Source organism: Monodelphis domestica, chromosome 4, assembly GCF_027887165.1.
Source record: "Monodelphis domestica isolate mMonDom1 chromosome 4, mMonDom1.pri, whole genome shotgun sequence".
NCBI classification, from domain to species: Eukaryota; Metazoa; Chordata; class Mammalia; order Didelphimorphia; family Didelphidae; genus Monodelphis; species Monodelphis domestica.
In genome coordinates, this window is record NC_077230.1 from 100499101 (window position 1) to 100571189 (window position 72089).

General features: G+C 36.1%; 1 protein-coding gene across 1 annotated transcript; it reads left to right on the forward strand.

Annotated features, from left to right (window-relative positions):
- The first annotated feature begins 22436 nt into the window (after nt 1–22436).
- On the forward strand, nt 22437–60596 carry CLDN18 (claudin 18). The gene is made up of 5 exons (XM_001365303.4): nt 22437–22951; nt 41646–41810; nt 53734–53851; nt 55881–55991; nt 56976–60596. The coding sequence occupies exons 1-5, from the start codon at nt 22732–22734 to the stop codon at nt 57121–57123; spliced, it is 762 nt and encodes a 253-aa protein (XP_001365340.1). The 5' UTR covers nt 22437–22731; the 3' UTR covers nt 57124–60596.
- The last annotated feature ends 11493 nt before the right edge of the window (nt 60597–72089 follow it).

A 72089-nucleotide genomic window follows, 5' to 3' on the forward strand; every position in this document is an offset into this window, starting at 1 on the left:
TGAATTGATTCAATCATTTTGGAGGGCAATTTGGAACTATGCCCAAAGGACGGTGTGCCCTTTGATCCAGCCATAGCACTGCTGGGTTTGTACCCCAAAGAGAAAATAAGGAAAAAGATCTGCACAAGAATATTCATAGCTGCACTCTTTGTGGTGGCCAAAAATTGGAAAACGCAGGGATGCCCTTCAATTGGGGAATGGCTGAATAAATTATGGCATATGTTGGTGATGGAATACTATTGTGCTCAAAGGAATAATAAAGTGGAGGAATTCCATGGGAACTGGAATGACCTCCAGGAATTGATACAGAGTGAGAGGAGCAGAACCAGGAGAACATTTTACACAGAGATCGATACACTGTGGTATATATGTCATGCACTTCTCTATTAATGGCAATGCAGTGATCCAGAACAACTTGGAGGTATCTATGAGAAAGAACACTATCCACATTCAGAGGAAGAACTGTGGCAGTAGAAACACAGAAGAAAAACAGCTGCTTGATTACATAGGTCAAGGGGATATGGCTGGGCATGTAGACTCTAAATGAACATCCTAGTGCAAACATCAACAGCATGGAAATAGGTTCTTATCAAGGACACATGTAATACCCAATGAAATTGCACGTCGGCTGCAGGAAGGGTGGGTGGAGGGGAGGGAGAGAAATATTGTGATTATTGTAACCAAGGAATAATGTTCTAAATTGATTAAATAAATTAAATCAAATTGAAAAAAAAAAGGAATGTTGAGATATGTACACTGAAGTGGGAGGAGAATACCCACACCAGTGAAAGCACAAAGCCTTAAAGTATTGAAATATAATATCTAATACAATAGTCTTAGCTTATAGATAGCAAAGCTGAGAACCAAAGAAAGTGAAGTGATTTGTCAATGATCACACTACTCTGATACCTAAACTTCATACAGAATAGCTATGGTAGCAAGTATGTAGTCTCACATTATTTGGTTAACTTGGCAAACATTTAAAGCATTAAATAATCTTTTTCTCTATTACTGGTGTTTCACTTACACACTTCTTCCAATTGGCTGTTTCCACCTCTAACTGCCACTCTTTGGGCCCATTTTTGTTAATTCATCATCTTTCATTAGGTCCAATCTGAGCACCTCTCTCTGTCCTCTCTGCCTCTCCCTGTCTCTGTCTCTGTCTCCGTCTTCTTGTTTGTCTCTTTCTGTTCATGTTTATCTCTCTGTCACTGTCTATCCATTTGTCTCAGTTTCTCTTTCTCTCTTTTTCAGTATTTCTATATCTCTGTCTCTGTTTCTCTCTTAATCCTACTTTCATGAACTCCACAACTTGTAACTGTGATGACGACCAGTTCTCTAACTGTGCCACCACTATTTTAAAAAAATGTTTACTTATTTGTTTGCTTGTTACATTAAAATTCCCAGTTAACTACTTTCCTTTCTTTTCTCCCCACACTAGAGAAAGCATCATTTAACAAAAAAGATACATATATATATGTGTGTGTGTGTGTGTGTGTGTGTGTGTGTGTGTGTGTGTGTGTGTGTGTCTTGCTTATTTTTATTCATTAGTTCTTTCTCTACAAATTGAAGCCATTCTTTAAACGATGTCTTCAGTTCCTTCCAATGATACTCATGGCATGGTTTCTAGTACTTTCACCATCTTGGTTGACCTCTTCAAGATGAACTCCAGTTTGTCAATGTCCTTCCTAAAATATAGTGCCCCAAACTAAATAAAACACATCAGATTTAATTTGACCAAGGCAGAATTCAGTAAAGTTGTCATTTTTCTCATCAGGGATATTATGGTTCTATCAGTGGAGCCTAAGATCTTATCAAGAAAATGCATGATTAGAAAATAGGGTGGGCTGGTCATGGGGTAAGAGCAAAGGATGACATACTGTCAAATGCCAGCCATAGTTTAACTACCTATATGTCCATCCAGATATTTGTCTGGAACTAACACTGTAAGTGGACAATGACTCAGAACTGATCAAGAGAAAAAGAATCAGCTGGATGACATTTGCAATATTTCTCAGTGCTTTTATTGATCCCAAGCTCCTCCTTGACACAAAAATCCAGGAAATGTTTAACAGAAACATTCTCCTGGTGGTTCTATGTTTGTAAATATCAAAATATTACATTTCTGAAGAATCAAAATTGCAGATTACCTAAAGGGCAATAAGAGGCACATGATGGAGGTCAATAGATCATATCTATTCCCTATAATAATCCTGACACAAGAAATTACTTTAGAGCTATCACTGAGGTTGGAGGTCACAAAGGAGCAGATTTCAGCTCAATAGAAGGAAGAAACTCTAACATTTAGAGATATGCAAGAGTGTAATGGAATGCTTTTTAATGTAGAGTGTTCCCCATTTCCAGAAGTCTTCAAGTAGAAACTGGTTGACTTCTTTTTGGTAAAATTGTGTGTGTTCAGGTATGTGTTGGAATAAATGACCTCTGAGGTCTCTCTCAACTATGACATTCTAGGATTTCAGGTCTGATATTCAGTTATTCTACATGGATCCTTGATAAGAATGAATGACAAAATAACTCTAAACTCTGAAGCCTCCTTGCACAAGTACAGGTGATGTTGGGTTCTCAGGGGCTAGATTAGCAAATAGACTGAAAGTCACGAATTAGAATGGTTCCAAATATGTGCCAAGGGATAAATGGTATGGGTCAAGTATAAATGGAATAAAAAAGATTTTATTCAAATATATAGACTTATTAAAATTGGGAAAAGTTAACTGCTTAAATAACCACAGAGTGACAAAGTGTTTGGTCACTTGCAATTGAAAACATACTAATTAGATACCTAATGGTATAAAGTTTAGAGCATTGGACCTGAAGTATGGAAGACGAGTTCAAATCCTGCCTCAAACACTTATTAGCTGTATGACCCTGAACAAGTCAATTAACCTTTCTCAGCCCATTTCCTCATCTATCATATAAGAATATAATCACACCTTAGATATGACTGAGAGGTGACCAAACAACAACAATGACAATAGATGTCATAATATTGTAATGAAGATCAAATGAGAGAGGGAAGAGCCTTACAACATTAAAGAACCATGTCAATGTTAGCTATGATTCAATTCCAAGTGAGAGAGGGGTACATGAGCTGTAAAAGTAGAAGTTCTATCCTGACAATACTATGGATCCTTCATACAGTAAAGAAATAATAAATAAAATTAGGCCTACATTTATCTAGAATCTAGACTGTCGGTGCCTCTTGAGTTCCAGTAGGTCAATATATGCACCTCAACAGGTCTATTTCCTTCCCGGATCAGTGCTGAAAACAGAGGTCAAAGAAACCTGCCATCTCCCAACACAAAAGGCTGAAAATGGCAGAGAATCGTATACAGTTTTGGGGAAGTTTAACAAGGTTCATCCACCTCAGGGGGAATTCACATGCCTAGATATGGGATTTTCTGGGAGTAATTCCTAATTCATGGTTGTACCTAGTCATAGAAACTACTATACCACCACACCCACAAATTAAAACAAATAGAAATGAGTCATCACATGACTAGGGCTGCGTTGGAAAACCTGCATGATGTCAAAAACAGAACTTTTGATCCAGTGGTCAGGAAACCATTCTCCTGAGTCATTTCTTCCCCCCAAAGGATGACAGATAGAAGTGTCATATAGCTACTGATACCGAATATAGAATCAAAAGTCCTGGAGTGGAATATTGGCTCAAATTGTTTCAAATTGAATGACTCTGGGCAAATAACTTAACCTCTATGAGAATCAGTTTCCTCAGCCCCACAATGAGGAGGCTGGACTAAATGGTATTCCAGAGACCTTTAAAGTAATTTCTTTGGATTAAATATCCAGAAGACTAATAGAAATCATTCAAAATGTCCAATAGTGTATATATCAATTACTCCATTTAAATATAAACTTCTTGAGGGCAAGAGTTTTCATGCTCTATATTTTTAGCAATATTTATTTATTTATTTTATAACCCATACCTTCTGTCTTGGAATCAATACTGGGTATTGGTTCCAAGGCAGAAGAGTAGCAAGGGCTAGGCAATGGGGGTTAAGTAACTTGCTCAGGGTCACATAGCTAGGAAGTGTCTGAGGTGAAATTTGAACCCAGGGCTCCCCATCTCTGGGCCTGGCTCTCAATCCACTGAGCCACTCAGCTTCCCCCAGCAATATTTATTTTAATTATCAAGTATTTATTATTTTCTCTCCTTTAGGCCCAAAATTTAGTAGAGGGGAAGGAAGGAAGGAAGGAAGGAAGGAAGGAAGGAAGGAAGGAAGGAAGGAAGGAAGGAAGGAAGGAAGGAAGGAAGGAAGGAAGGAAGGAAGGAAGGAAGAAAAGAGGAATTTTTTTTAGCTAACAACTGTTTTTACATATAATTGAAGAAAAATTTTTTTAAATTAAATCAGTACAGAACTTCAATTTGTCAAAATTATTTTGAATTTTAATTATTTCATATCAGTCTTACTCACTAAGTTCTGTCATCTGAGAATTTCATAAACTTGCTTTCTATGTCTTCTTCCAAGTCATTGATAAAAAAAATGTTGAAAAGAATGTCTTTAAAATGTTCACAATTCAACTAAGATCCCATTCTAAGTTTTGAACTCTGAAATAGTCAACAAATTATCTTTGATGTCTAACCACAACCTTTCCCCTTTAAAGAGATTTTTAGTGAGAGACTAATCAGGAATTTTAGCTAACAACAAATAGAATAATTTTAGTGCCACTTTCATATTACAAACTTAAAATAACTATCACATTGACCATTTAGTCTTCTCCATGCAAAACATTGCAATTTTTTCCTTTGATCTTTATGTGGGTAGCATCTAAAGACTCAACAATGCACCGGTCATTCACACACACACACACACACACACACACACACACACACACACACACATTACACATCAGCTTGTCCTATAGCATGTGAGCTATCCTTTCCAACTACTAGTTATCTTCCCATGTTGTCCTCCCCTCATAAACTGTTCCTCTCTCTCTCTATCACCCCAAGGAGCTGATATAAAGTTTTCTTTTGGGGTTCCAAGCCCTTTATCAACTGCTTCTCTCTCCTACTTTTTTAGTCTTCTCAGACCTTAGTAGTAGTCTCTCAGTAACCAAGGATGATGATTGTCTTTGTGCGTTTTCATCTATGATAGATGAGTGTGCACAAAGACACTTGTGCATGAAGGAGATTTAAGTGGAAGAGTCGATGCACAGAGACAGTCCCACTCGGTGTTGGAAGCCTGGGTCCAATCTCACCAAATAATCTCCAAGGAAATGATAATAGTTTCCTTGCTGTTTCTAGAGAAAGAAACTCCATCTCAAATGCCTGGAATTCTCTCCTTCTTCATTTCCCCTCCTGACTTTCCTGGCTTCCTTCATGACCCAACTAAAATTCCATTTTCTATAGGAAGTATTTCCTAGTCCTACTTAATGCTAGTGCCTTCCCTCTGTTATTTCCAATTTATCTTCACATTGCTTGTTAATACATAGTTGTGCTTCTGCTGTCTCTCCCATTGTATTGTGATATTCTCTCTTTGAGAGAATGGACTGTTTTTTAACTTTTTGTGTATATGTCTCCAGTGCTCAGTACAACATCTAGTACATGGTAGGTGCTTAATAAATGATTATTGAATGATTGATATGAAATTTGATATGTATACCATCTTTTCTTCCAAATAATTAATTAAAAAAATGTTAAACAATACAAGGCCAAGAACAGACTCCTTTCCTGGGCCACGTTCCAATGGAGAGCTCTGTCAAAGCTGACACAAAACCATTTGAATGACTACTCTTCAATTCTAGTCATTTTGAATATATCTATCTATCATTCCCATCTCCACTAAGATAGAAAGACATAATTTAGTTAATCCCTTGCTGGCATCTATGGCATTCCTCTGTTTTATCTACCAGGCTACTATACTTTTTTTTATTTGTTATACATTCCTCACCTTTGCATAACTTACAATTTTACCAAAATACCTTTCTTCATGTTTCACACACAGAGAATTTCATCTGTCTGTCCTTTACTTAGGACTCCATGCCTTTCTCTGCACTCGCACAACTGCCACACTCATCACCTCACACCAAGACTATTATACTAGCCCTCAGGTTGGTCTCTCTGCCTCAAGTCTCTACCCACTCATCCATCCACTACATAGCTGCCAAAGTAGATTTCTTTCAGCATCCAATGACTTCGCATCCTATGCAATAAACTATGATGGCTCCCTATCACCTTCAAAATCAAATAAAAAATCCTGGTTGTCACTTAAAGCTCTTCACAGTCTGGCCCCTTCCTCCCTTTCCAGGCTTATTTCAAAAAACAAACAAACTTATCTCTTAAAATTGATACCAAGCATCAGTTCCAAGCCAGAAGAAGAACAAAGTCAAGTCACTTGAGGTTAAGTGAAGTGACACAATTAGGAAGTGTTTGAGGTAAGGTTTAGAACCCAGGTCCTCCCAACTCCAAGATTGATGCTCTTTATAGGTGCTACCTAACCACCCATTTTTATTACTCTTAATTTACTAATACTCTTAATTTAACCAGTAATTAACTAATTAGTAATTAGTTTTCTTATTACTCTCCCATATATTCAATAATCTGGCTAGATTGACCTTCCTACTATTCTTCAAACTTAACTCTCATTATTCTGTGCCTTTTCACAGTCTGTCCCTCCATTCTTGGAATGCTCTTTCCTCTGCTCTATCTCTTAGTTTTTCTGACTTCCTTCAAGATCAAATCTCAAATTCTACAGGTCTTCCGGGTTCTCTCCAGTTGCTAATGCCTTGCCCTCTGATTTTGCCTTCCATCTATTGTTTTTATATCTTGTACATTTATCTAATATTTTATGTGTTGCCTCACCATTCAAATATGAACTTCTTGAGGAGAGGGGGTCTTTTTGCTTTTCTTTCTATCCCCAGCAGAGTGACAGTCACAATATAAGGTCTTAATAATTGCTTATTGACTGGCCAACAAACCAACATATACTTCTTTGATGACATTGTTTACTCTAATTCTTTAGTTCTTCATTGGTTATGTACTGCAACCTGACCCCAGTAAGCTTTTTGTTGCCCTCTGTGTGATACTTTGCAGAAGAAAGCACTTCGTAATTTTTTTCGTTCAATCATTTTTTCTTTCATTCATTCAAAAAAAGTCCTCATTTTCTTTTGTCCAACTACTCTCCCAACATTGTTCTCTTCCCACTTTTTTTCCCAATAGCAGAAGGGTTCTAGCATAATCAGAGGGGGGGAAACTCCCCCAAAAAGTAAACAGAGAGCAGAGTGTGCACACAGTGAACAACAAATGGCTCTTGGTACCAACTTATGGAAATTATCGCACTGAATCAGATAAAGTGGGCTAAGCAAGCTTGGGTGGCACAGGTGAGTCTTTCCTACGACCTATTTGTGACGTATACTATGTCTCAAGGTAAAAGTGCCTTTCTTACTCTGAGTTGGTCAAAGTAGACCTCTTTATTACAGCTCCATAAGTGCAGGATCATCTAAAGAGGCTGAGAGACATCATGACAGTGACAGCTTGCCAAGGCTTGGGCTTTGTGATCTCAATTATTGGTATTGCTGGAACCATTGCAGCAACTTGCATGGACCAATGGAGCACCCAAGACCTTTACAACAACCCTGTGACTGCTGTATTCAACTATCAAGGACTTTGGCGTTCCTGTGTCAGAGAGAGCTCAGGATTCACTGAATGCCGAGGTTACTTCACCATCCTAGGACTGCCAGGTAGGGAGCCTAGCATGATTTGATGAAATTCAGAGGGGACAATAGAAGCCAGAAATGATATTGAGGACTGTTTGCAATCAATGCATTCTTAGGTAATTTTATATTTGGAACAAGATATTCTGCTACAAAGATTGTGGCATCTATCTATTCTTATGTTCTTGTGACTTGAATATCTTATATTATACCTTACCATATATTGTATTCCCCTAATAGAATATAAACTTCTTGAAGACAGAAAATTGTTTTGGATCCCCAGCACTAAATACAATTCTTTTGATTGAATGGAGTGGAAAGAGTCAGACAGACTGAAACAGGCAGACAGACAGAGAGAGAGAGAGAGAGAGAAAGAGAGAGACAAAGACAGAGAGATAGAGAGACAGAGAGAGACAAAGAGAGTATTTTTGTTCTCCAAACTTTCAAAGGTGGAAATGATAGCAACAACCCTAGTCTTAACTTCTGGTTAAGCATGATAGATCTGGGGCAGACTAGTAAGGCAGAACAGTGTTCCTCATCAATCAATCAATCAATAAGCATTTAATAAACACCTGCTACTTGTTATACAACCCTGCAACTGTATTACATTTAAATCTCTAGACCAGGTGTCAACATGAATCTAAACAGTAATGAAGTGGATTCACAATTATCCGTGGAATTCAGAACTCAAAGAAATCCATATTTTAATCACTTCCTTCTTCTCTAATAATCCCTTTGCTGACATTGATAATGAGTAGAAAATTAAATAGAAGTTTTGTCCAGCGCCCTTTCCTACCTTTCCATAGCATTTCAAGGGAGTGATAAGATTCCCCAAAAATGTGTAGCAGAAGGAAGGAAAAAGAAAGAAAAGCCTAACTAGACCATCAACTAATCAACTCCCTGAATAACTGAGAGTTGGCTGGATTTTGATTTCATGTTATTCAGTTCCTAGGATAACAAAATGTGGATGACCTTTTCTGAAAGACACACTGGATTTACAACCTCAAGGAGGTTCTATTCACAAAGTCTAGCCAGATCATTTGGTTTCAGTCAATAAAAAGGTGTCACACAGCTACTCTATGCTGAGCACTGTGCTAAATGCTAGATATACCAAAAAAAAGAAGCAAAAGAAAGCCCTGAACCTCATTTAGGTAACTCAAAATCTAAAGAGAAAGACAATAAGCAAACAAATATGTACAACCTATATACAAGAAAAATCGCTACTGTATTATAGTCATTTCAGTCTGTCCTATGCCTGAAATTCTCTCTCCTCTACTCTATCTCTTAGTTTCTCTGACTTCCTTCAAGATCCAATCCCAACTTCTTCATGATTCCATTTGGGGTTTTCTTGGCAAAGATATTGGAGTGGTTTGCCATTTTCTTTTCCAGCTCATTTGACAAAAATATGAGAACCTGAGGCAAAAAGGGTTAAGTGACTTGCACAAGGTCACACGGTTAGTAAGTATCTGAGGGTGGATTTGAACTCAAGCCCTGCTCTCCATCTACTGTCCCATCTAGCTACCCTGACAGGAAAAAATAAAAAAGTAATTAAAAGAAGGAAGTTACTCCAATTAGAGGGGGTTAGAAACAGCTTCCTATAGAAGATGAGATTTTAATTGGAACTTGAGGGAATCTAGGGAAGTGGGGAGATGGAGATAAGGAGGGAGAGCATTCTAGGCATGAAGGACAGCCTGAGAAAATGCCAGTGTTTTGTTTGAAAAAGAATAAGGAGGCCAGTGTCAGTGGAACAAAAAGTCTGAGATAGGGAAGTATAAGATTGAAAAGGAATGTAGGATGGAGGGGGATGATAACTTATGAAGGGTTTTGAATGCCAAAAAGAGAATTTTATATTTGATTATATGTTCTACATTTGATTCTAGAGATGACAGAGAAACACTAGAGTTCATTTTATTTTATTTTATTTTTTAAAGCCTTACCTTCCATCTTAGAATAAATAGCGTGTATTGGTTCCAAGGCAGAAAAGTGGTGATGGCTAGGCAATACCAGGATCACACAGCTAAGAAGTATCTGAGCATTGGAGTTTATTGAGTATGGGAATAAAGTAGTTGGGCCTGAGTTTGTTTTATTTTAAATCACTTTGGTTGCAAAATGGAGAATGAATTGGAGTGAAGAAAGACTTGAGGCAAGCCAACCCAACAGCAGACTGTTGTTACAATTCAAATGTGAATCAAAGTGCCTGAATCAGTTTGGTGGCAGTATTAGAAGAAAGGAGATGTATGTCAGAGATGATGCAAAGATAAAATCAATAAACCCTGGCAAGATATTGGGTGTGGGCAGTAAGAGATAGTAAAGAATCAGGGATGATAAGCCTGAGGGACTGGAAAATTGGTGCTGCCCTCTGCAATAATAGGTGGTACCCTCAAAAGATAAAGTATGTAGAGACTACATGGTATCTGTGTGAAGTATTCTTAATTATTGACATAAAAAAGAAGAGTATTCTTTTTAACAAAACTGCTGGAGAATATCATACTCCTTACTCAATATATTGTATTTTCTGGAGAGAAAGAATCAATGCAGGGTTTTTTTTTAATTGAAAGATTAATGTAATTTGCATATGGAAAGGTTAAAAATGTGTCTCAATATAGCATTGTGACCAGAACACTAGTTAAGTTTGTGGTATGTAGTTAGGCATCAACATGAAAATGAAACCATTGGAGAAGGTGAAAGAGTGCTGAATTTTGACTAGTCATTGGATCTGGGTTCAAATGCCAGCCTCACTACCTGTGTAATGTTTTATGAATCAAATAACTTCTCTGGGTCTGAATCTTCTCACAAGTAAAAGGAGAATATGGAACTGACAATTCCTTTCCATACAAAATCTTTAAACTTATTACCCTGTAATTATGATCAAAAAAGTGTGGTAACAAATGTTTATAGGAAACTCAAAGTATTTTCCAATAAAAACAATATGACAAATGTAAGGAAATTTCCCAAGTAGTTCCACAAAAGTAATTTCGACCAATAAGGTATCTGGCACATATAACCCCATTCATATCAGTATTTCTATGGAGAAGTGCATTCAGAACTCCATCCTGATGTACTAAGAATGTATCTCCCCAATGACAAGAGAGATTCCTCTTCTCCACCTGCAGAGAAATGGGAGCACACTCTCTAATCTTGATGAGCTTTTAATGTCCTCTCCTTGTATTGTGTTGAGATTTCCATTGGCATTATTCCTCTATTTCAGACAACAAAGATATTGTCTTAATAAGCCCACTCTGAAACCTGTTAGAGACACTGTGAAAAGGAATATAATTATGCTGATAGAATTAGGTCATTATGAGCCAGTGGTGGAATGGGTACCAAATAATGAATCAGAAGACCTAGCATCATCTTGACTCAGTCATTAAGTATCTGTATTATCCTGGACAATCACTTAACTTTTATGAGTCTCAGGGTTTTTTTTACTAAAAATTAGTTCGATAATATCTCTTATGACTACCTCACAATGCTGTTACGAGACACAGACAAGTTACTGGATAAGGCTTTGTAATCTGTAAAGTGCTACATAAGTGTAATATTGTTATTATGATTTATCTACACAGTTTTGCCTAAAACAACACAGGTAAGGAGGATTGGTACTAGACAACATTGTTAAATGGGAGGAAAGTGGTGTTAGTGTCTCCCTCTCTTTTAACTCCTTTCCCTTTTACTCTTCTTTTGTTGTTTTTCTTCTCTTTGGGGGGTGGGTTGCTGAGCATTTGTTACTATTATGGTACAGAAAGTAACCTTGAATCATTTTATCATATCATTTTAGATTCTCTATAGCGTCCAATGATCTAATTCTATTTAACTAGCAATATAATTCTATTCCTTTCCACTAAGGATTGGAAATGGTCAGATCTATGGTTATAGGAAAATTGCTTTGGCAGCTGATTGAAGGATGGACTAGAATAGGGAGACACATGAGGCAGGGAGATCATCTAGAAGGCTAGCTAGTGCAATAGTTCAGATATGGGGTAATAAGAACCTATCCCAGGATAACAGCTGAGTGAATACAGAGAACAGGATATAGATATATAGCTATATACACATGTGTGCATATACATATATGTATATATAGCATGTGTAATGAGGTAAAGATAGAAATAACAGGAATTGACAGCAAACTGGATATATGAAGTGAGTGAGATAAGAGTCAAAGAAGACTCCAACGTTACAAGTCTGAGTGACTAGGAAGCTAATGGTACTTTTGACAATGAGAGGGAAGTTGGAAAGAAAGATGGGTTTTGGAGAAAAGATGAGTTCCTTTTGAGATATAATGAATTTGAGAGTTCTACAGGACATCCAGTTTGAGATGTCTCAATTTATGTCTGAAATAGGAATAGAGACAGAAATTAAATTTGTGATTTCATTGGTATAGGGAATTCCTGGATGAAGGGGCTTTCCGCTAATACAAGCTGTCACCCTTTCTGACAGATATAATCCAAGAAAGTTACCTAGAACATGGATACATCAGGGTTATCCAATCAGTCTGTGTCAGGTGGAATGTGAATTCACATTCTCACTGTTTCAAGGCCAATTTTCTATGAAGCAAATACTCATAAAATGAATCAAAAGTATGTATAAAAGAAAAACTTGTTCTCTAGTAAGGACAGAAATTAAACTATAAGACATGCCTAAGAAGAATACTCTACAGCTTACTATGAATTATAACCAGTCATAATAATATTTCTGTGCTATCCTTCAGTGTCTGTTTATAAGATTTTCTCAGCATTTTAAATAAGACTAAGAATATTTAGAAAATGACTGTCAAAATGTAATTAGGTAGAATAATAATAAATAATTTACAAATCTTATCAACAGTAATGGAAATAAGGCAATTAATAGATCCATGAGGGTGAATCTATGGTACACATGCCAAATATGGCACACAGAGACCTCTCTGTGGGCACGTATACCATCTCCCACCAGTTAGTTACTGGAAAGGCAGAGGGACTCAGGTGGTGCTGCTCCCTTCCCCCTCTCCTCCATGCCTCCCTACCCTTCTTCCCAGCAGCCTAATGGAAACATTTACTCCCTCCCCTGAGCAGAGTATGGGGGCCACTCCCTTCCCTTTCTCCCTCTCCTGTCTGGGGCAAGGGGGAGAGGCATGGCACTTGGTCTGGGGGGGTGTGGCATGGCATGCAGTCTGAACAGGGTGGAGCATAGTACATGGTCTCTAAAAGGTTCACTGTCACTGTAATAGGCCTTGATAGAGTTGTCTACTTAGAGTAAAAAAAAATTAATAACTTTTTGGCAAGTTATAAGTTCATCTTTATAGAGATCTTGATGGCTACAAAGGATTTAATGTACACTATTCTCATTTAATCTTCTCAACTTCCTTGCAAACTAGGTAGTAGAAATATTAAAACCCATTTTACAGATGAGGAAATAGACATTGAAAAGTTATATGGCTTGCTCATGGTTATATACAACAGTAAAAATATTGGAAACCATATCCTTTGGTTCCCAATACAATACATTTTTCATTATATCATTATTTTATGATTGAATCATGACTTTTTCCTACCACTAAACACTAGCTCAAACGTACATATAACTGTCCTCTTGTGTGAATTTGAAAAGTACCATTCCTCCTTGCCTCTTTAATCAGATGTTACATTTTTATGAAGTTTTTAATAGGTTCGCCTTCAAAAATAAAAGTAGATTCTGTTTGTAATATTTAAAAAATCTAAGTCTCATTTTGGTTGAGTATGAGGGTAAAGATTTTGGGGGGTTTGGGGTTCTAAGTAGGTATTTTCTTTCATTGCCTCAATCAACTATATCAGCAGACCTCCAAAAAACTCTACAGCATTCTCCTTATCATTATAATTATATACTTTAAATTACCCATTTGGGTTCCTTTCTACACATATAGAATTTTAGAAATTGGAAGACATCTTAGAGGCTATCTAGCCTAAGTTCCTTGCTGGCAAAGTATTCATTCTGTAGGATTCCTGAGGATCTAACTTCTGTTCAATTACTTTCTAACTTCTGTTTCATTACTTTCTTTTTTTATTTTTGAATGCATGAATGGTTTCATTACTTTCCATGAAGGACAGCTCACTACTTGCCAGCGCCATCGATTATGTTGTTTAGGGGTAGTTATATTCATTGTAAAGGACAGCTAGATGGTGCAGTAGATAAAGTGCCAGGCTGAAAGATTCAGCTTTATGAATTCAAATCCAGTCTCAGACAGTTAATAACTATGTGACCCTGGGCAAGTCACTTCACTCTATCTCAATTTCCTCATCTGTAAAATAAGCTGGAGAAAGAAATGGGAAACTACTCCAGTATTTCTGCCAAGAAAACCCCAAATAGAGAAAACTGAGGAAATCCGAGGTTGTGATTGCATAGGGTCATAAGTCCCAGTCCTGGGTGCTCCACATGCTAAATATACAGATGAGGAAACTCAGGCAAACAGAGATTAAGTGACTTACCCAGTGCTACACAGTAAGAATCTGAAGCTAAATTTGAATCCAGGTTTTCTTTACTCCAGAACTCATTCTTTGTCCACTGATTTACCTAATTGTTCCATAAGAACCATCACTTAACATTATTTGTATCTGAGTCCAGACAAACTATTCCCTGAGACCCAATATACCATGATTCTGCAATGGTACTACCTGAGTCTGTGTTAGTTCCTCTTCCTTTGTGAATATTTATCTAGCAGGGACCCTAAAACAAGTATTTTAAGCACTCACTAAATGTAGTTCCCTGGATCAAAGCCCTATGATTCTGCCTCAATTATAGCAATAAAGAACCAGAGGTTATAATTATTATGGTCTGTCAGACACTGACAAGAAAGAAAGGAGAGTTTTCATTGGATGGTGGGAATTATAAATGTCAAATCCATGGCCACAATTGGAAAAAGAGAGAGAAAGAGAAACAACACAGAGAGAAAATGGAAGAGAGATGCAAAAGGATGAAAAAAATGGAGAGAACAATGACAAAGTCTTGGAAGATAGAGAGCAGTGAGATAACAGAAGTTAAGACTGAGGTGGTGGTGATAGGGCCAGGAAAGAAGCAAACACTCTGACAGGGGAAAAGAGAAGAGCCATCTGCAAAGAGAGAGACCAAATAGTTCTACATATCAGGAGGCAAGCCATCTAGTCATCTAGATCTCAATCGTCTAGAATGGCTATACTGTGCCACACTGAATCTCTATAAACCATAAAACAGATGTGAAATCTTAGGGAGGCTATTGGTAAAATAGGAGGCTAAAAAGGACTTAGAGGACATATTTATTACCTTGCTGAAAGAATGCTAACCAGGACAAGTAATTCTTCTTCTTCAGCTGTTTCAGCCACATCTGACTCTTTGTGACCCTATTTGGGGTTCTCTTGTGTTACGGGTAAATTTAGGGTTGTTGGGTTTTTTTTGCTAATATATTATACTATGGTCACCAGGGATTTAATTCCATCCCAATAAAAATACTCAAGTCAGTTTGGGAATTTTATGGTGGTTTAATTAATATAGAGGGAAAGAATTAAGAAGAAGATAGAGGGGAAAGGGTATAAGATTTCTCTGGCCTAGCCTGAGCCAAGGGGAGTTCAGAGACCTTCCAGCCACGAGGCCTCCTCCAAGATGAGGGGCCTCCTAGGAGGAAGGCATTTTAGGAAAGGTAAAGGGGAAAAAAAGGAATCAACCTAAACTCTGAGAGAGCTCAGGGAAGACGCCTCACCTGACCCATACCAAGACACCAAGACGCCAAGACACCAAAATGCTGCCATGAGCCAAACCAATAGTCAAACCCAACAGCTCTGAGAGAGAGACCCCAAGCTCCACTCCTCTGCTGCCAAAAGAGAGCCAGAGCCACCTCTCTGAGAAAAGAAGTCAGAGAGAAGAAGTGACGCGAAATATATAGACCATTTTTTACATCACTTCCTGTGTCTCACATGTATCAATGATAGCTTAAGCTTGACTTGAGACAGCCCAGGGGGTCTGTCACTTGTTTCTTATTTCTCACTTTGCTAGCACATGTCTGTCATAGGCCATCTTTCTCAACACTTAATCCTTAAGTAGGGGTGTAGACATTCCTGGTTGCTAGACTAAGCAGGGTGGAGTAAATCTAAAATTCACACTTGGCAAAGACACTGGAGTGGTTTTCAGTTTCTTTCTTTGACTCATTTTATAGTTGAGGAAACAGGCAAAAGGGTTAAGTGAATTGCCCAGTTAGTAAGTGTCTGAGATTGGATTGGAACTCAGGTCTTCCTGACTCCTGGTCTGGCGCTTTATCCATGGTGCTACCTACTTGCCCATGTAGTTTCATAGGGTATCTGAATCACTGTATTAAAGTAGTGACACATGGTAGGGATGTCATAAAAGATAACAGTGCTTATATCCTACTTGATTCTGCATACTATTAATTCATTTTAACTTCAAATTAACCTTGTTCAGCTACTGAACCATATTTCCAGGATGACTAGGACTGTGTTACATGAAATCCTTGTGAATTATCATGTCAGAAAGCACCAAAAGTGGTGTTCTATATAGTAGGTACATAATAAATGTCTGTTGAATTAAATTGGCAAAAGAGGATTTATGGTTTGTTGCATTGTTGACATAAACATAAGCATTTCCATTAATTAGAAGCTGGGGTAACCAAGAGGGTTTCAGGAAAACTTGGAAAGACTTGCATGAACTGATGTAGAGTAAAATAAGCAGAACCAGGAGAACATTATACACAGTAATAGCAGTCTTGTAGAATGATCAGCCATAAAAGATTTAACTATTCTCAGCAATATAATGATCCAAGACAATCTCAGAGGACTCATGATGAAAAATGTTATCCACCTGAGAAAAAACTGATGGAGTCTGAATACACATCAAACATACCATGTTTCACTTTATTTTCTTCATATTTTTTCTTACACGAGTCTTCTTCTACAACATGATGAATATGGAAATATGTTTAGTATGATGGTACATGTATGATCAGTATCATATTGCTTACTATCTCAGGAAGAGGGACAAAAAAGGGAGGGAAGAAGGGAAATTGGAACTCAAAATGTCAGAAAACAAATGCCAAAATTATTTTTACATCTAATTGGGGAAGAATAAAACATTACTAAAGGGGGAAAATGATTAAAGAAATATTTCTATTATTTAGTGATTATTCATTTTATTCTATTCCATTTTGTATTAGTTCATATCAGTCTTCCCACATTTCCTTGAGTTCCTCATGTTTGTCATTTCTTTGCATGCAATAGCACTCCATTACATTCATATGCTACAATTTTGGCAGCCATTACTCATTTACTTTGTTCCCTTTTTTTAACTACCACAAAGAGTGGTGCTAGATATATTTTACTATGTGAGAGGCCTTTTCTTTTGTTGTTTAGGCAGATTGTTGCTTATAGATAAAATCTATAGGTTTTATCATATTTTATTTTGCTCAGTGGGAAGTATATTAAGAAATTAGTCTGCTATCAAAAAAGATATAAGTAAAAGTTTTTAGTTAGGAGAAAAATAGTTTCAAATACTGATAAGTGAAAAGTGTTATTAGCAACAGCAAAGAAAAGGCTCTCTGAAGAGTGAGGAAATCACTTAAGAGAAGGTTGTTTGGACCTTTTGCTCAATAATTAATTTTGTAAAAAGTCAGTCAGGTTACACTTCATGGAGGCACATTGAATTCCTGAATGCAGCGAAGTTTCCTACGAGTGAGTTACCAGATGATTGTATTTCATTTTGAAGCTGATTAAAACCCGTTGTACTGATCTCTTTATTATTGAATAAGATCAGAAACCAGTTTTCTTTTACAGTCACATCTTTGGGGTTTCAATATGTTCCAACAAACCCTGTCACGGTTAATGAATAGATGGCTTTTTTCATTGTGACCCTTTATTCACTGTTTTGACAATGGTAATTCATTTTATGAATAAAAGTGCTGTATCAACTAAAAACAGTGGAGTGTTCATACAGTGGCCAGACATTTTACTGGGTCTTTGCAACACTGAGCATCTGTATAAGAAGGAAAAAATTCAATCATCCAAATGTTTTCAAAACACCTAGGTATTTGATTTCATATAGGCCAAAATATAATTGGTTAAATTGTTCACTTCTTGGTGTATCTTAGTTTCTCTTTTATATTTGCAAAGCCTCTTCTTTTCTCTTTCCTTAAGCCAGGTCATTGGTATCATTTCCACAATATAAAAAAGCTCAATTCATTATTCCATTACCTAAGAAGATTTTAAAAAAATTATTTTACTGTCATATTCTTTGTCTGCATTGTTTGATTCTTGTCTAATTACTATAGATCTGATACTCTACTACAGTATCTGAATCATATCTATATTAACTTCCTCACTATAAATGATATAAGAAGTCAGAAGGGAAGAGGCTCTTGATTTTGCTCCCTCTCTGATTCTCTAAGATTGAGTGTAAAACTTGAGGCTTTGCCTTTTTCTCTCTCTCTTTCATAGTTGTTTCTTGGGGTCCACCATTTTGGTGCTGGACGTAGTACCAATTCCTGAGCAGCATTAGACCTACTGCCATTTTAAAACTCCCAAACTCAAGTGATCCACCAGCCTCAGTCATCCCAATAATAAGGATCATAGGCATAGACCTCTCAATCCAAGTACAATTCCATGTCAAACAAAATCAAAATTTCTTGTGACTCAAAGAGCAATGGAAAGATTTATGCTGAGTGTAAATGTAAATATAAGTAAGTTCCAGCATATTGACAACAAGGACTTGCCTAGGGGTAATAAAATAAAAAGCATTAATTAAACCCCTGTTATGTCTTTTAAAAGGGGGAGAGTTGGTCATATATGGAGAATGACTGTCCAGTTTTTGTATGGGTTTTCATGTAGTGTTAAAATACATGGGAAGAACATCTCCAAAATTAATAAGTACATCTCCATAGATGATTTGTGGAAGACTATAGGTAAGAATCACATGGGATGAGAAGGTTAGAATGGGCTTTTGATATGCACCAGTAGAAGGTACATACCAATCCATGAAATCCCAGATCCATCAAAGTTTAGATGTTTGTATATGATACCAAGGTAGAGTGGGAAAAGTTGTATCAATGATCCATATCTGACCATCCAATCATCTGGATATTTGGCCCTAAGCCTAGCCAACTCTTAGATAAGTCACTGAAAATTTTATTTCTATTCTGAATCAGCTATTTTCTTATCATATAGACATAGACTCCAAGTATTGCGAGACTAATATTAGGAGATAAAGTCAAAAGAAAACTCTTATGATATGAATCAAAAACTAAGGCTGAAGCCCTTGAAACTAATGTTAGAGAAAAGAACAATGAAATCATATCTACCTACATAGTAGTACAATGCTACCTGAATTGCCCCAGTGATATTTTTTCATCTAATCATAAAAACAAGCAATCCAAGGCTATTAGAAATGAAAAGACTCCAACAAAACATTGAGTTCATCCTGCCTATTTTACAGATGAAAAAGCTAAGATTCAGAAAAGAGAAGTGGCTTACCTAAAACCTAGAACCCAAGTCTCTTAACTTCTAAACAAATGTTACTCCCAAAACATAGCATCTTACAAAGATTCCCCAGGTTATCAACCTAGTCAGAGGCTATTGTAATTCATTCTAATCCCACTACCATGTAACCCTAGTTTCTGTGACTCCATTAAGGATGCCCATTTGTGCCTGCCCTTTGATCCAGCTATACCATTGCTGTGTTTGTACCCCCAAAGAGACTATAAGGAAAAAGACTTGTACAAAAATATTTATAGCTGTACTCTCTGTGGTAGCAAAAAACTGGAAAATGAGGGGATGCCCTTCAATTGGGGAATGGCTGAACAAATTGTGGTATATGTTTATGATGGAATACTATTGTGCTCAAAGGAATAATAAAGTGGAGGAATTCCATGGAGACTGGCACAACCTCCAGGAAGTGATGCAGAGCGAGAGGAGCAGAACCAGGAAAACATTGTACACAGAGACTGATACACTGTGGTATAATAGAATATAATGGACCTCTCTACTAGCCATAATGCAATGATACAGAGCAATTCTGAGGGACTTATGAGAAAGAACACTATCTACATCCAGAGAAAGAACTGTGGGTATAGAAACATAGAAGAAAAACAAGTGCTTGATCACATGGGTTGATAAGGATATGATTGGGGATGTAGACTCTAAATGATCACTCTAGTGCAAGTATCAATAATATGGAAAGAGCTCTTGATCAATGACACATGTAAAACCCAGTGGAATTGTACTTCAGCTTTGGGAGAGGAGTGGGAAGAGGAAAGGGAAAAAACCATGAATCTTGTAACCAAGGAAAAATATTCTAAATTAATTAATTAAAATTTTCCAAATTTAAAAAAAATGCCCATTTGTCAATGTCTCCTTACATTTAAGCTAGTACTATACTATTGGTTTGTGCATTAATTTTAAAAATAATGTTTAGGAGAGCACAGAGGGAGAGAGCCAGGATTGACTCCATTTTAATTCATTGAGAGCCATTTTGTTTGCTCATTCTATTTGCTAGGAATAAAGAAAGTTGGAACAGGGGCTGGGTACAGGAAAGATAACATTGAAATGCCCTGAGGTACAATGCTGACTTCCCAATACAGTATCACTGAGGAGTGGAGAGATTGATTGTTTTTTTAAAAAAGCAGTCTAGGGAGTGCCCTGAAATCGAGGTTTGGGGGAAGTATAGTTTAAACCTCTATAAACACTTGGATGTTAGGTACACAAAACCAAAATGAAATAATAGTCTTATAAATCATTTGATAATAGTAAGTCAAGGAGATATCAATACTGAATGAATCAATGATTCAGGCTACACTGGAGCCTTGGTCTGTTGTACTGAAACTTGTGGAAACTTGTACTGTACTTGTGGAAAAGATGCTATAATTTTCTTTGAGATTGAAAATTTTAGTTCTTTATTACACACTATAAAATTACATGAGTTGTATGTAATTTTATAGTATGCTCTAAAAAATAAATCCTCTTAAAGCCTCAAATTTCTCTCAGAAACAAGGACTCATCTGTTTAATATCAATATTTGACTTATGTTTCTATGAGGTATGGAATGCTATCACCTCCAAAGAACTAAAAATTATTGATATCAGAGGGCAATAGGAATATGCATGATGTATGTGTGCATTCTTCAACACATGAGAACATAGATATTAAGCTAGAAGAGATCATTAGAGTACTTAAGACCTGAGTTCAAATCCCAAGTTAGACACTTACCAAATCACTTAACCCCTGTTTGCCTTGGTTTCCTCACTTATAAAATGGGAGTGATAATAGCACCTACATCACAGTGTTATTGGGATCAATGAGGTTATAAATGTAATGTATTTTGCACTAAATTTGATTTAAAAAAATCTCTCTATCTTTGTTTTCATTGAATATAATTCCTTCATTTTAGAAATGAGGAAATTGAGACCAAGAGAAGTTAAATAGACTGCCCAGGATCACACAGTCAGTAAATATTTGAGGCAAGATTCATACTTGGGTCTTCTTGACTTGAAATCCAGTAATCTATTCAATGCTCTACGTAAGCACCTCTGTTGCAAAACAAATGAGGAAGGAAACCAAAGTAAAAGATAGCATCAGGAAAATGCATGATTTTTTAAATATTGGAGAGAAATTTGGCCTGGCCACAAAGTGAGAGTAACAGCTAACTAATGGACAATATTGCTGTTCTACTGGTTTCTTCATAATGTGAATAGAAAGTAAGGAAAACCTCTATCATTTGGCAAGAATCTCCAGTGGCAAATTTATGGGAGGATATAAGTCCTATAAATGAGAAAACTAAGAGAGGCAGAGGTTAAGTGACTTACCGAGAGTCACACAGTTATTAAGTTTCTAAGTTGGAAATTAAAATCAGATTTTTAAAATTCAAGTCATTATCTGCTCTGCCTCTTCATTGTCTTTATGGTCCTTTCTTATTTTAAATCTATGATCCTATGTTGAAGATTGCTTATTAATCTACTCAGTAGCATTGGAGGGAATACCTACATGAGCTAGATCATAGATATATTGTAGGATTTGGACAGTAAATAACTGTTCATCTATTCATATGTTCCACTAATTTACCTATGATTTAGTCAGCTGGTCTCTTTTCTGAAAGAACAAAAAGCCAAACCAGTCCATGACCTGAGAAGAAAATGATAACCAGTGATGCCTTCCTCCTATGAAGACCCTTTTTAATGACTCTTCCATACCCTGGGTCTTTCTAAATATCTTTATAGAAGTCTTCTCATTTTCAGTGAAATTCACTTACAGTTTGGTAGGAAGGAGGAGATATTGGAAGTCCATCAGAGAATGTTCTTCTCAGTCCTAGCTTCACCATTTATGTGATCTTGGGAAAATCCCTGGTACTTTCTTGGCCTCAGTTTCCTCATCTGTAAAATGAGGGCCATGGACTCATCAGGTCTTTTCTAGCTATAAATATGAGTCTTGATTTTTTTCTCCTTGTAAGTGATGTTACCTGCCCCTGTCTCTGCCCCTCCTCAAGATAACTGTGAGAAAACAGCTGTGAAAGCATAGTAGAGTAATTTAAAACCTCACACAACTGCAAGGCATGTTATCACCATTATAATTCTCCACTCAGGCTCTCACACAATGGGAACAATGGAAAGGAAAAGCTTATTAGTTTTCTTTCATGATTTGAAAACACTTATAATGTTCTTCCTAAACAGTAAGTACAGTCGATGATAAGGGCAATAGTGCAGGTTTAAATCGAGAAGAGGGAGGCAAGCTGCTAAGAGAATTTCATTTGAGTAAAAGTTGCTCCCGCCCTCAAACAAGCCAAGCTAGCTTCACTCAGAAGGACAAGAGCCCACTCACTCTAGCTTTTGAATAGAAGGGAAAAGAATTCCTACCTACCAAGAGTGAGACTAGACTATCTAAGGAAAACACTTTAAGCAAATACCTACAGCAGAGGGAAACCAACTGATTAGAGAGCTGCTCCCCTCCTGGGGTGGCTTGGTTAAGGAGACTCATTTTTTTCATCAGTTCCTCTGCACCCATAGACGTTACCCAGTTACATCTCCTGTGGTGAAGGGAAGAGGACGAGGAAAGAAAGACCATGTCAACGACTCTTTGCCAAATGATGGGGTTCATGCTGTCCACCCTGGGATTTGCAGGGTGCATTGCTGCCACAGGGTTAGACATGTGGAGCACCCAGGACTTATATGACAACCCAGTCACATCTGTGTTCCAGTATGAAGGGCTTTGGAGGAGCTGTGTGAAGCAGAGCTCTGGGTTAACTGAGTGCCGACCATATTACACTATTCTTGGTCTTCCAGGTAGGGATCCATTGCCCTTTACAGTAGACTGAAGCTTTAAAGTTTAGATTCTCTTTTGGAAGTTCTGTGTGAGAGTATAGGATTATTAGCAGCATGCATTTGCCTGAATTGATTTGGCAGACATAGAAGTTACCTGCAATGTTTGGGATTATATCACCTGTTTGTGACTCCCTGATAGCTCTAAGGTATCTAAATAAAATCCCTTGGGGATTTATCTTGCAGCTTTGGCAACAGAATCCAAACCTGCAACTGAGGACTAGTAAGAGATTTTGGCCCTGTGGTTTTGATGGCCATGAATTTCGTACCGTGATAATATAACCTCCAAATCATGAGCTCAAATAAAATGATGTATGAAAAACCTTTGCAAAACTTAAAGTGCCATATATGTTGGCAATTATTATTATTGTATATAAAGTGTAATAAAAGTAAATCAGCGTTTGTGAGAAATTATTTTACGTGAACAGCAAATATATATATATATATATGCATGTGTATATATCTGCAAAAATATGTGCACATATGTAGTAAAGGGATCTTTTTGGTTTAGATTAGTGGTTTCGTTGGTTTAAGAAACTCCCATGATAAAAACTACCTCCTTTGCTACAGATTAGCAAGTTTTCTGTAATTTGTAATTTTAAGAAGTTTTCTGGGATGCTAAGAGGTTAAGTAATTTTCTTGTGGCCACATAGTCAGTATGTTTCAGAGCAAGGACTTAAATACAGCTATTCCTGATTCTGAAATCAGTCCTTATCAAATACATGCTATGCTGCTTCTCCTATATAGAAATACATGCATATACATGCATGTGTGTAAACACATTCCAAAAAAAATTCCTTCTGCTCTTCTTAAAGTTATAAACATTTCAATGCTTAACATCACTTTAGACATGTAGAACTTACTAGAGACTTTTGCTGCCAATTCTAAGTATTTAAGAAAGTCATTTTTCCCCTTTCTTTCCTTTAAAGATCACTGAAAGGTTAAACTTATCCATGACTTCTAAACCTAGCACAGGTGTGAATATGGGTTTCAGCAACATAAAGTAGAGAAGGTCTATTGTTCAATGGAATAGTTCATTGTTTTGCTGAAGGGCTTGTATCTCAAAGTGCTGAATATGGTATCTTGTAAAAGGCTGAAATTATATGTATTTCAATGTTAAGAGTCTATGAGATTTAAATGTGAAAAATCATCAGGTTATTTCATCTATAGGAGAAGTGACATAAGTAGTTTGTTGTTTATTCGGGTTGATATTCAAAACCTGCTCTCATTTAGAAGTCCCATTTTATAATATGAGATGAGGAGGGCAAATCTGTGCACATGCTAAGTGAAATCTCTTACATGGTAGCACTTGAGCATGAAACCTGAGAGTATATTTGGGGGATGGGATAGTAAATAAATGAAGACTTTCTTAGTTAGAAGTAGAATAATATTAAATAATGGGAAGCAGGAACTTAGCCAAGCTGCATTCAAGACTGGATCCAAGAAAAGGGAATCAGGTCCAAAATGAAATTCAAAGGTCCAAATGAACCTAACTTTGAAGTGAAACAGACTAGTAGCAACATAGAGAAGGAAGAGAGAAGATGGGCAAGCAGACAGGGAAAAGGGCAGATGGGGGAAATAGTCAGAAGGAGGGAAGGAGGGAAGGAGGGAAGGAAGGAAGGAAGGAAGGAAGGAAGGAAGGAAGGAAGGAAGGAAGGAAGGAAGGAAGGAAGGAAGGAAGGAAGGAAGGAAGGAAGGAAGGAAGGAAGGAGGGAAGGAGGGAAGGAGGGAAGGAGGGAAGGAAAGAAGGAAGGAAGGAAGGAAGGAAGGAAGGAAGGAAGGAAGGAAGGAAGGAAGGAAGGAAGGAAGGAAGGAAGGAAGGAAGGAAGGAAGGAAGGAAGGAAGGAAGGAAGGAAGACACAAAACTATAGTCTGTAGTTCTGTAAATTATTAGGTATTCATATGAGCCATATTTTGATGGATTTGTGATTTCATCAGTGTGGCAACCTATTCTACTAATGAAGCTAGTTACCTTTTAGTGCTTTCTCAATCTCTCAATGATTGCTAAACAATTCTTGTCCATGTTTTCCCAGAAATCCTTCATAGAGTACCTAGTCAATGTCTAGAGTCTTCATCGCTCTTTATTCTCTGGAGATACCAATGAAGGATTCAAGTTCTGTATTTTCTGTTCTTGTTTCATAACTGCCTGTCTCCTTTTACAGTCATATGTATCATCAATGATGTCTTTAACACTCCTTTAATTATATTTCACATTCTTATCATCACTTATAATGTACTTGAACATGCTAACATTTACCATGCTTCTTTCCATTGGCCTTTGAGTTAATGGTAATTTTAATTCTTTTGATAATCTTGCTAAACTGCACGAATCAAATATTAACAAAAACAGACCCTTTTAACTATGTTTTAGAACAGGTACCACTATTTTTAAGGTAGATTTGTTTGGGTATTTTAGTTTTGATTTGAGGATCAGTACATTTGAAAATTGATAGAAGACATCTAAGAAAAGGCATAATTATTATCCAAGCAGCCCCTGAAGTGCTTCATAGCTCACAAAAGGTGGGAACCACTAAGAACAAAACAAAGATATTTCTCAAATATTGGGATAGAGTTCACTTTCTGATTTTTTGCTTGTGAGCCCCCAAATATATCCTTATACCCCCCAACTCAAATTATGCAACAGAAAGTATGAGTTATTTTCCCAATTACATTTTAAGTTTATTGAGATCAGAAATTGGATATGATATTTCTCATTAGCTTCATAGAAATGTCATGCCTTATGCCTATAAGATACTCAATGTTTATGCTTCAAATTTTTATTGTGTATCTGTTCACCCATGCAATATTATATTCTGATTAACTTATCCAAACAATCAGTATCATGGTTGGTAGACATTTCACAGAGGGCCTCCTGCAATAGGTGTATGTTAACCTCACCAATTTTTCCATAGGTGGGAGAAAATGGGGTTTTCTAGGCCAGGAAAAGTATATTTCAAAGAAGTTGTGAATGTTCCACTTGTCTTCCCACATTATCAAATGAGATAATATTTATAAAGCACTTATCACAGTACCTTTAAAACTGTTTATTCTCTCTCTCTCTCTCTCTCTCTCTCTCTCTCTCTCTCTCTCTCTCTCTCTCTCTCTCTGTCTCTGTCTCTCTGTCTCTCTCTCTCTATTTTTCTCTCTCTCTCTCCACCAAAAATTCTTTAAACCAAAAAAAAAAAAAAAGTGTGGCCATTCAATGAAACCAACCTCCAAAAGGGACAATCATATTGCAAAATGGGATGCCAAAATTCAATAGTCCAATTCAACAAACCTTTATTAAATACCCAGTAAGGGCTAGCTGTTGTGAGATTCTCAGAAAGAGTTTCAAACTCCCTTACAAATAAATAAATAAATATAAGGGGGGTTAAGGAAAGTGTTTCTTAATACCTGGGGGGGAGTTATGGATGACTTTGTGGTAGAGGTGGCACCTAGGCTGAGCTTTTATGGAAAATGGAGCTTCTCAAAGGCCCAGAGAGTGAATTACAAGCCTGGAAAAGGGATTACATGAACAATAATTATGAAATGGAATGTCAAGATCAAGGAACAACTAGAAGTCCACTTTGACTGAAAAAAAGTTCTTGAAGGCAAATAATGGGAAATCAGACTGGAAAAATGTTGCTAAAATCAGATGCTGGAATATCTTAAAAGCCAAGGGAAGAACTTGGAATTCATCCTAGAAGCAATAGAGAGTTACTAGTGTTTTTAATCTAGATAGTCATATATCAGAACTGTCCTAAGAAAAATTATCTTAGAAAGGATTTGGTGGAATAGTAGGGCACTGGTTACAGATTGTGGCAATGGCTATGATACAAAAACAAAAGACAACAATTGAAAATTATCTTGGCAACTGTGTGAAGGTTGGATTAAAGAGGAGAGATGGAAGCAGGGAGCTGGTGACTATATCAATAAACAAGGGAGAAGTGAGGAGAGCCCAAACTAGTATTGTGACCCTATGGGTGTAGAGAAGAGGATATATTTTAAAAGAAGTTGGGAAGGTAAAATTCACAAGAATTAGCAATTATATATACATATATATTCAATCAATAAACATTTATTTATTAAGAGCCTATTATGTGCCAGCTATTGTACTAAGTACTAAGGATACAAAAAGAAAGATAGTCCACCCTCAAGGAACTTATATGTTAATGGAAGAATACATTATACAGAGGGAAGCTAAAAAGCAGAAGAGGAAAAGACCTGATTTGGGAGTATGATGGAGAGGTCAGAAAAGCACTAAGGTAGTGTGGCCAGATGAGAAATAAATGATGGAGGAAAAGGAAAGATTCAAGAATGATTAAGCTATGTGACTGGGGACATGATGATGGCCTTAATAGAAATAGAAACATTTGTAGAATGGCTGATGTAGGAACTGAAAAAAAAATGAACATATTGAGTTTCAGAAACCTTTGGGGGACATCTAGATTTAAATGTCCAACAGGTACCTGAGAATATGGAAATGAAATTCAGAAAAGACTGGGCCAAGAGATAGCTACAGATATATAGATAAAAGTACATATATATATATATATATATATATATATATATATATATATATATATAATACACATATATGTAAGCCATCTGCACAGATATTTATTTGAACAAGTGGAAAGAAATGAATACAAATTAACCTGTGTACATATGTGTGTGTGTGTAAACCCATGAAAAGAATGTAAAAAGAGATAACAGCTTGACAAAGAAATTAAATGACGAGAGAGGGGGAGAGAGAGAGAGAGAGAGAGAGAGAGAGAGAGAGAGAGAGAGAGAGAGAGAGAGAGAGAGAGAGAGAGAGAGAGAGAGAGAGAGAGAGGGAGAGAGAGAGAGAGAGAACAGGATAGATACATAGTTACATAGATAGATACATGAACACAGAAATAGAATAAGTATTAAGTAATTAAATAAGTATTATTAAATAATAAGAACTACTGTGTTCTAGGCCATTTTGATAAGCACTGGAGAAACAACAAAAAGCAATAAATAGTTTTGCTGAGAAGGACCAAACCTTGGGGGTTGCCCAAATTTAGGAGAATGAAGAAGAGCAACAAAAAAGGTAGGAAGAGAACAAGGGAAGATCAGTGCCATGGAAGCAATGTGGGAAAATGTGTCCAGGACTGTGAGGAAAGACATATTTCAGCTTCAGGTAGACAAATAGTTTCTCATCAGTCTATCAGCTGCCTTGTTGAGAAAAGACATTTGCATTTATCAGATTGATAATCTTGGAAAGCAGTTTGAGTAGTGGGATTAGGTGCCAGATTACAAGTATATGAAAAGTGAATAGGGAGTAACAAAATGAAGACAGTGAGGGTAGACAATTCTCTTAAGGTTCTGGATAGTTGAAAGGAGAAGTTATTTAGGACAATAGATTGTTACAAACTTTTGTGCTTAAATTAGAGACCATTAAATCAAGCTACATGAGTAATATACAATTAAGACTGAGAGGCCTGTCTATTCAGAAAATAATATAGATGTTATTTAGAGAAACTAAATTTCTCTAAGCATGAAAAATGAAAGATAAAGTTATATGTTTTGATGTTCGAGAATAACTGAGGTCCCTAATAATTATACTAAATAATCTCGTGACACTGGCCTCCTTGCTGTTCCTAACACAAGAAACTTGATCTATTGATCCTGTTCATTTTCATTAGTCATGGATTAGTTCCCTCCTCATCTCTGCCTCCTGGCTTTCATGGTTTCCCTCAAGTCTGAACTAAAATTCTATCTTCTGCAAGAAGCCTTCTTTCTTCCCTCTTAATGGCATCCTCTTGAGAGTATCTCTGATTTGTCCTATATATCTCATTTGTAAAATGTTATTTCCATGTTGTCTTCCCAATTAGATAGTGAGTTCCTTGACTATTTTTACTTATATTCCTATCTCCAACTCAGAGCACAGTACCTGGCACATAATAGGAACTTAATAAATATTTTTAGATTTGACTTACCTTGTGTTTTGGCAGGCAGAAAAGGTCTACGTAAAAGAAACTGAACTGTGTCAGTGTTTTACATTGAATCCTAACCAGGGCTAGGTGGATGATGTTTTGCTGTGATGTGTCTAACAAGAGACATTTCTTCCCTGTAGTAGTTTTCCAGGACATATTCTAGATTTATAAGGTTCTCTTCTTGCTCTAAATCCCTTTATCTGTAGAGGATTTAGAAGACAGAATTACTGAATTGGGTTTTAGTGACTATAGAAAGGATCTAGAACTGAAGGCTGGACTGGGGAAGAATAAGGAGCAAATGAAATAGCCTACTGGGAATCTGACTGTGAAGAACTGAGTTACAATCTAGAAAAAGGCTAAACAAGGAAGAGTTTTCCTTAACAAAGAAACAAGAATTTGTATTCTATCTGCCCAGGCATTCTCACTGTAACAAAGTAGATTTATGCTCTAGAAACCTTGTTCAATGTGTATTATACTAAAAACAAGATAGAGGACAACAAAGCAGTGGAAGGCATTGTGATCTGTTTCACTGACAAAATCTAAAGAAAAGAAACTTTCTATTCCTTGGATTATATGTTCTGTAGGAAGTCACTAATTATGGAACATCCAAAGAGTCTCCTGTTTCAACTTTGCCTTAGACTATCTTTTCCACAAACTATTGAAAGGAAGTTTGTCCAATGGCAGTGATTTTCATAAAAGATCCCTAGATTTAGAGCTGTAAAGGGCACTAATAAAAATCAACTTCCAAATGAGACCTATAAATGAAGTTATTTAATATAAAATATTATAAGAATAAAAGCCATTGCTCAACTGATGGTCAAAGAATATGTTTAGATAGTTTTCAAAGGAAAAAAAGTTTAAGATATCCATTATATGAGAAAGTGCTCTAAATCACTAAAGATTAGAGAAATGCAAATTAAAGCAATTCCAACATTCTATAGCACACAAACTAGAGTAACAAAGTTGTCCCTAACAAAAGGATAAGTGTTAGAAGATCTATGGAAAAACAGTCACTTTAATGAACTTTTGGTTGAGTGCTAAATTGTTCCACCCCTTCTAGAAAACAATTTGATATTGTTTCCAAAAAGGTTACTAAACTCAACATGTCCTTGGCTGACCCAATAATACCACTACAAGAGCTATACCTCCCAAAGAGATCTAAGAAAGAGGAAAAGGACCCAAATGCACAAAAATATTAACAGCACTTGTTTTTTATTGGTGACAAAGGACTGAAATCTAAGGAGATTGCTCATCTATTAGGGAATGGCTAAGCAAATTATGGTATCCAGATATAATGGAAAACAATTGTGCTATTAAAAAAAAGAGAGAGAGAAATGAGATGACCTAAGAAAAACCTGAGATGACTTGTATGGAGGACCAGGAAAACAACTTTTACAGTAACAAAAACATTGTAAAGACAAAAAAACTTCGAAAGACTTTAGAAGTCAAACTCTGATCAATGTGATAAACAACTACAATTCCAGAGGACCAATGATGAAGCATGCTGCTCAACTCTTAACAGGGAATTAATAAATTCAGAATAAGATAAGTTTTGGGACATGACCAATTCAGGAGTTCATTTTACTTATAATTAACATTTGCTATAAGAGTTTTATTTTGTTTTGTTTATAATGGGTAAGATAGAGGTGATGGAGAGGAAAAAGTATATTCTGTTTATAGAATAGAAATATAGAAAATAACTATGTGATATTCAGCACTTTTAGATAATCACTAGAAAATATCATACTCATTTACATGTGAAATGATGGAGAAATGACTTTTTTAATGAATGGTTTTTATTTTCTACCTCCCTTGTCCTTCCACATGTACTAAAGAGGAGATGATAATTAATACTGAGATGGCCAGGAGATATAACATGATCAGTATATTTTCCTACTTAAAAAATGTGCAAACAGAAGTCCTAGATACTTCTCAAATCACATAAGACCAAAGTGAAAATTTTTAGCTACCCAGATATTTTTTCCCAAAATCAAATTCAACATGCTTTAAAATGTCCATTTCAAATAAGTAAATTTTAATCCCATTTTAAAATTACATAAAAAGGATTTGAAATTCATTATGTTTTTCTTTCCTTTTTCTGTCTTCTTCAGCTTATTTATTGTCCATTGCTTTTTGGTTCCTAATAATCAAACCTAGTATCATGAATCTAACCACAGAGTTATTTCCATTTTCATCTAATTGTTTTCTCATTGTTTAGACCCAACCAGTAATGATTTGGGTAGTTTTCCGCCAACCTATCACCCAGATTTACAGACAGAGAAAGAATATATAAATATTATGGACATTTTCCCCAACCAAACTTGGGGCACATGGTCTGATAAAGTATGTTCCTTTAGCAAAGTCTTATTAAGAATACTTTATTTTTCTTTAAATTGAATGGTTTTTATAAGGGGAAGAATAAATAGGGAAAGGCAGATGATGCAAAAACCATACACATTCATAAAGATCTATTTGAAAAAAAGAAATTGGCTGGTTGCCATAATTATAGTCAATGTCATGCTAAATATCGGTGTGGTATAAAGGAGTTGGATTCAAATCTCACATCTGACACTATTCAATGTGATCTTGGACAAAGTCATTTTACCTCTTTGGCCTCGCTTTTCTCATCTCTAGAATAAAAGATGTGTATTAGATATTCACTGGAGTCCCTTCAGGCTCCAGATCTATGATCCTATGAATAATTATGCAAAATAAATTGACAATTCATAGAAATTTGACAACCATCTTTCAATGTAATTGGTTTCCTTCATAAGTGTATATTCTATTTTATACATTTAAAAACATGATTCTAAAAAAGTATCTCTCAAGACTGCCAAAGGAGTCCATGGCATACCCTTGCTCTAGGCTCCTATCTGGAGCTATCTCACCAGCGCTTCAGTTTTAGTTCAACTAATCATTGGTTCTCTAACATAGTCTCTTCTCTGCCATATTAATAAACCATTCACAGGGTCGACTCTCCAATACTTTCTGAGCATGTGTTTTATTCTTTATTCCCTAATCCTGTGTTCTTTTTTAAATACTATTTTTCACCAATTGCCTATAAAAACAATTTTTAACATTCATGTAAGAAAAACAGTTTTAAGTTCTAAATTCTTTTCCTCCTTCCCTTTTCTCTCCCCTCCCAAAGATGGCAAACAATTTGAGGTAGGCTATACATGCTATGAGCATATTTAAGGCTTCTTCCCAATCCAGACTTGAAGGACAGACCTTCATTCCCTTTCAGAGGCTCACAACACATACTTTCATGTTAATAATAATTATTTTTTTCCAAGACCTCCATTGTCTTCCATGCAAACATTTTAAATATGTAGAACTCTCTAACTCCATTTCATTTGCATGTAAGTATATTCGACATTCACTTCCTCATCTACAATCCACCCTCCTTTACAAGATCTGGTATGTTACAAGAGGGAGGGAACATTTTGTCCCCATTTTTATATTTGCTTCTTTCTGCTTTGAATCCTGCCCACCCTTCAGGTCAAATAACAGGTTTTATTCATCCATGAAGAATGCTGTAATCACACCTTTGCAATACTGAATAAACATAAATAGTCATTTGATTTACCTGGTATCAACTGATAAGCACACCTCTCTTGATCAGAATAACAAATAAGAGCAGAAGTGCCTATTTTTAAAAACAGGGAAATGAAAACCTCCAAGTACTAAACTGTTCTTTTCAGGTTATGTACAGAAAGTGATTAAAATCAACTAATTATATTGTAACCCTAACATCAAGACTAGAAATAGCTGTGCTTCTGTAGTGGAAGACAGCATAGCTTTTTCTCCTGCTTTCCAAACTGCTCTACTGCCTTAATTTTGCTGACTACATAAAAAAAAACAAAAGAATTGCCAAGCAAGGTCAGATCTATGATTTCCTTCCACCCACCACCCACCCTACATTTAATCTCAATAAGACAAGGGGGCAGGCTAAACTCATGCAATGCAAGGAAGCTAGAGGTTTAAAAGCGGGAGAGTGAATATTTACTTGGACTTAGAAAAGACCCTAACTTTTCCTCTCCTTCACCATCTATAATCTAGTGACATTGGCCTCCATGTCATTCCTCAAAAAAGTCAGCTATCTCCTGATTCCAGGCATTTTCTTTTTTTAAGTGTATACTTTTTAATATTAGATTTTTTTCTGAGAACATGTAAAAACTATTTTTAACATTCTTTCTTTAAATTTTGAGTTCTAAACACTTTCTTCCTATCCCTCTTTCCCCCTCCCCATTAAAAAAGGAAAGTAGTTTGATATAGGTTAGACATGTGTAGTCATACAAAATATTTTTCAATATTAGTCATGTTTTGAAAGAAAACAGACCAAAAAAAAACCCAAATACAGAAAGATTTTTTAAAAAGTATTTTTCAATCTGCATTCACATTTCATCAGTGCTTTCTCTGGAGGAGGAAAACATTTTTCATCATATGTGCTTTGGAACTGCCTTAGATCACTGTTTTACTAGAAAAATTCAAAGTTCATACAATATTGCTATTGTTGTGTGTACTGTTCTGTTTCTGCTCACTTCACTTTGCATCAGTTCATGTAAGTCTTTCTGGATTTTTCCTGAAATCATTCTGCTCATCTTACAGTATTTCGCCACAATCTATTCAGCCATTCCCCAACTGGAGGATATCCCTTTAATTACCCCTTCTTTATCACCACAAAAAGAACTACTGTAATTAGATCTGTACATATAGGACTTTTTCCTTTTTAAAAAAATCTCTTTGGGGCACAGACCTAGTACTACTATTGCTAGGACAAAGGGTATGCATGATTTCATAGACCTTTGGGCATAGTTCCAAATTGCTCTCCAGAATGGTTGGATTAGTTCACAACTCTACCAACAGTGCTTTAATGCTCCATTTTTTTTCCTGCCAACCCTCCAATATTTTTTTTCTCTTTCTATCATATTAGCCAGTCTGATATATATGATGCAGTACTCTACAGCTGCTTTAATTTGCATTTCATTTGAGTAGAGATAACTTTTATTTATTCATTTGAAAACTGCCTGTTCAAATCTTTTGATTATTTCTTAACTGAGGAATGACTTGTATTTTTATAAATTTGACTCCATTCTCTATACATTTAAGAAATGGGAGCATTATCAGAGAAACTTACTATTAATTTTTTTATGTTTATGATTAACATATTTCCTGCATCAATTTTCCCATTTATCATTCTCTTTTTCTCCTTTCGTCTTGTCCTTCCTCAAAAGTGTTTTGCTTCTGACCACCTAACCTGCCCTCCCTTCAATCAGTATTGTCCTTGTCTTAATTCCCCTCTGCTCCAATTTCCTTTTGGGTAATATAGATTTCCATACTAATCTATGTGTGCATGTTATTCCCTTATTGAGTCATTTCCACCGAGAGTAAGGTTCAAGCTCTGTCTGCCATTCCACCCACACACACACATACATCTTCCCTTCTTTGTAAAAACTCTTTTGTACCTTTTTTTTTTAACATAAGAGTAAGACAGACATTTCTTGCTGAACTTCTAAGTTGTCTTGGGATGGAAAATTGTTTCAATTCATCCTTTTATTGGTTTTGTCACTCCAGAATTTGTTTTAAGGCATTGTTTTAAAGTCATTTGGAGGGGAATTTGGAAGAGCTAAAGAAAATTCTTGCCTATCTTTTCTCTGCCATCCTGGCTCCTATCTGACTCTAAGCATTTTCATTGGCTGTCCCCCATACTTAGAATCAATTTTTTTCCCTCATCTCTGCTCCCTGAATTTCCTGACTTCCTTCTGGGCCCAGCTAAAAAACCATCATTTTCTGGAAGATTTTCCTCCAAGTCTCCTTAATTCTTGTGCTTCCTTCTATTAATTAATTTCCAAAAGATCCTGTCTATAGTTTTTTTATACATAGTTCTTTGTTCATTGTCTCTGCCATGAGACTATAGGCTCCTTGAGAGCAGAGTATCTCTTTTGCCTTTCCTTGTATTCTCAGAGCACTATCCTGATATGTAGTAGACACTTTATAAATATTTATCCACTGATTGAAATGGATTTGAGTCACATATACCATTTTTAGCTGTGGGACTGTGGGAAAAATCATTACCTCTCTAAATGCTATAATCCTCTGATATCTCTAAACTTCAGCTCCCTTACTGGTAAAATGAATACAAAATTTTCCATACCTATCTCATCATATTGTTTTGAAGAAAACACTTTGGTAATTAAAAAAAAACAACTCATGAATGTGAATCATCAATATAATTACAACAGTCATACTATGGCAATGGAATACATGGAAAATGAACTGAATTGGGAGTCAAGATATCTGGGTTCCTTTTTATACCTGTGTGACCTTGGCAAATCATTTAATTTCTCTGAGCATCAGTTTCTTCTTCTAAAAAATGAGGAAGGTCTGATTAAATTGATTATAAGATTCCATATATTTCTAAATCTATGATCCTATGGTTGTACTCTGAAGTTTTCTTGGTAGGGACGAGAAGTACTATGGAGGAGAGTGTCATATACTGTGGTCACTATGTCATAAGATCATAGATTAGTTAATTTAATTCATTTTATTTTCTTTGTTAATCAGGAGAAATAATTTGGATTTGGTTAGTAGAAATGATATAAAAATAAAAGTATTAAAATTATTTTGGGGAAAAGAGATAATAAGGAAAAATACATGTACAAGAATCTTCATAGCTGCACTCTTTGTGGTGGCAAAAAGTTGAAAAATGAGGGGATGCCCTTCAATCAGGGAATGGCTGAACAAATTGTGGTATATGTTGGTGATGGTCTCAAAGGAATAATAAAGTAGAGGAATTCCATGTGAACTGAAACGACCTCCAGGAATTGATGCAGAGTGAGAGGAGCAGAACCAGGAGAACATTGTACACAGAGACCAATACACTGTGGCACAATCAAATGTAATGGACTTCTCCATTAGTGGCAATGCAGTGTTCCTGAACAACTTGGAGGGATCTATGAGAAAGAACACTATCCACATTCAGAGAAAAAAACCGTGGGAGTAGAAATACAGAAGAAAAACAAATGCTTGATTACATGGGTTTGATGGGATATGGTTGGGGATGTAGATTCTATTTTTTTTAAACCCTTACCTTCCATCTTGGAGTCAATACTGTGTTTTGGCTCCAAGGCAGAAGAGTGGTAAGGGCTAGGCAATGGGGATTAAGTGACTTGCTCAGGGTCACACAGCTGGGAAGTGTCTGAGGTCAAATTTGAACCCAGGACCTCCCATCTCTAGGCCTGACTCTCAATCCACTGAGCCACCCAGCTGCCCCTGGGATGTAGACTCTAAATGAACATCCTGATGCAAACACCAACAACATGGAAATAGGTTCTGATCAAGGACACATGTAATACCCAGTGGAATTGCACATAGGCTACGGAAAGGGTAGGGGTAGGGGAGGGAGGGATAGAATACGATTCTTGTAACCAAAGAACAATGTTCTAAATTATCTAAATAAAGATATAGTAGAAGAAAAAAATTATTTTGGGGGAGAACAAAAAATGGGAGCTTGTTCTTCCCAGTCCAAGCTTCAGGTTTCACTCTCTTCTTTCTTTGTTATTTTTCTGACTTCTCACTAGTAGCACCTTCTCTTCCAGAGCTCATGTCAATCTACCACAATATACCCAATGTATTTCCTACAGAACTCTACTTGTCCTGTAGCAAATATTTTCTACTTATTTCATTCCCAGGATCAGTCCCTTAGTCTTCCATTAATAAATGTGTTCTTGGTACAGCTTAAAGTGAATTAAATAAAGAGAAAAAAATCTCATTAAGAAGAGACTTCCAGAAACTTTCTTTTCTGTTTGAACTTATGAGAAAGGGGACTGAGGGAAAAGGAAATGTTTTCATTTGAAAGTCAAGACCTAAACAAATCAACATAATTTCCTGTCAAGGATAAAATACAGACTCTTCCATTTGACTTTTAAAGGTGTAATGGTTCTTGTCTTATCTTTTTGGCTTCAATCTAACTTTCTAACCTAATTTCAATCCTCTCTAGTGTCCCACACCACCACTTCTATGATTTGGCCAGAATGGTTGATAAATTTATTCCAGTACATGATAATCTGTCTATCTCAGTGACTTTCACAAACTCCCCCACATGCTTGAAATACTCTCCTTCCTTGCCTCCACTTTCAGGAATTATTACCTCTCTTGAGCTTTGAAGTTCCACCTGCCATCCAAAACCATTGCTAACATTCCCTTTGTTACCACCATGCTCTGGTTGTACTGCTCTCTCAACTTCCTCAAAGTTATTTTGTATTTTTTTTTCTGTTTTCTAATCTGTGTACATGTTTCTTCCCCTAAAAGATTGTAAAACCCTTAAGGACAGGTAAGGACTCTCGTATTTGTATTCCAAGGACCTAACATAGACAAATATAGTAGAAATAAAACACATGTGTTGATTTGAATTGCAATTTGTGGCATACTACTTCTGGGAGATTTTCTACTTACAGTTCTAGTATTTAACTGCTTATAAAACAAAATGTTCAGCTCAGCAGCAAGAACTAGAAAGAGAAATCCCATTCAAAATCACCTTAGACAAAATAAAATACCTAGGAATCTATCTCCCAAGACAAACACAGGAACTATACGAACACGACTACAAAACACTCTCCACACAACTAAAACTAGACTTGAACAAATGGAAAAACATTAACTGCTCATGGATAGGACGAGCCAATATAATAAAAATGACCATCCTACCCAAACTTATTTATCTATTTAGTGCTATACCCATTGAACTACCAAAATACTTCTTCACTGATTTAGAAAAAACCATAACAAAGTTCATTTGGAAGAACAAAAGATCAAGGATATCCAGGGAAATAATGAAAAAAAACACATATGATGGGAGCCTTGCAGTCCCTGACCTAAAACTACATTACAAAGCAGCAGTCATCAAAACAATTTGGTACTGGCTAAGAAACAGAAAGGAAGATCAGTGGAATAGACTGGGGGAAAGTGACCTCAGCAAGACAGTATATGACAAACCCAAAGATCCCAGCTTTTGGGACAAAAATCCACTATTCGATAAAAACTGCTGGGAAAATTGGAAGACAGTGTGGGAGAGACTAGGAATAAATCAACACCTCACACCCTACACCAAGATAAATTCAAAATGGGTGAGTGACTTAAACATAAAGAAGGAAACCATAAGTAAATTGGGTAAACACAGAATAGTATACATGTCAGACCTTTGGGAGGGGAAAGGCTTTAAAACCAAGCAAGATATAGAAAGAATCACAAAATGTAAAATAAATAATTTTGACTACATCAAACTAAAAAGCTTTTGTACAAACAAAACCAATATAACTAAAATCAGAAGGGAAACAACAAATTGGGAAAAAATCTTCATAGAAACCTCTGACAAAGGTTTAATTACTCAAATTTATAAAGAGCTAAATCAATTGTACAAAAAATCAAGCCATTCTCCAATTGATAAATGGGCAAGGGACATGGATAGGCAGTTCTCAGATAAAGAAATCAAAACTATTAATAAGCACATGAAGAAGTGTTCTAAATCTCTTATAATCAGAGAGATGCAAATCAAAACAACTCTGAGGTATTACCTCACACCTAGCAGATTGGCTAACATGATAGCAAAGGAAAGTAATGAATGCTGGAGGGGATGTGGGAAAGTAGGGACATTAATTCATTGCTGGTGGAGCTGTGAACTGATCCAGCCATTCTGGAGGGCAATTTGGAACTATGCCCAAAGGGCGACAAAAGAATATCTACCCTTTGACCCAACCATAGCACTGCTGGGTCTGTACCCCAAAGAGATAATGGACAAAAAGACTTGTACAAAAATATTCATAGCTGCGCTCTTTGTGGTGGCCCAAAACTGGAAAACGAGGGGATGCCCATCAATTGGGGAATGGCTGAACAAACTGTGGTATATGTTGGTGATGGAATACTATTGTGCTAAAAGGAATAATAAAGTGGAGGAATTCCATGGAGACTGGAACAACCTCCAGGAAGTGATGCAGAGCGAGAGGAGCAGAACCAGGAGAACATTGTACACAGAGACAAACACACTGTGGTATCATCGAACGTAATGGACTTCTCCATTAGTGGTGGTGTAATGTCCCTGAACAACTTGCAGGGACCCAGGAGAAAAAAACACCATTCATAAGCAAAGGATAAACTATGGGAGTGGAAACACCGAGAAAAAGCAACTGCCTGAATACAGAGGTTGAGGGGACATGACAGAGGATAGACTCTAAATGAACACTCTAATGCAAATACTATCAACAAAGCAATGGGTTCAAATCAAGAAAACATCTAATGCCCAGTGGACTTACGCGTCGGCTATGGGGGGTGGGGGGGAGGAAAAGAAAATGATCTATGTCTTTAACGAATAATGCTTGGAAATGATCAAATAAAATATATTAAAAAAATAAATAAAACAAAATGTTCTTTTACATTTTACTAATTTAAACTTGCCTTCTCCTTGATCAATATGAATTAGTATAGTTTTGTAATGCCTTCCACTTAAACTGAATTTTGTTCTAAATATATGAAAAGGGGCAGCTTGGTGACTCAGTAGATAGAGAGCTAGGCCTGGAGATGGAAGTCCTGGGTTCAAATCTGCCACAGGTGTTTCCTAGTTATGTGGCCTTGATCAAGTCACTTAACCTCATTTGCCTAGCCCTCACCTCTCTTCAGCCTTGAAACCAATACTTAGTATCAATTCTAAGATAGAAGGTAAGAGTTTAAAATAAAATAAATATACTGAGGGTATTTTGTCACAAAGAATAACTGTGGGTAAAATTTTCTATTGTGAATAAATTGGTTTCTAATTTCTCAATAAGCCCAAATCTTCATTTTCCCCCCTTGTCATTGTTACCATTATTATCATGTAAAGTGTTTTTCTAAAGTGGGGCACTGCCATAATAGGCTCTTGTCTGTATTACTAAGAGTAGTTGGCAATTGGTTATAAGGTCATAATCTTAGAGCTATAAGGGAGTTTGGAAGTCATCTAATCCAACCCTCTCATTTTATAGATGAGGAAACTGACTAGTGGCTAGGCCAAGGTCATAGAGCTAGTAAGCATCTGGTTTTATCTTATTGTGTCATGGATTCATTAGCTTCTATTTGCCCAATCCTAATTTTAGGGAATTATTTTCTTCCATGAGTCTTTCCTTTTTCATTTGGCCAATCCTGCCCAAGTGTTCTTTTCTTCAGTAGTTTTTTTTTTTTCAACTTAGTCCTTTCCAGGCTTTGGGAAGTTTCTTTCTTCACTGTATTTTTCCCTCTATTTCCTTTTGGCCCACTCTAATTTGGGGAGAGTTGATTTCTTCAGTGAATTCTTTCACAGCTATTAGTCTTTCTATCAATTCTCTTTTTATTTGATTTTTCTAAAATTTCTTTTCAAGTTCTTTTGGGGCCTGACATCCTTTCTCATTTTCCTTTGAGTCTTCATATTTTTCCTTTGGGGCATTATTGTCTTCATCAGAGTTCATATTTCGATCTTTCTTATCATTAAAGTAACTTTCTAAGGTCAAATTTTTTCTTTACCTTTGCTCATTTTCCTGGAGTCCCCCCTACCCTTACCTTAACTATCTGCCTTTGTTTCCCACAGTGTGTCTGCCTGGGGGTAGTCCTCTTGGAGGAAGCTTGCAACTGTTTTGTCAAGCTACATTCTACTCCCTATGCTTCTAGTTGCCTCATGAACTGGACTGGTCCCTGCTCTGTTGCTTTGTTACCTGCAACTGTGTGGTAGTGCATTGGTCTTGTATATGCTCTGCCTTTCCTACTCCTACCAAGTGGCTTAAACTGAGTTGGTCCCCCTCTCAGCTGCTCCATTCCCTCAGGTCGCATAGAAGTATATTGTGCTGGTCTGAGATTTGCCAGTTCCCATTCGCTGTTCTCCCTTGTCTAATCTCTCTTCTTGACATGTTTTCCTCATGCTTTCCTTTGTTTTGAGGTGATTTATTTTCTTTTATATGTGTGTAGAGTTTGAGAGAGCAGAGCTTTACTCTGCCATCTTATCTCCCATCATGCAACTCCACTAGTAAGTATCTGAGAAAGCATCTTCCAGCTACTAAGCCCAGTACCCTCCCTGCTGCATCATTTGATGGCATGAAGCACTTTACTTCCTACTTTTGTCTATAGTCTTCCTAAATACTAATTCTTATGTCAGTATATTAACACCTGAAGGATCAAGGATCTGCAATTTTGTTGATGAGGGATCTCATGCTACCAATAAGATCATAGCTATATAGCAAACTGCCTGGCTATTTGCCTTACTGTAGTAAGAGTTAAAGTGACTTACCCAAAGTCACATAGCCAATACGTCCAGGGTCAATTCTTCCTGATACTGAGGATGTTTCACTATCCACTATGACACATCAGTTCTCTGGGTATATGAATATTCATTTTTATTCTAGAAATTTTAAAATAAGCAAACCTATAATTTATTATATTCTTTCTAGTGCAACATGGTGGGAAAAACACTAAAGTCAGGAAAACCGGACTCAAATTCTGGCTCTGTTGTATGTTAGCTGCATAACCATGAGCAAACCTTTTACTTTGTTGAGACTCCTTTTTTTTATCTGTAAAATGGATATAACAGTACTTGCACTACCTTCCTCATATAGTTTTTGTAAAAAAAAAGTACTTTGTAACTTTAAGGCATAATATAAACTTGAGTTGTAGTTATGTGAATTTTCTTAAATTTTAATCAATAGTTTAAACTGATTTTTTTAAAGCTATGTTGCAAGCTGTGAGAGCCCTAATGATTGTAGGCATTGTCCTGGGTGCCATTGGTCTTCTAGTATCCATCTTTGCACTGAAATGTATTCGGATTGGCAACATGGATGACTCTGCCAAGGCCAAAATGACTCTGACCTCTGGAATCATGTTCATTGTGTCAGGTAAGTTCCAATTCAATCTAATAAACATTGATTAAGTGAAAAGCTCTGTATTCAATATTGAGAAAGGACAAAAATGTATCCAACCAGAATCTTACATGCTCAACTTAAGGTATTCATAGTAAAATTATTATATATTCTTCCATGATGATCAAAAGGCAAAAATAAAATAAGTTCAAGAGAGTGTGAGAAATGATCATAAATTACCATAAGAAAACATGCTCTAACTAGATCTATTCAGTTATGCAGTATGCAGCAGAAAGTGAGCTCCTTGTCCCCAAAAATAGGAACACTATAATTCAAATACAGGTCATCTTCTTACAAAACCAGCCCACATTCAAACAGAGGATGGATAACCATAGAGAGAAGTTTTGAGGGGAAACCCGAGGAGTCTCAGAAGTTGGATAAAATGAATTCTATGGTGTTTTCCAGTTTTAAGCCTCTGTAATTGTTTGATATAGATTGAATTCAAGTCCTGAAACCTAGATATATCATAAAATCAGAGCCAATAAACCAGCACCATTTTATGATTCATGACAGTTCTGACAGACTACAGTATTATAAATTTAAATCAGATCATAGTCATCATCTAGCTCAACACCTTATTTTATAGATAAGAAACTGCAGCCTAGAAAGATTAAGTTACTTACCCAGAGTCAAAGAGTTAGTAATTCTCTGAAGCAAGATCTGAACCTATTTAACTAATTAAAGACCTACCACTATACCACTACATCATACAACACTGTCTCTCAGTGTTAAATTTTTGCTCCTGCAAATTTTCCCTCATTACCAATACCCTTTTGAAATAACCTCTCCTTGAGCCCCAACAGATATGAAGGTAGCAGTAGATCTAAGTCTGAGAATACATAAAATCAAAACATAGTTTCTGGTGTGATAACAATGGTTTAGAGAGCATAATTATTTTTCAAAATTCTTACTTAACACTCATCTATGGAGGAAATCCTGCATTCCTGAGGGGTTGTAGCTTTGGAACAAAAGTCCCGCTGACTATGACCAACCTGGAAAGATTTGGTTTTGAAAAGAGAATGGTTCTGGCAATAGATTGTATTTGCTGCTTAAGGACAAGTCTAGCTAACTATGGTCCTAATACTGTATGTTAACTGAGAACCAAATGGGTTAATATGATCAAACCAAATGATGCTGATGGGAACATGGAGAAACAGACCTAATATTATACTGCAAGAGCAATTATGAGGGTTTTTTTTAGAAAACAAGATGGAAATATATATTAAGAGTTGTTAAGCTAATCATGCTCATTGACTTAGGGATCCCATTGCTAGGATTAAGTCCTAAGGACATTGTTGAGAGGGTAGAAAGCTGTATATATATGAAAATATTCATGGAAGCTTTGTTTGTAATGACAAAGTAACTGGAAATAACAGAAATGCCATGGTTGGTAGAAATGGCTGAATAGATTGTGATTTTGTAATGTAATGGACTATATTATGTTATTAGAAATCACAAATATTAGAGAAATAAAAAATAAGGGAAATATGTGAAGAGATGAAAAAAGAAGAAAAGAGAACAAGAATAATACATACTATGATTACATTTAAAAAGAATAGCCACAAAATTGAGAGAAAAAAGTACTAAAACAAATCCAAAGGGAACTCAAAAGCAAAGGATGATTATATTAGCACACAAATTTAATTTGCATATTTTAATCAAGTCCTAAACAGTGCAGAGTTTGTAGTTTTGCACTTAATTTTTATGCATTTGTTTATTTAAAATTTTTTGGTGGTGGTGGTGATGGTGGTGGTGGTGGTGGTGGTGGTGGTGGTGGTGGTAGTGGTGGTGGTGGTGGTGGTGGTGGTGGTGGTGGTGGTGGTGGTGGTGGTGGTGGTAAGTATATAATTTGAAAAAAAAATTTAATTCAAACAGGGCATTTTGGGACTAAATCTAGCTAATTGAATTTTAATACCTACCAGCTTTGGAGACTTAAGTACTCAATACTCTAGATAACTCAAGACTACCTTTGGCAGAATAATTGCCAATTTGCAACAGTAGAGGGAACTTCTTCACTGGGAATAAAACACACGTGTGTGTGTGCACACACACACACACCAGTAACACCACACACCTGTTTCATATTTATTATCAACATTTCACTTCTTTCCTACATCTACCTCTAAAGACTCATGATCTGAGATTTGGGAAATTACCACCTAATTTAGGGCTCCTACTTCTACCTCAAGGAAATATCAAAAGAGAGCTATGCTTAAAAATGAACACATAAATCCCTATACTTTCCATTTCAAATTGATAACAGAAGGTCCTTGGATAGATATAATAGGGAAACACCATGGAGTCCAGTTGAGTGGTGAGGCAGTTAGGTGCAGACTATAAAGAGTGCTGGACCTGGAATTAGAAAGACCTGAGTTCCAGTCCTGCCTCAAACACTTATTAGTTATGTGTTTTATTGTTCAGTGATTTTTTTTCCATTGTGTCTGACTATTTGTTAACCCAGTTGGGTTTTTCTTGACAAAGATAGTGGAGTGGTTTGTCATTTCCTTGTCTAGCTTATTTTACAAATAAAGGTCTTTCCTAAGGTCATATAACTGTGTCTGAAGCTATATTTGAACTCAGGAAGATGTCTTCATGACCCCTAGTCCAGCATTCCACCCACTGCTCTACCTAGGTAACCCAAAAAGAAATCTTAGTCTCTAAAATTTGGACCTATGATTGAGGAAAATCACTTTAGTAGCTTACTGTAGAATGAACTGTGGTAGGAAGAAACTTGTGCCAAGTAAACTTCCTACCACCCTCCATCCCCCCCAAAAAAAGAAAAGAAAAGAAAGGACCTCTCCTCATCTAAATCTTCACAGATGTGTAGTAGTAAAGACCTTGATATACCTTAAGTTATTTTAGTTTCTGAAATTTTCCTTTATACACTATCTCTGAAAAAGTGTTGACTAAGCAAATTAATAATATTAGAATATTTTAGGGAGTATATTTAATATACTTTCTAAAATAAACTCTTTTTAAATCACCTGCTAATTATAAACGGTTTTAATTTGCTTATTAAAGCAAGTTTAGTTAAACCTCTAGGGTGTCTTGTTGGACACTAATTCAAGTGACTATATGCAATTAAATCTTGAAAAATATTGTAAAGGTTTGCATTTCACTAATTACTTTTCTTTGGACTAGTCTGAATTAATAGAGCTTTACTGAACCATTAATATTTAAGAATTACAAAGTAATTATTTGAAAAAGCCTAGAACATTCCTCAGGCTTCCTCTGGGCAGAATTACTCATTGTTAAAACTTCAGTGATAACCTTTATATGGTTGCCACTGTCTCTAGCCCCTTGAGTGAGCATCTCCCATCCCATTTCCCTAACAGCAACATCTGGATGTACTGCCGGTGTATTAAACTCAACATATATCCAACAAAATTCATCTTCCCTGCCCAAACTAACTTTTCTTCCTGACCTTCTTTATATTCATCTCACCAACATTTTCCTAATCATTCAGGTAGAAAATCTTGATATCACCTTTAATTCCTTCCTCTCCTTTAGCCTGCACATCCAATCATTTGACAATCATGTCCCTGGTGCTTATACTTCTGTAACACTGGCTAAGTCACTATCTCTAGAAGCCTATTTTCTCACATTTAAAATGAGGGACTTAGACTAGATGGTCTCTAGTATTCATCATAGCTCTAGATCTAAGCCCACATATTGACAGTCCCATGTTCTGTTATCATTTCCTTCATGAAGCCTCCCTTCATTCCATGTCATTCCATCTCCCTAATTAAAGACCTTATTGCCTCTTGCCTACATTATTATAGAAGCTTCTTTATTTAATAGTTGGTCTATTTCCAAGCTCCTTCTATGATCCATCCTGAATTATACAAACTAAAATTTCCATAGTCAAAGATAAACTCCAAACTCTGAATTCCTTAGCATTTAAGACTCTCCACAACTCTACTGATCATATTTTCTGAGCTGTATCTCCTACTGTTTTCATACTTGTAACATTTTGACTAGTCTGCTTTCCACTTCTGGCTTTTTTCAAGATTTTGCTTTGTGTCTCATCTTTCCAATTCCACCTATCCAAATCTTACTCATGATACAAAGAATAACTTAAATATTACTTCTTCCACGAAGCCTTCCCTGATCATTCTTGTTGTTATTTAGTTGTTTCAGTCATGTCTGACCCTTTATGGCCCCATTTGGGGTTTTCTTAACAAAGATACTGACGTGACTGCCATTTCCTTCGCTAGCTCATTTTATAGATGAGGAACTATGGCAAATAGGGTTCAGTGGCTTGCCCAGGGTCACACAGGTAGTAAATGTTAAAGGCCAAATTTTTACTCAGGAAGATGAATCATTTTAGAAAAAAACTCACTTCTCCTTATTCTGACATCCCATAGTATTTTTCTTTTTCCATTTATTTCCTATTTATCACATATTCACATATCCTCGAATGATTGGTGTACCTTATTTTAGTTCTTCTGCAAAACTGTAAGCTTCTGCCTTCCTGAAGTAGATGAAAGGTGTCAAACAGTTTCTTGGCCATAGGAAGCCCACAATTCTCTAGAATACGATCTTAACCAGATTGAAATGTAATTTGGTAGATATTTAACAAACAAATAAAAATATAATACAACATAGAAACTGTTAACATGTAGTTTTCTAAGTCAATAAGAGGGGGTCTTTATGTATGGTTTAGTGACCTTTGTTTCTGTCTGAGTTTGATATCATTAGACTAGATCACCTCTAACATCCTTTTCAAGTGTAAGCTTCTGTAACAATCTGATAAAGGATAAAGTCAAGCCCTAGAAGCTAAATACATAGTCTTTCCTAACACTTAACAAAGTGCCACAGAGAAAAGAAGTATAAATTTCCAAGATAGCTAACTTTAAATTGTCTGGTTCTTCTACTTTATTGCAATGATCTGCCAATAGACAAATTTGATGTTAAATTTCTGTTCCCATGAACCTTTAGGTATAAAGAAATATATTAAAAGGCTGAAATTTTAAAACTGGGAAGTCATTTACTCCAATATTCTGATTGAGATAAGGAAGTACAGGTCCATTGAGATAAGTAATTTGCTCAAGGTTACAGAGCAAGTTAATGCAATAAACGTTTGTTGAATTAATAAGAATTTCACACAAACATAATGAAGTCAGTCCCTTCTCTCATGTCCCACTGGACCTTCCACAGTCCTGCCCACCCCAGACCCCCTTCACTCCAACCCACTTCACTATGAGAAAAAGAAAAAGAGAGGGGAAGAGTGGATAGACGAACCAGAGGAACCAAAAGACTGACCAAAGACAGCTGGAAGGCAGAAGCAAGAAAGGGCTAACTTGAGACTGTGACATCTAACTCCATCATTGGTATATCTTCTCACAAGCCTGGGACTGGAAATGAAGGCTAAAAGCATTAATGCAATCTAACATTTATGGCTAACCAATGCTTTCTCTCTAAAATATACTCAATACGCTCCTTCTTCAGTTTTATTTCAAGATTTTAATGATGATTTACTGATTCCTTTTCCCAACAAGTGAATAGCCCTTCATCCAACTCAGTTCCCTTTTTTCTTACTTATCAGGAATTGTAGAGTCAAACATCCCAGTAATAGGAATCAGGAATAATTACTAAAGATAAACCACTTGAGTCTAATAAAAAATTAGGCATGAGGACTTTTGATTACAAATCTCTTGTTTTTTATTTGGGTGGGAGAGAGGAGGCTTGCAGAGCAACATCAATATATTTTTGTTCTCTGTTTCCCTTTAAAGAAATTCAAAGCATCAAGAGTATAGAGTAGTAGAGGGGGGACATCAATAAATGTGTATATATCAAAATGCAAAAGTTTTCTATTATGGAAAGTGTTATATATCCAAATGTAGGATTTTATTATTTTTAAAATTATTTTCAAAAATTTTTGTAAAATCTGGTAAAGTAATATATTTCTTTAGTGTACCAAAAGAAAATCATAGATTTAGAGCCAAAATGTTCCCTAAAGTTTATCCAGTCCAACCCCCCCACCTCATTTTACAAATGAGGAAACTATGAGCCAGAAAGGATGTCACTTGTTCATAATCACAAAAAGCATAGTAAGTGAGTGGTACTATGATTCAAACCCATCCTGACAATTGTGGTTAAGGCGAGTTACCCAGGGAGTAAGACTGAAAGTGAGCTGGAGTTCAATACCAGCCCAGAAAGCATCCACATGGAAGTAGAACAAATTGTGGTATATGAGCCACAAAAAAGGCAAAAGAGCCAAATTCCAGAATTTCCTCTGTACTGAACTGATGAAGTAAGACCAAGAGAGCAATTTATACAAAAACCACAAGATTGTAAAGAAATGTCTTTGGAAGACTTAAGAACTTAGAAAAGTATGATGATAAACTATGTTTTCAGAAAACCTATGATCAACACATTAATCTCCTGACAGGGAAGTGATGGCCTCAAAATGCAGAAAGGGGAATAAACTTGGGGGCATGTCCACTGAATGATGTCAGGCTGCTTGATTATGCTTATTTGTTATAAGGAGGTTGTTTTTTAGTTCCCAGTTTTTTTAATTCAGTGGGGAAAAGATTGAGAAAAGGGGAAAAAGGAAAAGGAAAGAGAAGGGTTAGTCAGAGATGCAAAAATAAAAAAGAGCCACTGAAATATTTTTAAGTGCACAGAAGAGAAGTACAGAAGGAAGCACATACAAACAGAACAGTTTTGAAGGTAACATTTGGAATTTTTATTTTTAAATAAGCAGGAACTGTTAAAAGAATATTGACATCTTCATATGGAATCCTCTTATGGCCTTACATGTGGAAATACTTTCATTTGGTTTTAAAGTTCAGAATTTTTAAAACTTAGAAAGACCTCTGATGTGAGCTAGGTGGAGTTGGCAACACTTGTCCTATTTCTCTGCCTGTAACAGTCACTGCCCTAAAGACTGAGTAAAATACTTCAGGTCCTTACACCAAATGAAGGATCTCTCAAGTAAGAAGGCAGGGTCAGGAGCTGAAGAAGAGGGAGACAGAGCAAGAGGAATAGTATGATCAGGGAGAGAAAAGGGTTAGTTTGTTGTTGTTGTTGTTGTTTTACTTAATACATATTAAGGAGCAAAATCTTTTCGTTAGTAAAATTCTGTGAAACAAGATTACTATGCCACTAACTGGAGGTGGGTAAATTCAGACCTGGACAGAAATCACTCTTAATTTTGGGAATCACCACAGTCTATAGAAAAGGGCTTCAGAGAAAAATGTCTTTTTTAGTTTTTAGTAAATAAATTTTCTCAGGATGTCTGTCTCTGTTCAGAGTGCTCTATAGATTTCAAATTATAGCCAATTAGTACTGTTAATTAACTAATTACTACTAATAATACTATTCAATAAAGATTGCAATTGGTATATGGTATAGCTTTCTGTCCAAATGGATCCAATTACTGAAGGGAAATACTAGGAAAAATGGGGGAAGGAAGGAAGGAAGGAAGGAAGGAAGGAAGGAAGGAAGGAAGGAAGGAAGGAAGGAAGGAAGGAAGGAAGGAAGGAAAAGGAAGGAAGGAAGGAAGGAAGGAAGGAAGGAAGGAAGGAAGGAAGGAAGGAAGGAAGGAAGGAAGGAAGGAAGGGAGGAAGGAAGGAAGGAAATGAGAGTAAAATTAAAGGAGAAACAAAAAATAAAATATTCTCTCTGTGGCATTTATGACAATAAGAAAGGAACTTTTTACTAAATGTACCATAAAGATGAAAAAGAAGGAATTTTCAAATCTTTGGAGATATTAAATCTATCTATATTCATTTTTATTTTCATGGAATCACAATTTCTGAGGGATTGTTTGGCAGACTTAAATTACATGGGTCCACTATAAACAATGCTAATTTCAATGAACTTGTGGTAATGCTTATAGGTCACAGAGGATTAATTAATACAATTTGAGAACTAGAAGTCTCGATCAGTGACCTCCACGCCTTCTCTCTAAAGACTCTAAAATGGCCACAAGTGAAGATTTGTAACCTTAAGGCTTAAAGATGAATTAAAATAGTATTTCTCATGAGGTGAATTGGTTGTAGGTTCATCTGCCATGGCAAACTAAAAGACAAAGATCTTCTTTTGTACTAATGACATGGTTTTAGTATCTCTGACAGGAGACTGTCGTGATAAAAATTTAATCTCATTTAGCCAATCATCATGAGTAATCCAAAGATAATTGTAATTCATCTAAAAATGTGGCATTTGATGGGTATCCTCATACAATTACATGGGCAATGTTACATAACACCAGTCAATGTGTTTTCTCTAGAGCTACATTTGTAGCTGCCTCCCTCCTCCTTGTAGGTCCAATAACAGACTTCCCACAAAGTCTAGAGTAAGTTTCTTCTATAGACACAGGCAGTTAGTAAATGAACTTGTCCTTTAAAATTCTGAGCAAAATATTACAGTGAAAACCATATGCATTAGATGCCAGGTGTGAGGTGAGAAAAGTTATCAACTATTATGAAATTCAGGAAGGAAAAATATTCTTACACAGAAAGCAAGTTGTACTACTTCAGTGTGAGTAAAAACAGTGGTGATGCTGAAAATATTAACTCTGCCTGCGTATACCACTCTTGACTACTCTTGCACTGAAGTGGCCTTGCCTGCCCTCTAGGCAAAAATGCAAAGTGTGCACTTAAATTTTTCACATGGTACAGGGAAAGTGATTGATTTGGCATCTGTGGACCTATGTTAAAATCCTTACTAGCAATCAGACTAAGAGCCCTTTGAAGTCTCTTCCTGCTTGAAATCTGTGATCTCATAATCCTATGATCTAGAATTTTGCTCACCTCTCACATGGCATCTAAAACATACAGCTTCATTTTAATGAAAGCATAGACTATCTGTGCTAGAAGGTTATTATGAGGATAAATGAAATCAAAGGATTTAAAGTTGTAAAAGTAATTTTAGATCATCTAGGCATGATACTTTGATGACTTGGGAAACAACAGAAGCAACACAGCAACATAATAATAAAACTCCCTTGTTTTATAGATAAATAAATTGAGGTCCAGGAAATTAAATGACTTGCCCAATGTCACACAGATAATAGCAGCACTGAAATTTGAACCCAGTTCCTCTAACTCTAAAGCTAGAATTCTTTCCAGGGAGGTGGCACAGTAGATAGAAGGCTTGGTTTGGTGGCAGGACAATGAGTCCAAATGCAGCCTCAAGAACATACTAGTTGTATTGCCCTGGGCAAGTCACTTAACTTCTGTCCACCTCAGTTTTCTCAACTGTAAAATGGGATTAATAATACCTGCTCCCCCATTGCCATATATGTCAAATGAAACAATATTTATAAAGTGCCTAGCACAGTGCCAGGTACATAGTACAAACTTAAATGCTGATTTCTTTCACTCCTTCCTTTCCATTGACCCATGCTAAAAACCTTATTCTATTTTCCTAGCAGGGCTGGGATAGGGAACTATAATTATAATTCATTGGTATAGGAGACTCCCTTTACTAGGATAGTTCAACATTTATGCTACAATTTATAGTCTTAAAGATTTGTCTGTATCCTGAGAGATCAAGTGATTGATCTCAGGTCACCCAGCCAGTGGTCATCTGATAGAACCTGAAGTCAAGTCTTACTAACACCAAGGCCCACTCTTTACCCACTACCATGTGCTGTCCATCACAAACTTTATGGGGTTATGTAAAGTTCACTTAATAGGGGAACTTTTGTTAGAGAATTTGAACATGAATTGGCTGCCCTAGCACCTGGCACAATAATGGGCATATTAGCTGTCCATTTCAGTTAGATTCTCTAAACTCTCTCCTTGGATTAAGTTAGATCATCAGAACACCAAATCACATCAACCCCAGCAAAAAAAAAAAAAAGGTTTCTTGGAATTAAGCTTTAACCTTATGCTTTTAACCTTTGTAGGAGATTGGCACAAGAATTATCTATTTCAGCAGTATTTCTGTGTCTTTTGTCAAAGCACAGTTGAAGATATAATCTACCATATTAGTTGCTCTTGGGAAGAGACCCACAGGATAAATTCCTTTTTAAGCTTAGTGCCAGGAAAGAGTTTGTTCTGGAAAAGAAAGCATGTGCTTTCTTTTGTCAAACAGTGAATGTTATGGAAGTCATTGTGGAGCCCAATTCCCTTTATGCTCTGGCTGCCAAGAAATTTGGAGCCAAGTTTAGTGCTCAACAATAGTAATTGGCTCATTTCAAGTGTCTGGTAACTTTTAATGATTATTTTGGAAGGAAGAACACAAAAATCTAGATAAATTAATTCAACTAGCATTTGTCATGGGTGGAATTTGCTCCTTTCCCCCCAGTCCATACAGAAAAGTAAGGGGGGAAATCAATCTATATCTATCTATTGATATACACATATATTTATCTTGGCCAAGTCCTACATATGGGCTATTTACAAAGTACAAAAATGAATAAAAAAGAGATATTATGCTAAATCACAATCACCATTAGGAAATTCCATTGATTTCAATAATTCTAAAAAGTTACAAATGACCATCTTTATCACCATCCTGAAGATGTTAGATACCTGAGAATAAATGAATACCACTATCTCGGGGGGGGGGGGAATCAATATCAAAAGTAAAGGAAAAGTAACCATTACAGGTATAAGTTGGTGTAGCAGATAAAGAGCTTGACTTGAGGCAGAAGACCTGACTTTAAATCCAACCTTGGACATTTACTAGCTGAGTGTTCTAGGCAAGACACCTAGCTTCTGTCTGTCTCATTTTTCTCAACTGTAAAACTAGGATAATAATAGCACCCATCTCCCAGAGTTGCTTTTAGGATGATATAGTATTGGTAAATTGCATCCCAGATTTTGAATTCCTATAGAAAAACTAGCTGTCATCATCATCATCATATCACTATCAATGACGACATACCTGAGACATTGCATTAAAAAAAATCATTAAAGACATTGCCAGAAAAAGAGGTAGTCCAAGTGTATTGTGAAAATAAGAGAGTAGATGAATGGCTCAAGTGCCATATTGGTAACACTTAGATATTAAAAGAATCACTGGAAGAGCTCTCTTACGTTGAGAGGTTTCCAATGGAGGATTTACAAAAATATATGGTTTTCACATGATAAGGGAGTACAGAGTGATCAAGATTATCACCATTGAAAGGGCTGCCTATACTGCTGAAAATAGCCCAATCAAAGTGTCAAAGTATTAAGTTCTCAAAAAGTGCACATAAGATTCTCTCTAAAGATAATATCTCAGGCATTAGCAACAAGGTAGTGAAGCATATATTTTTGAATAGAAGAATTTTACTCCAAATCAGAAAAAGACAAACATGCTTGTTTGATTAATTATCTCCCTGCTGGTGGTTGTGTTTGCAAGATGTCTCAATGAATAATTTGTTAACATTGTTGACACATATACCCCAAAAGAGAAAAGCGCCAGATAATATAGATAAGGTATTAATATGTTAATGTTATATTAATTAAGTACAAAGATGTAATTATACCTCCTACTTTATCAAGTGTGAAACAGTTGTCCGAGTTGATAAAAGGAGCTTTTTGGTGACTGAGCATAGACTGGCCATGCCCCACATCACCCTTAAAAGATAAATCTACTAGTTCTGGGAATTTGAGAACCAATGTATCAGGTTTGAAAAATATTAAATGACTAGTAAATAGTAAGATAGAAATTGAATTGATGTCTGACCACAGATCCAGTTGATTTTTTCCCCTACAGTGCTATAATAGCATTTGAAATAAATTTAAAGAAATGAACACAAGAAATAAGCTAGAATTTGAAATGTTTGCAAAATATTTGTGCTCTTTCATTCTAACATACGGCATTAAAAATTTTTATTTTTGTAAGGGATGTGAACTTTGTTCTGCTCTGCCATACTTAATAAGGAGGAGAGACTGGAAAGTTTGATGCTTCAGAGATTGTAAAGATAAATAATAGTGTGTTTTTCGATTTTTAGGTGTTTGTGCTATTGCTGGAGTGTCTGTTTTTGCAAATATGCTGGTCACTAACTTCTGGATGTCCGCAGCTAACATGTACTCAGGAATGGGTGGGATGGTACAGACAGTTCAGACCAGGTAAGCTCTAATTTGGAATAAAGCATTCAATGCTAAAACTGCTGCTATATGAAGCAGATTTAAGGTGTGCATAATATGACTGTCACAGTTTTAAATAAGTATTTATCAGAAGCAACCATTTCATATCATAAATCAGCTCTGATCTATGATCTCATAAATTTCATTTCAGTAAAATATATTTGGGGACCTGATTTGAGTCTGATCTGGCATTTCCATTGAAATACAATGACAGCTTACAGTATTTATCTCATGTTCTTATTCAAGACTCTAATGTGGTCGCAATAGGATGATTGTTATTAACCCTAGCATACAAATTAGGATCAACTTGCATTCCCTCTCCCTGAAAGAAATCAAGCTAAGCCTATAAAAATCAGATTATAAATAAGTAAAAGTTTTAACCGAAATATGGACTGATTGTGTATACACACAAATACATCACATGAACCTATTTTTTACAAATATTCCTTTCTATCTGTCAGGTGCAAGATGTTCAGAGGCTCAGAGACTAGGGAAGAAGAATGTTACCTGTGTCCACTTCAACCATTATCTGAATAGAAGACAGCATAGTTCTCCTATAAGGGAATTAGAGTTGAATGAAAACACTCTATCAAAGAGGAAAAAAATAGGAGACATCTCAAAGAATGAGGCTCAAAGGCAATTTAGAAGAGTTCAAAGAATAGTGTCTGATTCTCCAATTTCCATCCATGCATTATGAGAGGAAGGAGAAGAACATAGAGATGCCTCATTACTACAAGGCTTTGCTGATTTTGCTCTTTTGGTCATGAGTGGGGAAGGGAGAAAGGTTTCTGTCGAGGTTTGGAGACAGTATCAGCTACTACAGAAAGCTCCTACAATAGTCAACCAAAACTGTCAAATTGCCTCATTTATGTGGTTTGAGAGATTAAAAATTTCTCATTCTACAATGTCTAAACAGTGTATTGAGAATCAGCATTTGCAGTCATACCCAATTATCAAGTTGTTTAAACCAAAGCAATTTCTCAATAGCATCTAAGACATTATAACACTTAAGAGAAAGCAGTGATTAGTGGATAATAGGCTAACTTTAAATTCATAAAATTCTGGATTCAACTTATACTTTTTATATTCATTAGATTTGTGACAATAGGCAACTCACTTAACATCTCGGTGATCTAATTGACTCTCTAAAACTACAGATGACATCACAGGTCTGAACCCAAAAAAGTCCACACTATATCATAGTATAACCAAAAATTGCCATCATATTGTTTAGCCAACCATCTGGCATGACTATATGATGTTATTCCTAAAGAACTATGTGCTCCACATAAGTTTATTTTAGCTAACACTGCATTTGGATTGAACCAATTAATTTGTATAGAAAGGATATGCTTATATTTTATTGTTCTGATCTTTCTTTTTTATAATGGAATACAAGTTGAAGTTTTGGTCTAGTTGGCATTTTAGGATACCTACTGTCTTGCTTTCATATCTGTAGCCCCAGAACCTACCATAGCCCCTGACACTAGGTAGCCTCTAATGAATGTTTATTGATTTATTATGATACATAGTAGGAGTTCAGATCATAAGATTTAGGATTGAAGGGAACACTAAAGATAATCTAGTCCAACCTTTAATTTTACAAATAGAAAAATCAAGGCCCTGAGAGCTCAAGTGAGTCATCCACTATAAGTAGAACAGAAATTTGAACCCAAGTATTACAAAGTCAATACTCTTTCCACTGTATCTTTCAGAACTAAATTGGCCAAGCATTATATCAGGCAATTAGGTATTGGGCTTGAGGTTAGGAAGATCAAAACTCAAAATGAATCTCATACATTTACTGTGTGAACCTGGGCAAGTCCCTTAACTTCTGTGTCTGTTTCCTCAACTATAAAATGGGAGTAATGAAAGCATTTATGTCCCAGGGTGGTTGTTAGGATTAAATGAGATATTTATAAAGTACTTAGCACTAGTGCCTGACACAAAATAGATATATAATACATGCTACTGATTATTTCTACTACTACTAATTATTTCTTCTCTTTAGGTACACCTTTGGTTCTGCTCTCTTTGTTGGTTGGGTTGCTGGAGGCCTTGATGTGATTGGAGGCATTATCATGTGCATTGCTTGCCGTGGATTGGCCCCAGAGGAAACCCAGTGAGTCTTGACATGACAAATGTATTTTAATTATAATAAGATTTAAAAGTGTTTTATCTGTTTTCCATAATTTGTAGCTAGAGTTATTAGTTTTGAGTTATTAGAGGAAAGTACTCTGTGAATAACAAACCACTGGATAAATATGATCTGCCATTATCCTCAGCATTACTCTTTTTATTCCTCCATTCAAGCCCATCTTCAATGCCTCATTGCATAGAGGGGACTCTGAACCACTCAAGGTTCAATCGAGGGCAAGTCGGTATGGTCACAGGAACATTCAGAGAACATTATTTTTGTAACAAAGGAACTGAAATAAGGAGTTATCAAATGACTTGTCCATATCCACATGGGAACAAGGCTCAGAACCTAGGTCCTCTGACTCAAAATCCCACATTCTTTCCATTGTGCCCTGCTACCTTCATGGCATCAAGTATGAGTCCAATAATGGATCATGTGTCTGCTGTACAAAGACCAAACTAGTGAAATTCAGAAAAGCCCATCACTAGAGAACTGGCTATCAGGTGTTGGGATATTTTCGTTTTAAGGTTTTTGTTTTTGTTTTGTTTTTTGCTATAGCAAATCATGAAACCACCTTCTAAAGTGGAAAAATGTTGCCTCCTATATATACCAATGAAACCATAAGTCTTTTGAAGGTTTTATAAATAATAATATGGAAGAACACTATTTAAGTAAAAACTGTTCAAGAATGACAGAATTTTCTTCTTTTGTTATATTTAACAATGGAAAACACTAATCAATCTTGTTTGTGGAAGGAGGAATAATACTCCTGTGTGAAATCAGGGACTAGGCTAGAATTAAATCAATATACCATTTATTAAATGTGTATCATATGCATAGGTAAATGAAATCACTCAATCACACAGGTAGTAAATAGCAGAACTGGGTCCATTCTCTGAGTCTCAGTGCAATATTCTTTCCAATGCACTATGATGACATGTTGTTTTCTTTTTTTATTTCTTTCAGTTACAAGACTGTGTCCTATAATGCCTCAGGTCACAATGTTGCTTACAGAACAGGAGGCTACAAAACTAGCACTATCTATGATTCCAAAATGAAAAACAAAAATGAGGATGAGGCACAATCACATCCTTCCAAATATGACTATGTCTAAGGATCCATTATACAGTGTGTGGAAGAAGAAAAATCACATCGCATGGATACTAAGGAAATTATACACAGGCTTCCTTATTTCTTTTGGCTGAATTTAGTTGGTTGAATATTAGGAAGTTATTAATTTCATCTACTGGTTGACATGCAATATAACCTAGAATAGGATATTACATGGTTCTCTATTCCATTACAGTATGCTTTGTATAAATGTTATTAAGAATATTGGCAACAGTTATTGTTTTTGTATTGTTTCTTTTTTAATAGGAGGGTTTTTTTTCTATTATTCAGTTAGGAGATGAGATTTAGATCCTTTCCAAAACATTTGGTGTATCAGTATGCTTCTCCCACTAAGTCAGTGACTAATACCTCACTTTTAAGCAAAAGGAATAGTTTTTACCAATCAAAAAACTGTATTTCCTGCTACTTTCTCTCCATTCAAAAGCCTTTAGTGTTTGGCTATGACTAAACAAAAATAAAGAGTTTAGTGAGAAGGGCAAGGAATTTTAACTCGTTTCTACTCTTTCTTCAACTAAATCTTCTTGCACTGAAGTTTTCAGTCATTTTTTTGCTTCATAAGGATATATTTTGCTAAATCAAAATGATTTCACAATTTGGGAAACTTTGATTACCTATTCTGCTAGCTTTTCTATTCTAGCACTTCAACTCAGCTAGGAAAATCTCTAGGAATTTCACAGAGGAGCTCTGCTAGCTCCATTTTCTAGGAGAACATGAAAATATGGAGTTTGGGATTGTGCTCTCAGGGGATAAAGGTGAGGAATCCCATGAGTTGATTTTTTTTCCCATGTAAGCCCTAGGCAGTTAGCCTAAGTATGGAATTATAAAAATAATGTATCTTTTTAAGACAGACTAGCCACCATACAATTAAAAGGAGGACATATAATAAAATATTTGGGTTCATTATGTTAGTTTTGTGTTTTATGAAATCTCATTTGTTTTTTAATCCAGTAAACTCACAGATTCTCATAGCGTCTCACCCTTCAATCTCGCCTACTTATATTGTGCTTACTTCACAGAGATTATTTAATATGACACTATGTCAATTTAAAATAAGAAAGGCATCATAGTACCAGGTACAAAAGGAAACTTCCTGAGTGTTTTGGTCATTGGCTATAATGTTTCCTGTCTATATTTGAAAAACAGCTGTTCTCCAAATTGTTTGCCTGAACTTAACCTTTATGTTACTATAGACACAACCAGATTGTATCAAATCAAATCCAAAGCACTTTCAGGCATCATGCTCAGCTTTGTTATTTAGAGTTTGTTTTTGTGTCATTGACTATTCATTAAAATCCAACAAATGTGTTTTGTGTAGCTAGACCCTGAAGTTCATCATATTGATTCATATTCTCTTTCCACCCTATTGCACTGACAGCAAGGAAATTGTGCTCAACCTTCCAGATTTCTTTTTACTGGAACTAGATGTTTGCAAACATTGTTGGATGGCAATTTGCCTGAAAATGTCCTAGGGGTTCTGGCTCACTATCAATTAGCAATGTAATATTGCAATCAAAAAATTCAATGTAATCTTGGGCTATATACAGTGAGAGTCATAGCTCCCCAGAATAAGGAAGTGATAATTCCTATCCTAGTTAGCCTAGTTAGGCTCCGTTTGTAGAATCTGGACTAAATTTTGGATTCTACTATTTAAGAACATTGGTAAGCTTGAGAATATCTAAAAGATGGCAACCACTTTGCTGAAGGACATGGAGACCATGTTATATAAGAAGCAGATGAAACAACTGGACTCAGGAACAAGTATATGAAAGACTATATTTAATAGCAGGATTTAAATTTTTCTGCATGGTTTCAGATAGCAGAATCAGTAGAAATGAGGGATAGTTATAAAAGGGCAAATGTAAATTGGATAACAGGAAGAAGTTTCTAATTAGAGCTCTTCAAAAGTGGAATGGTCAAACCTTAGAAATGGTGGATTCCCTCCTCACTGGAGACATCCAAGAGTAGTGAATGGGTGACCGTTTGTGCTATAATGGGGATTCCTTTCTAGGAATAGGCGAGTCTAAATGGTGAGTGTGATTCCTCCAAACTCCAATTCTCTGGTTCTGGAATTGATTGTAAGGGAGTAAGATAGGCACTCCGAAAAACTATAGCCTTCCTTTCCATCTCTGAGAACATTTTTCCAGGGCAGGGAAGCAACCATGAATTCACTAGGACTACATGAGAACTGAAAATGAATGCAATTTCCTGGAGTACCTTATCAAGGTGTGACTTAGTCACTCAGGAAACTGGATGATAACATTGTAATTAAGTCAAAGGAATACTCACAGCATTAATTCATTTGTGATCAATTTCCATGAGCACAGACTATATTCAAAAATCATTTCTATAACACCTATTATGTGTAGATACCAGTCCTAGGTGCTAGATATACAAAAGCAAAATTTAATAGTCTCTGTTCTCCAGAAGCTCATTTTCTAGTTAGGGTATATATTACAACTCTTTTTTATCTAATCTAATTGAACATTTATCAAGTGCCTCCTTACAAGCAAGACATGTGCTATGCACTGAGGATATTCAAAAGCAAAATAAAAAATAGTTCTTGCTCCGAAGAAGGTTACGTTCTACTTGGGATATATATATAGTAGGGTTCTTTCCAATTCAGTTCAAAGGTATTTATTGTACATACAATGTATGAGGCACTATACTACATATTGGAAGTACTTTATTTGGAAAACAAAAGCAAAATAAAATATTTTCCACAGCAAAGTCATGAGGGTTATGAATTGGATTTATGTTCCAAAGACCAGATTATTAAAACAACAGGGTCTTCCTAGAAGTTTAAAAGGAGTGATTTGGGTTTTTTTTACTGACTACTTTACACGACAAGTAGTGTTACCTGAAAGATGTCCTGGGATGAAAATATAAGTCAATTTAAGAAACATTTGAATGAAATTCAAGGATGAAAGGCGCAAAGTAGATTTTTAAGGATATATGTAGTGATATTTTAGACACATGTCTCAACTTATGAGGTAGATATCATGCTTTTTATTAAAACATACCTTAGTGCTTTTGTCAGATGCATAAACATGGCTTTTGGGTTGAGTTGATTTGGTTTTGGTTTGGCTTTTTGGTGTGTTACTTTGCTCTCCAAAATTTCATTTTAAATACTACATTTAGTATGATTTTACTCTATAATTTCTCCTGTAAACTACTGGGGTTTTATATGCATCAAATATACTCCATATGTTTTGTTACTGAAATATTAAAGGTACTATTCCCTTAAAATTTAATTACTTTTGTTTTCTCATGACTTGAAAAGTAGATTCCTTTCACCTTACTAATGAATTTATCCAACCTTGTTGTATGTGTTGTATAGTCTGTGCTTTCTGAATCATTAAATTTCTTGTTTCTAAACTGGAGCAATGGCAAACATTTGCCCTTTTACTGGTAAATGCAGTCCTCAAAATGGTTATGCCTAAAACGATCTTCTTTATGAAAGGTATGGTCACATTAGTCCATTACTCAAAAGTCTTCAATGACTTCCCACTGGCTACCAGAAAAAGACAAAACTCCAAATCTTGACACTCAAGACCTCTCACCATCTGACCCAAAGCTACTTTTGTCAACATGGCATGCTATACCCCTTTGTAGAGTCTATGCTGTAGCCAAAATGGAGTACTTACCATCCCTGGAAAACTTACTATGCTTTCCCACCTCTCTGTTTTTGCTCTACTATTCTCTGCATCTAAAATGTTCTTCCCTTCTCTGCATATTAACAACCTCCCTATCTTTTAAAGCCCTCATCAAACGCTGAATGAAGCCTCCCCTAACTCCAACAGGAGGGTAACATTCAATGTCATAGAACTTCATAGTCCTGTATGCATTCTCTTTTTCTAAAATGTATCATTTTCTCTGTGCCTGTGTCAATTCTACCAGCACTAGATTATCTTGTTATTAGTGTATATGTCTTATTTATATTTACTTATATTTATGTCAATGCCAATGCCTAACAGGGCATGTTAAGAAGGAAGGAAGGAGGGAGGGAACCAAACAGTAGTTAGCTGCGCTTATGTCACAAGTTAGTTGATATACAAGGGATGTCATGATACAAATGGTCACAAGACAAATGGTTAGAACCCATTGAACCACAGAGCTGGTAAATTTTTAACAGTCAGATCTCAAAAAGAAAATAGGTTAATATCACACACTTGTGAGTTTACTGTGCATTACTGACAACTTCTCCATCACCCTCTTCAGTCTATTCAATCAACAAAATAATAAACTGAGTCTTAGTTTGTAGCTTTTGCCAATTTCCAAGATACAAATACTCAAAGTAACAAGCTGGTTCCAACACACCTCTGGTTAAAGCTAACAATAGACATGGCTGAACTGGTGGAACAAAGGTTGAAGGATCAGGAAAGAGCTTAAATTATAGACACAATCTGTCTGAATCAAAGGGCAATGGACATGCAGAATCTTGGAGAAAATGATCACATCAGTAAGGATTAAAGAAAACAAAAGGGGAGAATCAGAGCAAAGTGGGTTATGGTGAAAATATTCATAAATATTCATTCCTCTCTCAAGGCAGGAATTCATATGCTACAGAAGCAAAGTGGTTCAAATCCAGGATCCAGTCAAAGAGAAACTTAAAGTTAACCAGCATCAGGATACAGAGACAGATCCAACAGCTGCCAATGCTATTGTTTCTATAAGGCCAGCTCCAACATCTACTCATTTGGAGAGATAATGACTTGGAGACCCAAGCTGAGGTGTAGCCCCAAAGCAGGATCTTTTCCAAATTGGGATCATTGTCAAAATTGGCAGCCCTCTATCCACTTCTCAAAACTCAACCAATTCATTTTTCTAATGCTTATTGTCTTGAGTTAACATTCCACTGCCACTACCCTGTGGAACAAAAGTATTTCAGTTTTTTTTTTTTATTTAAAGACCTGATCAGTGATTCATTTTCTCTTCTGAGGTGTTATTTCCCCAAAGCTGTTAAATTGTGCATCACACAACCAGTCACTTAAAGTTTACTAATGTGCAAAATTATTTGGGGGTTTAACTGTGTCCCTTAGAATCATTTCAGATATATACTCTCACCATCATAACACAGGTTCAAAGTAGCAGCCTTTTCTGGGAGGAAGGGTTCTTCCTATTGTGACTCACCTTCTGGTCACTGGTCAAAGAGCTATTCTAGATAAGTAGTCAAAAGACTGGAACAGTTTTCAAAAGTATAAATGCAAACTCTGAACACTAATCTGAATATATGCTTAAAATAATTTAAAATGAAATAAATATAAATTAAAATTAGGTTGAAGTTTCATCTTACCCCTAGGAAACTAGGAGGGATAATATGAGATATAGAAGCAGTATTGGAAGGCCTGTGAGGACAAGCACACTTATGAAAACTTGCTAGTGTTAGAACTGAATTGGACCAGTAGATCTGCAAAGTAATTTGGAGTTGTATAAGAAAAAAATCACAATTGTTCACACCCCTTGATTCACAATGCATGTAAGTCACATACCCCCAAAAGATAAAAGACAGAAAAGTACCCTATTTGTCAAAAAAAAAAATCTATAACAGTACTTTTGTTGGAAACAAAAAAATTGTAAATAAAATGGGTTCCCATTGATTTGGACCAATAGCAAAAAAATGGAGCATATTTTAATGGAATGTGATTATAACATAAGAAACAATAAATGTGATAAACTCAGCAAGAAAAGTAGGAAGTCTTATATGATGTGGGGGTGGGGAGAGAATCAGAATAAGATACATAAAGACTACAATAAAATTTTAAGACAAAAATTATAAGTGTATTGTTTATTTATAAAATAATATAAATATTTATTAAATAAACATGTAAATGTTTTAAACATATAAATAATAAATAATAAAAAGCATCCCTAAATAGCAGCCAAATTAAAATTAATTGCAGTAATCAATTCAGCCATAGAGAACTCTCTGAGTTGAGAGATAGGAGATGACAAGTACAGAACATTGTAAATATCATCAGTTACAGTTATTTTAATATCTATTTTTCCTTTGTTGTAAATGAGGCTTTACTGGAGGGAAGGGATATATATATATAAAGCATTTAAGTATTTAATATGTTCCAGGAACTATGCTCAGCACTCTGAATATAAATACAAGCAAAAAAAAAGTCTACCTTCAAGTAGTTTCCATTCTAATGAAGGAGACAAAACATTAAAAAGAGGTAGAATGAGGTAGAGGGGTTTTGGTTGGTGTACTCACATTTAAGCAAGGTAGAAGGATCTGGGAGGCTTACAAATGAAACCAGGAGAGAAGTGAATATAATTGGCCTGGGCACTTCATGAAATAGTGGTCTTAGAAGGGAAAAAAAAGAAGGCTTCTGCTTGGGAGATGAAAAAGGAGAGAGAAAGGAATAGATAGGGGGGAAAGGGTCCTATGTTTACATGTGACTAGCATAAAAATAATAGCAATCAATGCAGAATTAAAAAAAAAAAACAAAGCAGGCACTTCTGTCTGGGAATGTCTAGATCACACTTCTGGGCAATCATCAAGTCAGATGAACTCTGAGATCCTGTATGTCTTAGGGACTTTTTTTCCCCATCTCTCAACTTCTTTGCAAGAGTAGGAGGGGGTAAAGGAAGCAGCAAAGTATTTATTCCAAAGGCGTTTCCTTCCTAGGGCATGAAACATTGTTGAAACAGGTATTGGTAGTTACCAAGAGATCTGACTATGTTGGGCAGTTCTGATAAGCCTCTCCTATTTAGCCAGTCATTATTTATTCTGAATCAACAAAAAGATGGCCAAGATCCAAGAAATCGACCTCATATAGTTATTCCTGGCTTTGGATTTTTTTTTCCTATTCTTTTTCTTAATAGACTGTGATAAACTAATGGAAAGAGCATTAGAATTCAGTTCAGAGAGACCTGGCTTCAAGATCTAATTCTAACAACTGACTACTGGCTATGTGACTCTGGGCAATTCACTTAACATCTCTGTGCTTTTTTTGCCTCATATGTAGGGGATGATAAGAGCATCTTCCTCCCAGGGGTTTGTGAGAATATGATGAAATCATATTTGTAAAGCACTTTGCAAACTTTAAAGAACTATATAAATGCTAATTATTACTGTTAATGTTGATACCTTTTATACTGATGATATGACCATTTGTGCTACCTATCTCAAAACTTGAATGTTAGAAAAGTGTTATATGAATTGATTCTCATCTCTGAATTTCCTGAAGCACCTTTGCATTCATCCAATATAATGAAAACTTCTAATAGGCAGTAACTATTTCTGTCTTTGTCTTTGTGTCCCTCAGGGCTTACAAAAGTATCTGGCACATAATAGGTGCTTAATAAATGTTTATGGAATGAACAAATGAGCAATATCACTTGATCCCTTGATCTGAAATATATGGCAAGGATTTGGAATCTCATTTGGAAACTAGACACAGATGTTTAATAATTGATCAAAGCAAGTCAGTCAGTGATTCAGTACAAGAATCCAGTAGAATATAAACTTGAAGGACAGGCACTGTTTTCCATTTGTGTCTTGGGGTGTCTAGTGCTTAGACAGTATTTGGCATAAGGGAGATGTATCAGATTTAATAGGAAATAGGAGCCCTAGTTCTTACAATAATCATAGTCTTTCTAGATCATACTATCTTCCCATCTCTTTCAGCCTAACCCATGATGTAGGATTGTATTGCAGAACTAATCTCTCTCCCTATCTAATGATGCCCTTTCCATTGCAGAGATGCCAAGTAAGGACAGAAATCAGTGGCCACTGGAAAATAGCATGATTGTTGAGAAATTTCCTGAAAATATAACTCTCTGGGATACTATGTGGCACATTGGAAAGATGAGTGGAATTGCAATCAGATGCTCTGGCTTCCAATCCCATCTCTTCCATGCACTACCTGTGGATCCTAACCTAAATCACTTAATCTTTCTGAGTTTCAGTTTCCTCATTTGTAAAACAAAGGGATTGGACTAAGCCTCTAAGACCCCTTCTAGCTCCAAAAGGATTTGGGGAGTGGGAAGCCATAAACATTTCAACTCATGATTCTTACATCATAAGGCACATGACAAATCTGAGAAAGGAACAGACAGGTCTTTGCATAGCCCATTTTTATAATCAAATAACTGGCTGATAGGTATAAAGAATATAAGATCATGCTCTCTCTGTTGTTTATTGGTTTTAAAAAGTAGATTTCATAAAACAAAAACAAAAATCTTCAGTCTAAGGGACCTGCTAGAATGATGAGGGTAGAGGGGGTAGTTAATAGGTTTTCACTGTCAGATATCTTACTTCTCCAGCTACTGTTTCCCAAAGTCCTGTTTTTTCCAGGGCTATGGGCTGGTCAGGGACCTTCTTCTACTTTGTATGGCTTCTCCATATTCTCTAAAAGTTTGAGAAATGGAGCTGTCATGACTTCAATGGTGCAGTCCCTTGCTCCTGGTGAGGACCCGACACCCTCATGTTTCTTAGGATATTCCATAATGAAATAGACCTGAGAAAAGGGAAGCATGTAGTATACTGGCCTGGGAATGAGGAGGTCTGGCTCTACCACTAACTAGCTGCATCACCACAGCAAATCACTTTGCTCCCCTGAACCTCAGTTTCCTTATCTGTAAACATGGGGCAGAGCTGGAGTTGGGGGATATAGGAGCTCCATTTGAATGACACCATTCTGTGCTCCTGCCTTTCCTGCTTTTGTCCCTTGAAAAGCAAGTGCAAATGCATAGACAAGGACCCTCACATACCTATTTCCAGCACCATATTTACTTCTGCCATACAACTTCATACTTTCCAACTTCCTCATCCCTCTTGAGATCCCTCCATGTCTATCTCCTTGATGTTGACTACATTGGCTTAGGACTTGATATTAGGAAGGTTGTGACAGAACAGAAAATGTCTTGAGACTTTTTGGCCAGAAACATAACTTTATAGAAAAAGAAACTGAGATTATGTTGCTTCTATTAAAAGGAGACAGGAATGTGGTGGTGTTTCTTATTAGTGATAATGTTTGGCTGAGAAAAAACAATAGATAGGAAATGAGCACCCTGGAAATATGACTGCCTAAGAAATTGAAGTACAGGTTCATGATCCCTTGAAAAGGACAACTATGAGAAAACTGGAGGGAATTTAGAGAATGAAGGTTCAGATTATATAAGAGAAAGAGTCAGTTCATAGAGCTGTGTGAACTAGTTCATTGAGGAATCTTTAAAAGCAGTTACAGCTCAAGGATACTGACCCTGAGGGTGGGTCCCTAGTTTGAGGTCTTCCCTGAGCTTCATTTCATCACACTCCATCATCCATTCCATTCTCTTCATCACATTCTTGCAGAGAGAGGCTTCCCACAGAGAACTAAGTAAGGCTTACATCACCCTTAAAGCAGTCTGGCTTTCTTTTTCCTTCTCAAGTAAAGCAGCAGGTATGCAAATCACTTTGGTTTTAAGTCTTAGACTGGGCTGAGCTTTCCTTGTTATCAAAACCAAAGCACTTGGCACTTGTTGATGATAAAAAAAAAAAATCTTGTTGATTTTGTTCTTCAAGCCACCTTGAATTCTCCAAAGAAGGTTTTGAAAAGTAAAATATCAAACATATTAACCAAGTCAGAGTTTGCATACCTCACACTGTGTCCAAAGAAGGGATGGAGGTTGCTATGGCAACTCCACTGATAGGAAGGAGCCCAACCTAAAGCTACATAAAATACCACTAGGGACAAAGGAAAATCCAAGGAGCAAAGAGCATTTTAAAGGGGATGGAAGGTTTACTAAAGTACTTGGAATAAAAATCATGATTACAGAGGGTGTTAAAGGGACAGAGGAAAAAGAGCCACCTGAATTTCAAGCAAATGAGTGGCAGAAAAGCAAAACTCATGAGTAGACATTTCTAAAGTAAACTCTTATAGCTGGGGGCAGAATAATTCTGGGGCCAGGAACTTTCAGCCAAACCCTGATTGATCAGCTACACATTGAATAAGCTGAAGACCTCAGGAGATAAGTCATTTGGATGAGGCCCCAAAAGAAACCAACTGTTCCTGACTGATTCACCCCAAAGTCATAGTCAGAACAGTCTTGCCACAGACAGCATCGCTGAATATGAATGTATATAAATTCTACCATCTAGACATGGATGTAAAGGAGTACTGTAAAGTCATATTTTTCAATGTATGGAAATCATGTCTTTAATCTAGGAGAAAAGTTCACCTGATATTTTAGAAGCAAAAACTCCCCACTTAATTTAGGAGTCCTGCCTGCCTTTCTACATATCAAGAGTCCTTAACCAAGAATCTCATGAACTTGGGTATTTTATGTTTTGATAACTGTATTTTTATATGATTGTTTTTTCCTAGCCCCATGTATTTTTTGCAAAACATTTAAAAGCATTGTTTTGATAAGGGGTCAACAAGCTTCACCAGACTACCAAGGAGGTCCATGATAGACCCAAAAATGTAAGAACCCCTTTTCTCTATTTCTATGCTCTAGAATGATTTTCCATTGAATAAAAAGTAATTGAAGAATAAAGAATGGAGTACAAGACCTGGAGTCAGGAAATCTGGCTTACCAATGATTTGACTTGAAGTAAGCCACTTCATCTTTCTGGGTCTTGGTTTTCTTAACCATAAAATGATAGCAATGCCTGAGTAACATACTTTATAGGGCTGTTTTTTATGAAATCACACTTTACGAACTTTATAGTGCTATATCCATACAAATTAATATTTTTTTAAACATTATTTTATTTGGTCGTTTTCATACATTATTCACTGGAAACAAAGATCATTTTCTTTTCCTCCCCTCCCCCCCCTCCCCCACCTTTCCCTCTCCCATAGCCGACACATGATTCCACTGGTTATCACATGTGTTCTTGACTCGAACCCATTTCCCTGTTGTTGGAATTTGCATTATAGTGTTCATTTAGAGTCTCTCCTCAGTCTTATCTCCTCCAACCCTGTAGTCAAGCAGTTGCTTTTCCTCGGTGTTTTTACTCCCACAGTTTATCCTCTGCTTGTGGGTAGTATTTTTTTTAGATCCCTGCATATTGTTCAGGGAAATTGCATTGATACTAATGGAGAAGTCCATCACCTTCAATTGTACCACAATGTATCAGTCTCTGTGTATAATGTTTTCCTGGTTCTGCTCCTTTCGCTCTGCATCACTTCCTGGAGGTTGTTCCAGTCTCCATGGAATTCCTCCACTTTCTTATTCCTTTTAGCACAATAGTATTCCATCACCAACATATACCACAATTTGTTCAGCCATTCCCCAATTGAAGGGCATCCCCTCGTTTTCCAATTTTTGGCCACCACAAAGAGCGCAGCTATGAATATTTTTGTACAAGTCTTTTTGTCCATTATCTCTTTGGGGTACAAACCCAGCAGTGCTATGGCTGGATCAAAGGGTAGACATTCTTTTATCGTCCTTTGGGCATAGTTCCAAATTGCCCTCCAGAATGGTTGGATCAATTCACAACTCCACCAGCAATGAATTAATGTCCCCACTTTGCCACATCCCCTCCAGCATTCATTACTTTCCATAGCTGCCAAGTTAGCCAATCTGCTAGGTGTGAGGTGATACCTCAGAGTTGTTTTGATTTTCATCTCTCTGATTATAAGAGATGTAGAGCACTTTTTCATGTGCTTATTAATAGTTTTGATTTCTTTGGCTGAGAACTGCCTGTTCATGTCCCTTGCCCATTTGTCAATTGGAGAATGGCTTGATTTTTTGTACAATTGATTTAGTTCTTTATAAATTTGAGTAATTAAGCCTTTGTCAGAGGTTTTTATGAAGATTGTTTCCCAATTTGTTGCTACCCTTCTGATTTTGGTTACATTGGTTTTGTTTGTACAAAAACTTTTTAATTTGATGTAATCCAGATTATTGATTTTGCATTTTGTAACTCTTTCTAATTCTTGCTTGGTTTTGAAGTATTTCCCTTCCCAAAGGTCTGACATGTATACTATTCTGTGTTCGCCTAATTTTCTTATAGTTTCTTTCTTTATGTTCAAGTCATTCACCCATTTTGAATTTATCTTGGTGTAGGGTGTGAGGTGTTGATCTAAGCCTAATCTTTCCCACACTGTCCTCCAATTTTCCCAGCAGTTTTTATGAAATAGTGGATTTTTGTCCCAAAAGCTGGGATCTTTGGGTTTGTCATATACTGTCTTGCTGAGGTTGCTTACCCCCAGTCTATTCCACTGATCCTCCTTTCTGTCTCTTAGCCAGTACCAAATTGTTTTGATGACTGCTGCTTTGTAATGTAGTTTTAGGTCAGGGACTGCAAGGCTCCCATCATATGTGTTTTTTTTCATTATTTCCCTGGATATCCTTGATCTTTTGTTCTTCCAAATGAACTTTGTTATGGTTTTTTCTAAATCAGTAAAAAAAATTATTGGAAGTTCCATGGGTATGGCACTAAATAGATAGATGAGTTTGGGTAGGATGGTCATTTTTATTATATTGGCTCATCCTACCCATGAGCAGTTAATGTTCTTCCAATTGTTCAAGTCTAGTTTTAGTTGTGTGGAAAGTGTTTTGTAGTTGTGTTCATATAGATCCTGTGTTTGTCTCGGGAGATAGATTCCTAAGTATTTTATTTTGTCTAGGGTAATTTTGAATGGGATTTCTCTTTCTAGTTCTTGCTGCTGAGCTGTGTTGGAATTATATAGAAATGCTGATGACTTATGTGGGTTTATTTTGTATCCTGCAACTTTGCTAAAGTTGTTGATTATTTCGATTAGCTTTTTGGTTGAATCTCTAGGATTCTTTAAGTAGATGATCATGTCATCTGCAAAGAGCGATAATTTGGTCTCCTCCTTGCCTATTTTAATGCCTTCAATTTCTTTTTCTTCTCTAATTGCTACTGCTAGTGTTTCTAATACAATGTCAAATAATAAAGGTGATAATGGGCATCCTTGTTTCACTCCTGATCTTAATGGAATGGATTTAGTTTATCCCCATTGCAGATGATATTAGCTGATGGTTTTAGATATATACTGTTTATTATTTTTAGGAATGACCCTTCTATTCCTATGCTTTCTAGTGTTTTTAGTAGGAATGGGTGTTGTATTTTATCAAAGGCTTTTTCTGCATCTATTGAGATAATCATGTGGTTCTTGTTGGTTTGCTTGTTGATGTGGTCAATTATGTGGATAGTTTTCCTAATGTTGAATCAGCTCTGTATCCCTGGTATAAATCCTACTTGATCATGGTGAATGATTCTTCTGATCACTTGCTGGAGTCTTTTGCTAGTATCCTATTTAAGATTTTTGCATCTATATTCATTAGGGAGATTGGTCTATAATTTTCTTTCTCTGTTTTTGACCTGCCTGGTTTTGGAATCAGTACCATGCTTGTGTCATAAAAGGAGTTTGGTAGAACTCCCTCTTTGCTTATTATGTCAAATAGTTTGTATAGTATTGGGATTAACTGTTCTCTGAATGTTTGATAGAATTCACTGGTGAATCCATCAGGCCCTAGGGATTTTTTCTTAGGAAGTTCTTTGATGGCCTGTTGGATTTCTTTTTCTGATATGGGATTATTTAAGAAAACTATTTCTTCTTCTGTTAGTCTAGGCAATTTATATTTTTGTAAATATTCATCCATATCACCTAGGTTGGTATATTTATTGCCATATAATTGGGCAAAGTAGTTTTTAATGATTGCCTTAATTTCCTCTTCATTGGAGGTGAGATCCCCCTTTTCATCCTTGATGCTGTTAATTTGCCTTTCTTCTTTCCTTTTTTTAATTAGATTAACCAGTTCTTTGTCTATTTTGTCTGTTTTTTCAAAGTACCAGCTTCTAGTCTTGTTTATTAGCTTAATAGTTCTGTCACTTTCTATTTTATTAATTTCTCCCTTAATTTTTAGGATCTCTAGTATGGTTTTCTTCTGGGGTTTTTTAATTTGTTCATTCTCAAGTTTTTTGATTTGCATTTCCAATTCCTTGGTCTCTGTCCTCCCTAATCAAATTAATATTGTTAATAAGACCTGCATATCACATAAAGTGTATAGATCCAAAATTTAGAATTATAGCAGAACAATTACAATATTTACTATTTAATCTTTATATTTTATTTATTTTATCACTATGTTGTAGAAGTCAAGTTTCATATTCTATTTATTTCAATACCACATTTTAGAAGACTTTAGCAATAATACTTTTTTTTTAACCCTTACCTTCCATCTTAGAATCAATACTGAGTATTGATTCCAAGACAGAAGAGCAGTAAGGGCTAAGCAATGGGGGGTTAAATTACTTGTCCAGGGTCACACAGATGGGAAGTATCTGAGGCCAAATTTGAACCCAGAACTTCACGTCTCCAGGCCTGGCTCTCAATCCACTGAGCCACCCAGCTGCCACCAGTAATGATACTTTAGAAGACTGTTCCCCTTAGTCTGCTCTCATACTGGAATCTTGCTGCATGGAGGACAAAATTGAATCTTGGGCACTGAGCAGAGAAAGGAGGGGTGAAGAATGGGCAGCTAGACTAGAGTGCTGGAGGTGATCTCCTTCAATAAGATTTCCTTTTTTACTCCTTTACTAGTACAACTACATTGGGCAGATAAGCTTCTTCCTTTCTGAGTTCTGTTCCAACCCTATGTGTTTGCTTTAGAAATGACCACATGCAAATTCCAGATTTCTTTCATTCATTTGCCTAAATGTAGGTGACTTTTTCTTCTTCGGTTATTCCTTGCCTTCCAGGAAGAGGAAGAAGAGAACAAATTCAATCCTCTAATTTAGTTCCTGTCTCATCTCTTTCAGCTGAAGTAAGTCTCTCAACCAGGAAGTAGCAACAACTCCATTAAATATGTAAAAGTTCTGAAAAATTTGGAAGCCATAGGAAAAAAAATGTGTGGTTATATGATATATTGAGTTGCCATTATTAATTTTCTCTTTTCTTCTGAGAATAGTGAACCAAATTTAGGGAGAAAGTAAATACATATAATACTTTTTCAATATTACCATTATAGTCCTATGGTGAT

Excerpts from the sequence above, each read along its gene's own strand:
- CLDN18 (XM_001365303.4), top strand. The coding sequence starts at position 22,732 with ATGTCAACGACTCTTTGCCAAATGATGGGGTTCATGCTGTCCACCCTG. Across the intron at positions 41,811-53,733 it reads AATCATGTTCATTGTGTCAG|GTGTTTGTGCTATTGCTGGA; the intron begins GTAAGTTCCAAT and ends TTCGATTTTTAG. Across the intron at positions 53,852-55,880 it reads GTACAGACAGTTCAGACCAG|GTACACCTTTGGTTCTGCTC; the intron begins GTAAGCTCTAAT and ends TCTTCTCTTTAG.